We start from the raw sequence: 72,089 nt of genomic DNA, 5'->3' as shown, positions 1-72,089 counted from the left end.
CTTGTATTTTAATTCATGAACAATGTTAAACTCTGACTATTCCATGCCGTGTGTACCTTTATTCTGTTTATGGCAACAAACAACCTAACCATTTCATGCACTAAACATGCAACTACATAAAAATAGATCTACAATACACATAAAGATTGTTTTACATGATATTTGTGCCATCAGGAAAATGAATAAAATCAAAACATACAACAAACACAACCACCTATATTTATATAGTGCCTTTAACGTGGTAAAAATTCCTAAGGTGCTTCACAGGAGTGTTATAAGATGAAAAATTTTACACCAAGCCATATAAGGAGAAATTAGGGCAGGTGATCAAAAGCTTGGTCAAAAACATAGGTTTTAAGGAGCGTCTTAAAGTAGGAAAGAGAGGTAGAAAGGAGGAGAGGTTTAGGCAGGGAATTCCAGAGCTTAGGGCCCAGACAACAGAAGGCAATGATTGTGCAATTATAATCAGAGATGCTCAACAAGGCAGAATTAGAGGAATGCAGATATCTCGAGGCGGGGGGGGGGTGCGGGTTATGGGGCTGAAGGAGATTACAAAAATAGGGAGGGGTGAGGGCATGGAGGGATTTGAAAACAAGGATGAGAATTTTGAAATTGAGGCAATTCTTAACCGGGAGCCAATGTAGGTCAGCAAGCACAAGGGTGATGGGTGAACAGGATTTGGCGTGAGTTAGGACATGGGCAGCTAAGTTTTGGATCACATCAAGTTTACATAGAGTAGAATGTGGGAGACCAGCCAGGAGTGCATTGGAACAGCCAAGTCTAGAGGTAACAAAGGTAATGATGAGGGTTTAAGCAGTGGATGAGCTGTGCAAAGGGCGGAGAGGGGCGATGTTAGGGAGGTGGAAATAGGCAATCTTTGTTATGCTGCGGATATGTAGTCGGGAGCTTATTTCAGGGTCAAAAATGACACCAAGAATAATATATTTGCAACCTTTACTTTTTGATGGTGCTTGACACACCAAGAGTGTTGGTAGTTTCATAAGAAGCATCAGTGTGACATACATTACAGTCAATGACTTAAAGTAAAGGATAAAATGTTTGATATCCCACATGTTACACAGTAGAGTAGCAGATCTGGGTTTGCACCTTCAATTCACTGCAAAGTAGTTTGCTGATCTCAGAGGAGGCAAATGACAGCCAGATATTTTAATATGGGGAGGGAAAATGATAAGGAGCATCACCCCAGCAGGTCTCGTGCACCTCATAGAGGCTAACCTCAGAGAGTCAGCCTTCGGTTGCCTGAGGAAGAGAGTATTTGAAGACCAAGACCTCAAATCTGGCACTAAGCTTATGGTCTACAGGGCTGTTGTGATACTCGCCCTCCTATATGGTTGAGACGTGGACCATATGCAGCAGACACCTCAAAGCGCTGGAGAAGTACCACCAGCGTTGCCTCCGCAAGATCCTGCAAATCCACTGGGAGGATAGATGCATCAACGTCAGTGTTCTTGCTCAGACCAACTTCCCCAGCATCGAAGCACTGACCACACTAAACCAGCTCTGTTGTGTCCTTTTACACTACAGCAAATCAACATGAGGCACATACTGGAGACAAGGTCACTCTGTGACCTGTACCTTTATTCACAGGACCAAGAAGTGCATTTCTCAGGTGTATACAGTGTACAGTGTTGTTACATAAGAACATAAGAACATAAGAATTAGGAACAGGAGTAGGCCATCTAGCCCCTCGAGCCTGCTCCGCCATTCAGCAAGATCATGGCTGATCTGGCCGTGGACTCAGCTCCACTTACCCGCCCGCTCCCCATAACCCTTAATTCCCTTATTAGTTAAAAATCTATCTATCTGTGACTTGAATACATTCAATGAGCTAGCCTCAACTGCTTCCTTGGGCAGAGAATTCCACAGATTCACAACCCTCTGGGAGAAGAAATTCCTTCTCAACTCTGTTTTAAATTGGCTCCCACGTATTTTGAGGCTGTGCCCCCTAGTTCTAGTCTCCCCGACCAGTGGAAACACCCTCTCTGCCTCTATTTTGTCTATCCCTTTCATTATTCTAAATGTTTCTATAAGATCACCCCTCATCCTTCTGAACTCCAACGAGTAAAGACCCAGTCTACTCAATCTATCATCATAAGGTAACCCCCTCATCTCCGGAATCAACCTAGTGAATCGTCTCTGTACCCCCTCCAAAGCCAGTATATCCTTCCTTAAGTAAGGTGACCAAAACTGCATGCAGTACTCCAGGTGCGGCCTCACCAATACCCTATACAGTTGCAGAAGGACCTCCCTGCTTTTGTACTCCATCCCTCTCGCAATGAAGGCCAACATTCCATTCACCTTCCTGATAACCTGCTGCACCTGCAAACTAACTTTTTGGGATTCATGCACAATGACCCCCAGGTCCCTCTGCACCGCAGCATGTTGTAATTTCTCCCCATTTAAATAGTATTCCCTTTTTTTGTTTTTTTTCCCAAGGTGGATGACCTCACACTTTCCAACATTGTATTCCATCTGCCAAACCTTAGCCCATTCGCTTAACTTATCTAAATCTCTTTGCAGCCTCTCTGTGTCCTTCATAAAGGTTACAGTTATGTGAGGTTACAAACATGACATCACCTCCCCCCAATGTCTTTGGGAAAAAGATTGAGTCTTTCAGGTGGTCGACGCTCTATTGTGGAGCGCCGCAGTTGGGGCTCTGGTTGTTGAGCCTTGGCATGCGTCTCTGTCACCTGTGGTGATTCCGGCTCGTCCGGACTGACCGCAGAGACTGTGCATGCTGCTGAATGTTCTTGTTACTTGTTCACTGGCAGTGGTGTGGGCACCATCTCATGATTTTCCTCAGTGTCCATGTTGAACCTTTTTTTACTTGGTCCAGGTGCTTGCGGCATATCTGCCCATTGTTGAGTCTGACCACTATGACCCTATTCCCCTCTTTACCAATTACAGTAACCTCGAGCCACTTGGGCCCCATAGAGTGATTAAGAACAAATACAGGGTCAGCGATTTCTATACTTCTCCCCTTTGAGTTACGGTCGTGGAACTCATTGTGGGATTGGCGCTTGCCCTCAACAATATCTGACAAGACTGGATGAATGAGGGACAGCCGAGTTTTTAGTGTACGTTTCATGTGTAGTTCCGCTGGCGGGACTCCCGTGAGCGAGTGCAGTCAGGGCCTGTAGGCCAGCAGGAGGTGTGATAGACAGTATTGAAGGGAGGGTCCTTGAATCCAGAGCATGCCTTACTTTATGATCTGGACCGCACGTTCCGCCTGGCCATTGGAAGCTGGCTTGAACGGCGCTGTCCTGACATGTTTGATGCCATTACCGACATGAACTCCCGGAATTCATAGCTAGTGAAACAGGGGCCGTTGTCGCTAACTAGGTTGTCCGGCAAGCCGTGGGTCGCAAAGACCGCACGCAGACTCTCCACTGTGGTGGATGTCATGCATGAATTCAATATGATGCACTCGATCCATTTCGAGTACGCATCAACAACAATGAGGAACATTTTTCCCATGACCGGGCCCGCGTAGTCTATATGAATATGTGACCATGGCTTGGTGGGCTAGGGCTGAGTGGGTCCTCCCTGGGGGCATTGCCCAGCTGGACACATGTCGTGCACCTGCGAACACAGTGTTCCAGGTTTGCATCAATTCCCGGCCACCATACATGTGACCGGGCAATGGCCTTCATAAGCACGATGCCTGGGTACTCGCTGTAGAGTTCCCTGATTAATGCTTCCCTACCCCTCTGGGGCATGACCACCCGGCTGCCCCATAGTAGGCAGTCGGCTTGGATGGAGAGTTCATCCATCCGTCTGTGAGACGGTCTGACCTCTTCAGGGCATGCTCCGTGTGCGGGCGCCCAATTCCCAGTCAGGACACATTTCTTAATCAGAGATAGGAGGGGATCTCTGTTTGTCCAGGTTTTGATCTGGTGGGCTGTGATGGGGGAACCTGCGCTGTCAAAGGCATCGACAGCCACGACCACCTCCGCGCTTTGCTCCGCTGCCCCCTCAGTGGTGGCCAGTGGAAGCCTGCTGAGCACGTCAGCGCAATTTTCGGTGCCTGGCCGGTGCCGTATGGTGTAGTCATACGCAGCCAGCGTGAGAGCCCATCGCTGTGTGCGAGCTGATGCATTGGCATTGACAGCTTTGCTGTCAGACAACAGGGATGTTAACGGCTTGTGGTCCGTTTCTAACTCGAACCTTCTGCCAAAAATACTAGTACATCTTTTTCACCCCGTAGACACATGCGAGTGCTTCCTTTTCAACCATCTCATACCCCCTTTCTGCTTGGGAGAGCGACCTGGAGGCATAAGCCACAGGTTGGAGTTGGCCCTCATCATTACTCTGCTGCAACACGAACCCAACCCCATAGGATGATGCATCGCATGTCAAAACCAATTTCTTACAGGGGTCGTACAGGTCAATAACTTATTAGAACAAAGCAGGTTCCGCGCCCGATTGAAAGCCCGTTCCTGACAGTCCCCCCAAAACCAATCACAACCCTTACGCAGGAGCACATAAGCGGCTCCAGCAATGTACTTAAGTTCGGTAGAAAGTTCCCGAAATAGTTCAATAGTCCCAGAAATGAACGCAACTCTGATGTGTTGCCCGGCCTGGGCGCGCGACGGATCGCCTCCGTTTTGGATTCAGTAGGCCGGATCCCGTCTGCGGCAACCCTCCTGCCCAAACACTCGACCTCTGGGGCCAAAAACACACACTTGACTTCTTTAGTCGCAGGCCTACCCAGTCCAGTCAGCGTAGCACCTCCTCCAGGTTGTGGAGGTGTTCCTCGGTGTCTCGACCCGTGATAAGGATGTCGTCCTGAAATACGATCGTTCCGGGTATGGATTTTAGCAGGCTTTCCATGTCCCTCTGAAAGATAGCGGCTGCTGAACGAATGCCAAATGGACACCTGTTGTAGACAAACAGCCCCTTGTGCGTGGTGATGGTGGTCAGTAGCTTGGATTCTTCGGCCAGTTCCTGGGTCATGTAGGCCGAAGTGAGGTCCAACTTGGTGAACAGCTTGTTGCCTGCCTGCGTGGCAAAAAGATCCTCCATTCTCGGAAGCGGGTATTGGTCCTGAAGGGACACTCGGTTGATGGTGGCCTTGTAGTCCCACAGATCCTGACCAAGCCATCCGTTTTTAGAATGCGGACGATGGGGCTTGCCCAATCGCTGAATTCAACGGGTGAAATTATGCCTTCTCTTAGCAACTTGTCCAACTCACTCTCAATTTTCTCCTGCATCACATATGGCACAGCTCTGGCTTTGTGATGCACTGGTGTGGCGTCCGGGGTAATGCGTATCCTTACTTTGGTGCCTTTCAAAGTCCCGATGCCAGGTTGAAATAATGACTCCAACTTTAGTAGGACCTGTGAGCATGAACTTCGCTCCACAGATGAAATGGCGTGCACATCCCCCCATTTCCAGTTCATCTCGGCTAGCCAGCTCCTCCCCAAAAGCGCGGAACCATTTCCCGGGACAACCCAGAGTGGCAGCCGGTTCTGAGATCCATTATGTGTGACCACCAACATTGCACTGCCTAGCACTGGGATGATCTCTTTGGTGTACATCCGTAATTGCGTGTCAATGCGTTCTAGTTTGGGTTTGGCCACAGTTTCTCGAATTGTTGGACTCTTATAAGTGACTGGCTGGCTCCTGTGTCCAGTTCCATATGTACTAGGATGCCGTTTAACAGTACTCTCATCATCATAGGTGGCGTTTTTGTGTATGAGCTGTGGATGTTTGCCACCTGGACCCGCTGAACTTCAGTGTCTATTGCTGTGTCCTAGGCATACCTCTGCCTTGCAGACCCCTCTTGTGGTTCATCCCACTTCGTAAACCAGCCTCGCTGAGGGCTTCCTGCACATCCTGGCTAAATGTCCACTCAAGTTACAATTTCTGCAGATGAATTGTTGAAACCGGCAGGTCTTCGCAGCATGTTGGCCCCCGCACCTCCAGCATGAGCTGAGATTGTTGTGAACAAAAGAGCTGTTATCAGACATTCCTCTCTGATTGTCTCTTTGATTACTCTTGAGCACTCTGTTTGTGGGTGTCAATGGTCCCATCCCGGGATGTATTATCCCTTGTGATGGTGTGAATGTCTGTTCAACCTGCCTTTGTCTCTGTTGCGGGCCCACCCGAGAGTCTGTTACTACCTGGTTGGTGTCGAATTGCCCTTGCATGACTGCGGGGTTCTGAGTCGCGTTTACTATGTTAACTCCCTGCTCCATCGCCACGTTGGGAGCAGAGTTGCGTGCGTAAATGAACTTGGTTTCCTCCTCCCCCGCCATGAAGGTTGGAGCCATCAACGCCGCTGCTTCCAAGGTCAAGTCCTTGGTCTCAATTAGCTTCCGAAAAATCCCGGCATGACCAATGCCCTCAATGAAGAAATCCCGTAACATCTCCCCCCTGCAAGCGTCTGTGAACTTACAGAGGCTGGCCAAGCGGCGAAGGTCCGCAATGAAGTCCGGTATGCTCTGCCCTTCCCGACGTCTGTGCGTATAGAACGGTGTTGGGCCATGTGTGTACTACTCGCCGGTTTGACGTGCTCACCGATCAGTTTGCTGAACTCCTCGAAGGTCTTGTCCGTCGGCTTCTCGGGTGCAAGCAGGTCTTTCATCAGCGCGTACGTCTTAGGTCCACAGCTGGTCAGTAGATGCGCCCTTTGCTTGTCAGCCGCTGCCGCTCTCAGCCAGTCCTTCATGACAAAGCTCTGCTGGAGTCTCTCAATGAAATCGTCCCAGTCCTCAACAACACAGTACCGTTCCTCCGTGCTACCGGTGGCCATTCTCTTGAGTCATTGATTCCTGTTTCTTGTCGCCAAATGTTGCATCCTTACACACTACAGCAAATCAACATGAGGCACATACTGGAGACAAGGTCACTCTGTGACCTGTACCTTTATTCACAGGACCAAGAAGTGCATTTCTCAGGTGTATACAGTGTACAGTGTTGTTACATGAAGGTTACAGTTATATGAGGTTGTAAACATGACAAGCTCCATTGGGCGGGCCACATCGTCCGCATGCCCGACACGAGACTCCCTAAGCAAGTGCTCTACTCGGAACTTCTACACGGCAAGCGAGCTCCAGGTGGGCAGAGGAAATGCTTCAGGGACACCCTCAAAACCTCCTTGATAAAGTGTAACATCCTCACCGGCACCTGGGAATCCCTGGCCCAAGTCCATCTAAAGTGGAGGAAGAACATCCGGGAGGGCGCTGAACACCTCGAGTCTAGTCGCCGAGAGCAAGCAGAAAACAAGCACCAGCAGCGGAAAGAGCGTTCGGCAAACCAGACTCCTCACCCACCCTTTCCTTCAACCACTGTCTGCCCCACCTGTTACAGAGACTGTAATTCCCGTATTGGACTGCACAGTCACCTGAGTATTCACTTCTAGAGTGGAAGCAAGTCTTCCTCGATTTTGAGGGACTGCCTATGATGATGATGGCACTCCTGGTTTATGATCAGTCAGCGTGGAAATATTTAACCGTGATCCGGGTCTAATTGTGTTTTCCGACAGATTTGATTGCTACAGTCCTATTCTAAACAATTTCCCAAATTCCCATTATTTCAGTGCAGTTTGACTGACTGGAATTGACCTGAATTATAAGAAAGGGTTAATAATGTAATTGTAATTACATCTATTTCTCCATATTAAAACCTCAAATTGAATTAAAAAGCTTCCAGAGGTATATTCCTATAGTTAGATAATATATCTTTATTGGTCATAGAGTTTTAAAAAATTCCTTAAGGGCAGATGATTTAAATTTCATGCTCATTAATGCAACAAATTTCATTATAGACAGCAATACATCTTCTATTTTGCAGCTAGCGGTGGTGCTAATGAAATTCTACAGCTCCGTGTTTTGTCCCAATAATGTTCCTCGGAACCATCTTCTGATTCCTTTGGGCTTTATTCTCTTCAACTCGGGTCTTTTCTGCTTGAGATTTATAAATGAAATGTCAATAGAAAAGATAGCTGCAGCCCAGTGGTGCAGTGTTATCGCAGTATACTTGATAATCCAGAAGCTGCAGATTTGATTTCCAGAGATGCCTGCTATTTAAAATGATCCAGCGTCAGAGCTGATGTGTTCTTCAGTCTTCCACCAGCATGCATTAATTTGGTGATAGCTTAGCAGACCACCTCATACGCATGAAATGGCAAATTGCCCATCCTGCACCAGAAGCTGATTACTTCTTGTCAGCTAGTGTCACGTTTCGTGATCTTTGACCATTTTTCCTCAGAAATGTTTTGGGGAGAAAATAATAATCATCTTTTAAAGGTTATGTTTTAAAGCATTATTGCATGTTTAAAAAAGAGGCTCTGAGCTAACCTTGATGTTGCTCCTCCTAGACTGCAAATAATAAGCAATTTGTCAGCCTGTTTCAGCAATCAAAAACAGCTCACACCTATTGTGTTGGGAAGTCTTTTGCTTCTTTGTGGCTTTGCACAGAAAGATATATCGGGGGCAATCTTAACCTAGCCCGCCTGTTGGGACACTGCCGGGATCAGGTGCAATGCTGGTTTTACACCCTGCCCGATTTTCTTCTCTATTGAAGTCATTGTTGAACATAAGAAATAGGAGCAGGAGTAGGCTATTTGGCCCCTCGAGCCTGCTCCGCCATTCAGTAAGATCATGACTGGATTATTCCACCCCTCTGAGGGAGAATAGAGTAAATATGAAATCTAACATCAGGTGAGAAAATTAACATAGAACATAGAAATTTACAACGCAGAAGGAGGTCATATTGGCCCATCGTGTCTGCGTCGGCCGACAAAGAGCCGCCCGGCCCTCGGTCATCAGCCCTGAATGTTACATATAAACCTATGAACAATGCTGGAAAGGTAAAGAGTACCCAGCCCAACCAGTCCGCCCCACACAACTGTGACACCCCTTACACTGAAACATTCTACACTCCACCCCAACCGGAGCCATGTGGTCTCCTGGGAGAGGCAAAAACCAGATAAAAACCCAGGCCAATTGGGGAAAAAAATCTGGGAAAATTCCTCTCCGTCCCATCCAGGCAATCAAAACTAGTCCAGGAGATCACCCTGGCCGTATTTGATTCCCTGCAGTACTTACCATCGTATCTGCGCGGGCCAACAAGAGGTTATCCAGTCTAATCCCAATTACCAGCTCTAGGTCCATAACCCTGCAGGTTACAGTACTTTAAGTGCCCATTCAAACACCTTTGAGGGAAACATTCCCAATCTATCCCAAAGGGGAGTACCAAACAAAATTGCTGCTTTGATTGATATTCTGCAAATGTTAATTGGAAGAGAATTAGCCAATAAAGGAAAATAATTGGGAGTAACAAAGTGGTGAAAATAAATAGAGATATTTGCATCATCAATAACTTGCTCTGAAATGTCTTTTTTGAAGCAGATGTGAATTCCACAGTGAAGTAGACCCACAGTGCTTTAGTATATATGTTGAATGTAATGAAGGCCTGGGGCATGTTTACATGATGAGGACTTTTAGGTTGTATGTGGGAAGTTATGGATATCTGTAAAATATTTATGGTTCATCTGAAACATGATCCTGCAGAGTATTGATAGATTATGGTTTCCGATAGGGAACTTATGGAGCTCTCTGAAATATTCGTGGGGTTTTGCTCAATATTCATAGAAGTCATATCCCTTCCCTACAGATTTTGAAGAACCCAAGGTCATGGCATTCTATCAAGCATTGATGAAGCTGATCATCATGGTGATTTGTGGGAAAATCAGGAGATGGTAGCAGCTAAAATTATTTCTGAAATTCACTGACATATCTCAACAAAAACAACTTGCATTTATGTAGCACTTTTATTGTCGGAAAACGTTCCAAGACACTGCACCGAAGCGTAATTAGACATAAATTGACACAGAGTCGAAGACTGAGATAGGAGGCATGACTCAAAACTTGGTCACAGAAGTAGATTTTAAGGAAGGTCCTAAAGGAAGAAAAAGACATGGACAGGCGGAGAGGTTAAGGGAGGAATTATTATCCTTAGGGCGTAGATGGCTGAAGAATTTTGAAGAGCGAGACAGTAACTTTGCAGTTTCTAACCTCTGCTCAACATTGTAAAGCACCATCAGAGCACAAGGAATTATAAATAAATGGCTCAGAGGTTACCGATAATATGTTTTGGCATTGTAGTTATGAGCTAACTAGGGTATCATTATAACTGTTTCTCTTAGGCTAATCTCTCTCTTAGGCAGTCCCCCGGAGCCAAGGATGACTTGCTTCCTAAAATGAGTTCTAAGGTTACTGATGAGACCATGGTGGGATCTACAGTGTCTATCAGAGGTGGGGCAGATGATGGTTGGAGGGAAGGGTAGGTGGGGTGCTTGATTTATCGTATGCTCCTTTGCTGTTTGTACTTGGCTTCCGCGTGCTCCCGGCGAAGAGACTCGAAGTGTTCGGTGCCGTCTCGAATGCTTCTCCTCCACTTTGAGCGGTCTTGGGCCAGGGAGACCCAAGGGTCGGTGGGGATGTCACATTTTTTCAAGGAGACTTTGAGGGTGTTATTGAAGCATTTTCTCTGCTCTCCTGGGGCTTGCCTGCCGTGATGTAGCTTGGAGTAGAGTGCTTGTTTCGGGAGTCTAGTATTGGGCATATGGACAATGTGGCCCGTCCATCGGAGCTGATTAAGTTTGGTTAATGCCTTGATGCCTAGGCTAATAATGAGCACCTTATAGCTGCTAATGGCTTTAATGCGCTCCAAATGATGATATTGCTATAGTAATGTACATACTTCTCATTCTTTTGTGATTAATTATGATGGTCAATATGTTCACATCGCAATGAGAATGTGTATTCAGAAAGGACGTCAGTATGAAATCCAGAATTTGGTTTTGTGGTAATCTCGTTAAAATTAGATGATTGTGAAAACTTCCTGTAAAACTGATTTTATTTTTAACTGTAGTAAGGGACTACTAATTGGCATATACTTAAAACCTAAAGAACAGTCCATTTTGTCCCACGTTGGATATTACAGGTGTGCCCTGTGTTATTTTATAGTAGCCGTCCATTCCCTAAATCACTAAGATTTGCAGCACTTTCCAAACCCAATTGGTCATGCTTTGTAGGATTATGCTGTATTTAGTCACAATAACACTGTTCCAGCAGGCTTCATTTAAATGTTTAAATAATTTGTTGGGAAAAATGTAAAATATTAGACAATATCAATAAACCCATTTTGGGTTGGATTTTCGGCTTTTTCCGTGCGCAATTCGTGTCAGATTCAAAAATTTAGCAGCAGGTTAATATCAGCACTAGAGCGAGCAACTTTTACCAAATGAAAGTTCATGAGGAGCGTTAGCGTTAACTCCGGCATTGCAACACACAATTTGTGCGCTGGAGCCAAAAGTTCCGGCGCTAAAAAAATTGGCTGTTCTGCGTGTGCATGAATTTTTTTTTTTCTTCCCGCGCTTCTGATCTGGTCTCCAGTCGCAAACGCTAATGCATGCACAGTACAACTGGGGCTGAATCAGCCATTTTACATTTGGATTTTGATGATGGAGGATGACGATTCGAGACAGCATGCCAGGCGCTTCAGCCACGAGGCTAATGAAGCTCTATTGGGGGCTGTGGAGAGAAGATTCCAGGAGTTGCATCATAGAGGTGGATCTAGACCACTGCCATCGATGGATTTGGGGGGAAATCGCTGAGGAGGTCTCTGCCTCAGACACCGTGATCAGGACTGGCACACAGTGCCGAAAGAAGTTTAATGATCTTTCGAGGGTCGTTAGAGTGAGTACAATTTTAATTCATACACTCCTTCATTACTTCAATTATAAATCTGGCACACTATTTGTTCTTATGCTTTTGGTGCCTCTCAGCACTCCGTGGGTTGCCTCCTAAAATGCATGACACATAGGTAGGCTTAGTTCGGCACCATATTTGCCATGAATAATTTTTACACATTATTAAAATTGCTTTCTGAGATCTGATAAGATGGCTCCCCACTTCGATGGCCTCCTGATGAACCACATACAACTTCCAAGGCCATTAAACAGAGGACTCTATTACATTCAGACAGTATGATATAAGTGCTTTGGTGGCTATATGTGCCACAAGAGCAGATGGACCCTCTTGTAACCATTCGTATTTTCATCTTTGCAGGCAAAGAAGTCACAAAATCGCTGGGAGCAGGTGCGGACAGGCGGCAGTCCGCCTCAGACCCTGCCACTCACCGACATTGAGGAGAGAGTTGTAGGCCTCATCGGTGTTATTGGTCGGGCAGCTACCATTGGGGTGCTGACCCCCATTCAGATACTGAGGGTAAGTCCTGCACACTCCCTGCGATAGGTTGGGGCAATGTCTTGCAGTGTCTCTGGACTACATTGGGGCAATGTCCTGCACAGGCCCTGGGATAGGTTGGAGCAATGTGATGCAGTGTCTATGGACTAGGGTTGGGGCAATGTGATGCAGTGTCTCTGGACTAGATATAATGGAGTAGCGGTGGTCCTTCAAATGAGCCTGTGCTATGTTACCTTCCTCGTGTCACCCTGCCCCCTCCCCTGCTGCTCACCACTCATCTGTTGCTTTCTACTTCCAGATGACCAGTTACAGGCGCAGCACCCCTCAAGGGACCACTCCACATCAGCCCATCGTCTGGAGGAGGAGGAAGAGGAAGATACTGATGAGCCGACTCCAGTGCAGCATCCGGCACAGCTTCAGTCCACCCCTGTTCTACCATCGGCACTCAGCTCCTCTGAGGACGATGTGATGTTCTCGGGGTTCGAGGAATCCGAGACTCCTGGGACCAGTGGTATGCAGCAACACAGTGTGGGGTTGAATCCCACGGGCCATCTTGCTGGAGGGTGAGTCGGCAAAGTTGGTTTGCTGACAGACAGGCAGATGTGGAACTGGGCATGGTGGGGATGTCCAGGGACAGCATCAGGTCAGCCGTCAGCTCGCGAGCATCGACAGTCTGAAAGCGACCATTACGGAGGTAGGGTTGGAGGTTGTCAGTGCGAGCTGTGATACCTGTGAGGCTATCAATGCCCACCCAAGGCTGGTGGCCTTCAGCAGTGACACTGGAGTCCCAGATAGTGTGGCGCGAACCCTTTTGGAATATGGCGCATCACAGGCACAAGCTCTGCTTTAGCTTGGGCAAGTGATGCAGTCCATAAACCCTCCCACCATACTCTCTGCATTCCCGACTGGCACACCCAAACCCAAACCATCTATATCGACACCGATGAAGAGGCTAGTCAATCAGAAGCCAGGCTTTCCAGGCCATGAGCTGTCCAGTGTGCCCCCAGGCAGCGTCTCCCTTGTCTCTCCCCTCAACACAGCAATGCTCTGGCAACATTGCAGCATGCCATCTTGGTGCTACTTCATGTAGGAGCAGCAGGCAAGGAATGGTGATAAGGGGAAGGAGGGCAAAAGCCTGTGGGAAAAAATAATGGGGCAGGATATCATGTTGCTGCATTATGTTGTTGATGCTATGTTTAATGTCATAGTATTACTATGTTCTGGATTATGTTGTTGATCACACTGCTGGATGCAGCTAATTGCTTAATTTTATTAAAGTTTCAAAATGAAGGTTACATTACAAAATTTACAATAGAAACATAGAAAATAGCTGCAGGAGTAGGTCATTCGGCCCTTCAAGCCTGCACCACTATTCAATAAGATCATGGCTGATCATTCACCTCAGTACCCCTTTCCTGCCTTCTCTCCATAGCCCTTGATCCCTTTAGCCATAAGGGCCATCTCTAACTCCCTCTTGAATATATCTAATGAACTGGCATCAACAACTCTCTGTGGTAGAGAATTCCACAGGTTAACAACTCTCTGAGTGAAGAAGTTTCTCCTCATCTTGGTCCTAAATGGCTTACCCCTTATCCTTAGACTGTGACCTCTGGTTTTGGACTTCTCCAACATCAGGAACATTCTTCCTGCATCTAACCTGTTCAGTCCTGTCAGAATTTTATATGTTTCTATGAGGTCCACTCATTCTTCTAAGCTCCGTGAATACAGGCCCAGTCGATCCAGTCTCTTCTCATATGTCAGTCCTGCCATCCCAGGAATCAGCCCGGTGAACCTTCACTGCACTCCCTCAATAGCAAGAACGTCCTTCCTCAGATTAGGAGACCAAAACTGAACACAATATTCCAGATGAGGCCTCACCAAGGCCCTGTACAACTGCAGTATAATGTTACAATGTTATAATGTGAGTTTAATTCTTTTGTTCACCTTAACCATTCCTGTGTAGTGTCTTATTTGCAGAATAAGAGGGGTAATAGTCAATATGAATAGAGTGCCCAGGCAATGCTCAAACATGCCATTCATTCTTCAAGCAAAGTGTTCAATTATGAGCTGATCATGTCAACAATCAGATGCAACACTAATTTTATACCAGCGCTGCTCACCACTCCAGTTAATGCTCTCTCTTAAGCACGCAAGCTGAACAAGGGGTCAGCAGCTGGAAGGACCCTCCACCAGTGATATTTAAAGGGATTAAAGGGAATAACTGATTGGTTTCTACTGAGATTGCACAAGTGTTTGGTGCTTGCTAAAGTGCTTTCAAGTTGCTAAACTCTACAGGAAGTGATGTGACAGATGCTGAAGGACATGATCCTGACTTCAATGCTTCTGCACTAATCAGTTGTTCCCAGACATGGGTGCACAAGTTCAAATTCCCCTTGGAATACAGCATGATGGGGAGAATAAGCAGAGGTGGCACAGAAAAGGAGGCAGACAAAAAGCAGGAAACTATACACTAGTTAGCCTAACATCTGTGGTTGGGAAAATGTTGGAGTCCATTATTAAAGAAGCAGTAGCAGGACATCTGGAAAAGCAAAATTCGGTCAGGCAGAGTCAGCATGGATTTATGAAGGGGAAGTCATGTTTAGTAAATTTGCTGGAATTCTTTGAGGATGTAACGAAAGGATGGATAAAGGGGAACCAGTGGATGTGGTGTATTTGGATTTCGAGAAGGCATTTGACAAGGTACCACATAAAAGGTTACTGCACAAGATAAAAGTTTACGGGGTTGGGGGTAATATATTAGCATGGATAGAGGATTGGCTAATTAACAGAGAACAGAGAGTCGGGATATTCTCTGGTTGGCAATCAGAAACTAGTGGAATGCCGCAGAGATCAGTGCTGGGACCCCAACTGTTTACAATCTATATTAACGACTTGGAAGAAGGGACTGAATGTAACATAGCCAAGTTTGCTGATGATACAAAGGTGAATGGAAAAGCAATGTGTGAGGAGGACACAAAAAATCTGCAAAAGGACATAGACAGGCTAAGTGAGTGGGCAAACATTTGGCAGCTGGAATCTAATGTTGGAAAGTGTGAGGTCATGCACTTTGGCAGAAAAATCAAAGAGCAAGTTATTATTTAAATAGAGAAAGATTGCAAAGTGCTGCAGAACAGTGGGACCTGGGGGTACTTGTGCATGAAACACAAAAGGATAGTATGCAGGTACAGCAAGTGATCAGGAAGGCCAATGGAATCTTGGCCTTTATTGCAAAGGGGATGGAGTATAAAAGCAGGGAAGTCTTGCTGCAATTGTACAGGGTATTGGTGAGGTCACACATGGAATACTGTGTGCCGTTTTGGTTTCCATATTTACAAAACGATATACTTGCTTTGGAGGCAGTTCAGAGAAGGTTCATTAGGTTGATTCCAGAGATGAGGGGGTTGACTTATGAGGAAAGTTTGAGTAGGGTGGGCCTCAACTCATTGGAATTCAGAAGAATGAGAGGTGATCTTATCAAAATGTATAAGATTATGAGAGGGCTTGACAAGGTGGATGCAGAGAGGATGTTTCCACTGATGGGGGAGACTAGAACTAGAGGGCATGATCTTAGAATAAGGGGCCACCCATTTAAAACTGAGATGAGGAGAAGTTTCTTCTCTGAGGGTTGTAAATCTGTGGAATTCGTTGCCTCAGAGAGCTGGGACATTGCATAAATTTAAGACAGAAATAGAGTTTCTTAAACGATAAGGGGTTATGGGGAGCTGGTGAGGAAGTGGAGCTGAGTCCATGATCAGATCAGCCATGATCTCATTGAATGGTGGAGCAGGCTCGAGGGGCTGTATGGCCTACTCCTGTTCTTATTTCTTATGTTCTTATGTTCTTATGTAGAGCAGGGCAAGCTGCTGGAATAGGGAGGAGAAAGAGGGGGAGAAGCGCTCTCAGCTGGAGACCATATCCGCCCAGGGTGTTCAAGGAGCAATTCTCCTACCTGAACCTTAGTGAGGAACTGTGTGTCTGACGTCTGTGCTCCAGTAAGGACGCCCTCAATGAAATCTGTCACCTGCTGCAGTGGTAAATACAATCTCAGAGCAAGGCGAGGACTGCAATGCCAGTGGCTGTGAAGGTGGCCGTGGCCATGAACCTTCATGCGCTTAGCTACTTGCAGTCTGGAGCTGGAGCGATTTGCAACATCTCGCAGCAGTTTGCCATCTATATTTGTGTAAGGGAGGTCGCTGAGGCTCTCTGTTCCAAGAGAGCTGACTACATTTCATTCTCTCTTGCTCAAGGCGGCAAGAACACTTGGCTTTGCAAGGTTTACAGGCTTCCCCATGGCACAGGGTGCCAATGACTGCACGCACGTCGCTTTGTGGGGGCCGCATGTCAACTCTGAGATGCACTGCAACCAAAAGGGTACTTGGCAACCAGGGCTATCCATTGATAACATGGCTCATAATACTAGTGCGCAACCCGTGAACACATGCACAGTATGCGTACACCAAACGCTATACTGCCACATGTAATATGATACAGCACACAATTGGCGTGCTGAAACAACATTTCCCTGCCTAGACTGTTCTGTAGAAGCCCTGCAGTGCTCGGCAGAGCAGGAACCAAGATGCATACTGCACAACCTCATCATCATGAGGGCACAGCCCTTGCCACCAGCTATATGGTCAGCAGCTGAGGAGGAGGAGGAAGAGGGGGCGACAACCTAGAGAGCCCTTTTCTGGCCGGGCTGTCCGCGAACAACTCATCCAACTGTGATACCAGTAAACGCAACCCCTGTCTGTTTGGCCATAATGCAAAAATAAAAGCTAACACACAATAAACATTCAAAAATCAAATTTATAAATCAAAGCATGCCATATTGCATACAAACATCAATTAATCACTCCTGTGCATTCCCTTAGTGCCTGTCTACCCCAGTGACTGCAGCATGGCCGGTGGAAGACTGCTGACTTTGTGGGGAGACTGCAGATGGCTTTGGAGGACAACCTCAAGCAGCTCTGGGCCTCGAAGGAACGGCAGCGGACTGCACCATCTCGACATGAGCGGCAACAGTCTGGGCTGACTGGCTGACTGGCAACACCAAGGGCACTGGTGGAGTGGCTGTGGTGGGAGGGCAAATTCTGTCATCCTGAGAGAGGACAGCAGGAGCCACAGCCACTCTCCTGGGGCAGTGCCAGAAAGCCTGCATGTAATCTGCTGGAGAGATTGCTAGACTGTTGTGACACCATGCGAGCCCTTTTGAAAACTGGTATCCACAGCCATGATAGTGAGGTTGCATGGCAGCAAGCTGACCTTGCATAACAGAAGTCTGAGATTTCACTGCGGCACCCAGAATTAGGGTCGCTTCTACTTGTGCTGCAATAGAAGCTGAGACATCGGCCATCAGATGCTGCTTCATGATTGGATCCACAAGTGTGCTAATGCATCTGCCCATGCTGGAAAGGATAGGCTCCAAGCTCTGCACAAAGCCCTGTGCCAAGTTGGTGCCGGACTCCTCCATGCTACTTGACATTACACGCAGACTTTCTGGCAGGCCTGCCAATGCACCAAGCATTTCATTGTGCATACCCATCAGCCTTCCTCTGTAGCCTGCCCCATCGAAGTGCTCATCTGAGCCCTCTGCAGCAGAACTTGTGTGTGACCTTGCCCTCTGTGGAGCTGACACCTGCGTTACTATTGCCCCCTGTCCTGACTGCAGGCCACTCGTGCCCGGTGTCTCGGCAGATCCCACCTCTAAGCTATCCTCTAAATTACGAACAGTGTCAACATCTGAGCTGCTGGCTGCAAGTGTGAAATCGACTGACAGTGTTTCTTCATCATCAGTGTCTTCTTGCTCTTTCATCGGTTGCACTTCCACCACTGCCTGGCCAGGTTACAGTTCTTGGGTATCTGAAAGGAGAAAGGCACAAGGTAGGGTTGTGGTGAGGGGGTGTGGAAAAAGTAAGAGGTACATGCTTGCATCATTTGCAGCTTGTGAATCAGAAGAAGGGGAAGTGGGATGTGAGCAGGAGGATTAGTTGTGAGGATACAGTCATCTTCTATGGTTTCGGCCCCACCACTGGCCACGGGGTCAGTAATGGCTGCTCCCGTGATCGCGAGCACCGTCTCCTCACTGTCCCCCGTTGGTTAGCTCTTGCTGTCTCTGGTTGTGGGCCACTTTGTCCTGCACGAGAGAGAGAGAAGTGTGCCAGTGAATGTGGTGCAATCTGTTTGTATGATGTGGTTGTCATGATGGAATAGCTGGCAGTGTATGCAAGCTGTGAGATGCAAGTGTGAGGCTTGCAGCAGTGCTAAGTGTGTGAGGGTGAAGTGAAGCTATGAACATTATGAATCCTGATTGATAGAGATTGTTGATAGATGAGGGATGGGGGTGTGGTGAATTGAGCAGTGTGTGAAGCTAGTGATGCAGTCGGTGGTATATGACCTTTAAAGATATATTCACTGACCTTTACCACTCGTGTGAGCACATTGAATCTTTTACGGCATTGCATCCAGGTCCTCAGGGCTTGACTTCTGGCATTGAAAGCTATGGCTATCTGGTTCCACTGCCTTCTGAGAGCTCTGGATAGAGCACATTTCTCCTCCTTTCCACCTCCTGTACCAAGGCCTCCAATGCACCGTTGGAAAATCTTAGAGCCTGCTCTCTGGCAGGAAGTAGTAGCAGGACGTTTAGAAAATCATAATACAGTCAAGCCGAGTCAGCATGGTTTTATGAAAGGGAAATCATGCTTGACAAATTTGCTGGAGTTCTTTGAGGATGTAACGAGCAGGGTGGATGAAGGGGAACCAGTAGATGTTGTGTATTTGGATTTCCAGAAGGCATTCGAGAAGGTGCCACATAAAAGGTTACGACACAAGATAAAAGCTCACGTGGTTGGGGGTAATATATTAGCATGGATAAAAGATTGGCTAACTAACAGAACACAGAGAGTTGGGATAAATGGGTCATTTTGAGGTTGGCAAACAGTAACTAGTGCGGTGCCACAGGGATCAGTACTGGGGCCTCAACTATTTACAATCTTTATTAATGACTTGGGTGAAGCGACCGAGTGTAATGTAGCCAAATTTGCTGATACAAAGATAGGTGGAAAAGCAAGTTGTGAGGAGGCCGCAATGAATCTACAAAGAGATATAGATAGGCTAAGTGAGTGAGCAAAAATTTGGCAGATGGAGTATAATGTGGGAAAATGTGAGGTTATCCACTTTGGTAGGAAAAATAAAAAAACAAATTATTATTTAAATGGGGAGAGATTACAAAATGCTGCGGTACAGAGGGATCTGGGGGTCCTTGTACATGAAACACAAAAAGTTAGCATGCAGGTACAGCAAGTAATTAGGAAGGCAAATAGAATGTTGGCCTTTATTGCAAGGGGGATGGAGTATAAAAGTAGGGGAGTCCTGCTACAACTGTACGGGGCATTGGTGAGACCACACCTGGAGTACTGCGTACTGGTTGCATGCAGCAATCGTGTTAATTAGCAGAAAGCACAAAGTTGGCATTGTGATCCCCACGCCCATTTTTGGGCTCCTATACAATTTAGCAGCCATTAATTTCACATCCCAATTCCCATCTTTACATCAAGTTCACCAATGGTATTGCCACTGGTATTATCCAGTGAATAACAAACTTGAAAAAGATCCCCGAAGCTCCTTGTCCGTGCTGAGTTAACTCATCTCAGTTAGCAGGAGCAGCAGGAGATTGCTGCAACGTAACCTCAATGATCGACCAGAGTTACCCTTCTGATTGCTGTCCAGCAACCCCTCCTGGAAATGCACATGTGTATATATCAAATGAGGAATGGATCAGGTTTGGTTGTGGTGCACCACCTGATCAGATAGCCCCTGGCACTCACTGTCAAGGCTCACACATCAATAATCATTTTGGTTGAGGTATCAAAGCGTGAATAGCACCCATGGAACTGTACACCTTCAAGAGAGAAGAAAATTGATATGGAAGAAGAAAACAAGGTGAGATACTGAGCCGAATCCCTCTGCCTCCTTACTGCAAATAAACAATGGCGGAGCAGGCTTGAGGGGACGTATGGTCTACTCCTGCTCCTATTTCTTATGTTCTTAAAAGTGGGGAGGTGCCCTTAAAAAGCAAAATACAGCAGATGCTGGAAATCTGAAACAGATTTATCTGTACCCATCAATTGAAAATTAGTTGTTAGCAAGCGAAGAAGTGGAGAACAATCCTTCTGGTATTGTAACTAAATAGCCTGTGTGCAATACTAGTACGCGTGGACAAAACAGATTGGAGAAAATGATAATGTGAATCCATTTCATTTTATCATAACTTCACTTTTTAACGACACATTTTCTCTTAGGTTGTGTGACAGTTGAAGTAAATACTGGCTTAAATGTGTGTGTAGAAGGCAAACACTATTGTTGATGTACTGCTTTATGGATTCCACAAATTATTTACCACGGATTTCTTTAAAGATAAAATACTTTTAAGTATTTTATTGATTTACAAATGTAACTCATGTTCTTTTATACAGTGCATCTCCTCATACATAACAAGATGCATACAGTAGAGCTGCAACATAAAATATTTAAACAGTGAAATATTTGCACACAGTACACAAGCTATACATGTTTGTATTAAAAATCAAACTTCTTACTGTAATTAGGCAGCAATGCACCTGTACTGACATATACTTGCAATGTACCTGTACATAGTACATATACTGATATATACCATACTTAACACTTCAATTATTACGGCGAAATAGCTAAATAACTACAATATATAATAGATGTAACACTGTTCCTTGTTGTGACTTATTCTTTTAATGCAGTCTTCCTTATGATTTAAAGGTGCCTGAATGACGAAGCTTTAATGAACTCTGCCATTTCAGAGTCTCTGTTTCATTATTTTAGAAACATTTAAATGAAACCTAATAACTACACTAGATTAAGGAATGTAAAAGGAGGTACTTGCAAATTAACCCAGAAATACATACATACATACATGGGTGCAATTGAGCTCCAATAATGAAAGCCACTGTGCGTGTATTTTCCAGATTTAGTACAATACTGGCAACATTTCGGATCACAAAGATAAGTGGTAGCCTATTCAAATCTATGCAACCTCCCTGGTGAGAATAATTGTCAAACCACTAATGCTAGGAAATGGTGCATATTCAAAGCACAATATGTTTTTGTAATGGAGGAACCAAAATGAAGGGTCAAGACCATTCGTGCAGGGCACCACGCAGGTTGAAAAGAATTTTAAAAGATAAATTAAACCAGGCAATAGTGATTAGGTGACTCCAAGCATGTGTTTGAGAAATATAAAGATTGTAGGAGAATGAATAGAGCTGGAACTCCCTACCTTCCTCTGCCTGAGGTTCTGGGAAAGTAACAGTTAGAGTGACTCTACCAAGAGTCTTGATTTTAACACAACGAGAATGTACGGAGCAGAAAGAGCATGTTGGGTATTGTATTTAGAAGGAAAAGAAATTAAAGCTTAAAGCGGCGCTAAGCATTGTAATATTGATAAAATGGAGAACGATAAATGATTGCAACAGAGAGAAAGGGGTTGAGGGACAGCTAAAAGAGGGGTGCTGCAAAGAGAATGTTATTCTTTGTTATATTTTTAAATTAAAACCTAGGCCCACAGTGCAGGCAACACCAAGGTTGAATTTTAAAAAACAGTTTTCTGTAGAAATAAAGGAGATTAAAGGAAGTAAAGAGTTCCACATGTGTGAGGTTCTATTTAAGCTTTATAAATATACTTGCATTGATTGAGTACATTGCTGCTGTTGTACCCATTTCATTTTAAAATGCTTATTAAATACTAAGACATGTTGAAGTGAGCTGTGTGACATTTTATTGAAGGATTGCACAACAAATAGAGAACAGAGTATTTGTTTTCTAAGTTGCTTTCTTTGTGTCTTCTAATTTATTCTCAATTTTAATATTTTATTGACACATAAGCAGCCTTTTATAAAGAAACAATTTTACAGGACTACATTTCCAAAACACAGTATATTGGACATTAAAATGTGTTCAGTCAGTTTTTTACAATGCTATATTATGTTTTGGCTAGTCAATGAAACTATTTTGCACTTTCTCCCCCCTCCCCCAAAAAAAAGTCTATAAAGACTGGATTTGTCAATTAATTTAACATTTAGAAAGTTGTTCATTCTTGTATAGGGAGCTGTGGTTAAAATATAAATATGCAGTTCCGCCTTAGGCTGAGGTTTTGAACACAAAGTTTATATTTTTTTTATAACTGCATATTTTAATTTTCTTTTTGCTATGAGGACTGTTTATAACAGACTCTTCATTTTACAATTGCTCATCATGCACTTACACCATCAGATGTTCCCTTTGGGGTAACAGCTGCACCAAACCAGATGTGCCTGTCTTAAACAATTATTATCATTATTATGCCATGACATTGACTATGTATAAATAAGTTACATACAGAATGGCAGTGTTCACATAACATGTGCCATGGGTATTCTGTTAACCAGATGAATAATAAGGGGTTTCACTATGATAATTGTAATCAGGACAAACTTTCTGCACAAGTTTATAATCTACACTGTAGAAAGCTATATATATGCATATAACCTTGAATGGTTTGGAACATAACCAAGAAACATGACTTTGGGTCTGCTCCTGAAAGCATATCTTTGAAGGATCATAATTACATAGTGCCGTCTTCTTTGCTCTATCTGTTTTCTCGTACTCGATTCGACAGTTGAATGTCTTGGACTCCTTGGTCTCCAGCGTTGACTGTTGGGTGAAGTCAAACTCCACAACCTTGGATGGTGGAACCAGGCTTACAGACACGTTCCCAAGACCAGTCGAGTTATGCCTGAAGTACACGCTGAAAGTCCCATTCCCATGGTCAACTATCTTCCCAGTAATGAGAAGATTCAATTTAACAGTTTTGATGTTAGAATGGAAGTCACCCCACCCAAACATTTTCTTGAATTTTCCTGTTTTAACGATGGGTCTGCGTTTGGTCCGTGAGTGAGATTCCTGAATATCTGTTAGGTTGTTTAACCACGCCCATAAGTCATCTGAAGATTTTATACGCAGGGTTTCAGTGATGTCCTGTTTTGCCTTTGGAATCTCCTTCACAAACAGCCGCAATGGATTTACCCTCTGTGGATCAGCCAAATGATCAACAAATGCTTGTCTTGCTGCCTTGTCTCTTAATTCCAGCAGTTCCAATGTTCTTCCTAGATGATTCTCATGAGAGGTGATCTAGAATAAAAAAACAAAATGTGAATACAAGTGCAAATCACAAATTAGCTCTGCCAAATCAGACCTTCAGGTGCACAATTTTTGTGTTTGATAGTCAACATGTCAGCTTTTACCAAATATTACCAAATTATTGTAGGCTTCCTGTGAACACTTAGAAGAAACCAACATCCTGTTAATACTGTGGGAAAAACTGTGCGGGTGACCTATATTTATCACAGGTCTCCTACAAACTGCTGTGTATTCTTTGTAATAGTCTGTGCCTTAAGAAATAAATAATTTTGTGTGAGAATTTGGAATTTATAGTGCACCAAATCATTATGTAAAAATTATATTTTTAAAGCCCAAGTAAATGATTGCAGTTAACAATTATCATTAGTTTTTTTCTAGTTTATGAGTCATAAGTGTCATGATGATTGTTCTCACAATTACATCATGTAAAAGAAAAATCGTTACAGTATACAGTTGACACAATCACTTTTCTTTCTTTTAAAAACCTTTTCTTCTTGAATATAGAGCTCCATCAATATCCTTCTCCTAGAGCACATTTACAGCAGCAGTGATTGAAATTTGCACAATTGATACTAAGGTGAAAGAGGGTTAGGCGGAGGGTGGGTGGGTATTGTATCACTCATGAAGAAGAACATAGCAATTCACTCATGCCTGTGGTATTCATTAGTCAAGGGCACCTTCATCCCCAAAATAGATAGTGGGACCGAATGAATGGTGTGGGCCCAAAATACTTCAGGTTGCGATCCTGTCATAACCATCAGGATTGTGCTCAGTAAAGCCCTCCAGCGCTTGCGGGGTCGGAAGGAGGGCGCCTCATTTGTATGGGCCAGATGAGCATGTCTTTGATGCCTGCCTACCGGAAACTCCATCGTTCGCATGCCCCTTAAAGGAAGGGTTGCCCAGACCACTCCTCCAACCCTGTCCAATAGACCCAATTGTTTTAAAAAAAAATTAAATTCTTCAGGGGACCAGGCTACTTGCCTGGCCCGAACACTACTGGTACAGCCCATATGTGTCCTTGTACAGGCCGATACGCCTCAACTCAACACTTGGCATACTGGCCTCCACTAATGCGTTAGGTCCCCTTCCAGCCGGAGGAGCAGGAACTCCCAGGTTAGGGAATGTCTGGCTCTAGCCATCATTTGCCTTGTAAGGGATGAACAGATATTACGCCCCTTAAAAGGCAAAGAGGAAACTTCTAGAAACAGAGGAGACCTGGCGCAATCTGGTAGCCACCATTTCCTGGATGTAGTGGTGATCACCCACTGGAGTTATGGCAGGGGTTTGGTGGAACTCCTGCAGAATCTTGGCCGCTGTGTCAATGCTGTATCAAAGGATTAATAAAGTAAATTAGTACCCACAATCAGATGCAAGGAAAAGGACAAAGCAATCAGCTGCATGACTGGGATACAGGTAAATGTTTCTAACAGTAAAACATTAACTCATACTTTATCTTCCTAAAATTGTATTTGTTGAACAAAACAAATCCTGCTCCAAGAGGAAGAAATGTAGATTCTATACTGCACTGGGACAAAATAAACCACTGACAGAAGAACTATAAGGTTTCGCTTTCAAAATTCAGGAAAAAACATCGCTTCTAGGATGTATAAGTACTCTGTGGATATATAAGTTGTTATGTATGCCTGTCAATGATGTACTGTAACACTCGACCTGAATGTACCTTCACCTTGTATATACCATACCTGTACACCAGAGGGTGCTGCTGCTGGAGACCTAAGGGTCACCTGTACACTGCAGGTAACCAAGTATAAAAGGGAGCTCACCTCTTGGTGTCCTCCCTCTAGGAGCTGCAATAAAGGACTACAGTCTGTACAGTTCAAGTGCCATACCCCTACCTCGTGGAGTCATTAACAGTGCTTACACACACAATATGAGTACTCTGTGGATACATAAGTACTCTGTGGATATATAAGTACTCCATGGATATATAAGTATTCTGTGGGTATATTAGTACTCTATGGATATATAAGTACTCTGTGGATATATAAGTATTCTGTGGATATATGAGTACTCTGAGTGTGAGGAGGGGAGACGTATCGTTATTTCTCCGGTCTATCTTCTAGTCAGGGAATCTAAACTTGGGGCTGTTCCCACGCCCGCACAAGAAGTAATATTAGATAACAGTGAAGATAGTAGTGTAGGAAAAATTAGAGAAAAGGTTCAGCCAGCTATCTGGTGCAAAGATTACACAATGTAGTTGAACAAGGTTTACACAAGCTGATGCAAAGCAGTGTATGAACATTTATCAAAAATGCACAGCAATCAAGATTTCCAACAAGTTTCAGTGATCCAAGGTTAATGCAGCAAAGACTCCCCGCCTCTTTGTGCATGTGGAAATAAATTTCCCCTCATCAAGAGAAAGAAGAAATGTAGGAGGAGCCAAGATGATTTTATTCAGAAGAAAGGAAAAGATTTCCTGTATAAAAACAACTCAGATGATATGAATAAAAATAAGTAACAAAGATTAATTTCTTCTTGTGGATGTCACAGTGCATAGTACTGAGAGGCTGCAACACTCCCAGGGGGAGAAATTGCCTTGCTCCCCAATTGGGGGCGGTAACCATCGGGGGCCAGAACTTTCTAAACCTGGCACAGAAGTCCCGTCCCTGCCACGGAATTGCCCTTACCGTGTAACCGGGGTGCTACTGGGGTGCTGCGGGAAGTGCTATGTGGGCTGACACACTTCAACACCCTTCCCCTTTGCTTAAAGAGGGCTGCTGCGCACTCTGCAATCATGAAAATGACTGGAGCAGACTGAGTGTTATTCAGTTAAACTGCAGGAGAATGCCTATAGTTCTGAAGTAGTATAGAATAAGGGATAAGTGTGTTTTCATTTCTATGGACTGAGTTTGAATGTAGCTCATGCTGATGGGATGAAAGTCTCTCGATGATTACACTATAAGGATTCTAAGTGAAATGGGTTTCAGCAATCTCTAATCAGTTCCTAGAAGGAATGAGCTTATAGCACAAAATTACTCAGAAGTTGGCATCATGCTATCATGTCAGCTTGGCTCAGTTGATAGCACCTTCACCTCTGGGTAACCTCTGGGTTCAGGCCCTGATCCAAAACTTGAGCTCACAGTTTAGGCTGGCACTTCAATGCAATAACATTGCTGGAGATGTCCATCTTTCAGATGAGATGTTGAATTGAGACTCCAGGTGGCTGCAAAATATCCTATGGTATTATAACCCCTAATGAATTTATGATGTACTTTTTCCATTACATTTATATCCTTTCTATAATGCGATGTCCAAAATTGTACGCACCTAACCAAGGTCTTTTACAAGTTCAAAATTATCTCCTTACTTTGCAATTTTATGCCTCTAAATACAAAACCAAGGATACCATACCGTTTTCATTTTTTATGTTCTCATCTACTTGTGCTGCCACCTTAGTGACCTGTGTATCTGCACATCAAGATCCCGCTACTCATCTATTCCATATAAGGTGTACTTACTTTCCCTATTCTATTTCTAAAATATATTACTGCACATTTCTCTATACTGAATAGTATCTGCCATATACCTGTCCATCCTGCTAACTTATTTCTTTCCTCTGGTTGCCTATTTATATCCTTCTGCAGTTTTTGATAGTAGTTATCCCAATCTGCCACACCCCCAATTTTGTGTTATCAGCAAATTTTGATATTGGCCCTCGATTCCAAATGTCAGCTATTTTATGTATAGTAAATAGAAGTGAGTCAGTACAGATTCCTGTGGAACACCACTCATATTTTTTGAGTCTGAGAAACTTGCTTTTACTCCTAGCCTTTGCTTCTGATCGCCAATCCCTTCTTTATGCATTTGGCCACATTCCTCTTTTTGAAAATCCATATAAACCACATCCACTGAATTTCTACTCTCTGTTGTTTTTTCACAAATAATTCAATAAAATTGGTTAAGTATGACCTGCCCTTTAGAAATCTATGCTGACCGGCCCTGATTAACTCCTGTTTACTCATCCAAATCTATATTATTGACGATAACAACTTAAGTAAGACTAACTGGCATATAATTTCCTAGCATATCCATGTCTCATTTTTTGAAGAAGAGGGTCACATTTACTATCATTTGTTCCTCTGGAATAATTTTCCTTTTCACATTATTTTGGAAAATTATTGTTGGAACATCTATTATTCCTTCCCTAGCTTCCCTCAGGACCTGTGGATGGAAACTGTCAGAGTCTGGTGAGTTGTCTATCTTAGGTTTGAGTAACCTTTTCGGCACCATCTGGTCCTACACTTACCCCAAGCACTCTCTGTACTAATGTGACCATAAGAATCCTTTTTATTGACTGAGACGTTTTTTATTTGCTAATTTTCTTCTTTTTTGCCTTTCTATTCTCTTATTTTGCAGCTTTTCCACATTCTTTATATCTCTCCTGGGTTTCATTTTTATTATCTGGTCTGTAAACACAAAATATTTTTTTTTTAGTTTAATATGTAGTCTAATCTCTCTATTTATATATTGACACCAAGACTTTGGATGCATGTTTCCAGCAGAGATCCAATTTCCTCCGAAATTCAGATGACCACCATGTACATACCTCCCCACTAGTTCATATTCTGGATGAATTAGGCAATCAGGTACATGCAGTTCATTTCAACTGAATATGCACACTTTAACAAACATTGAGGTATCTAGCAGCATAGAGTGAGGGGTTGATTCCTGCAAGTAATTAGTTAGGGCAATTTCACATTGCTTGGTGTAAATTCATAATACACAGCAGATGCCATGGCAACTTTAGTTTTATATATAGATATGTGTGTATATATATCTCGAGAAAAGTCCTGTTTCATTACTGAGCCACTTACTTGGATGGGTCTCCTTAGAAGCAGGGAAGCTAAATGAGAATGTAATTGGCTGCTCCGTGCACAGATTTCATTCTAAATTTATAATGCTGCGGAATAAATTCATTATTTAAATTCTGTTATGGTATTATCTGTAAAGAGTCGGTTAAGATGATTTTTGTGGTAAATTAGCCACATGCGTACAGAAATAGGAGGATAGAGAAGATGAATGCATGGCTGGAGACATGGTGCAGACGGGAGGGCTTTAGATTCCAGAGGCATTAGGATCGATTCTGGGGGAGGTGAGACCTGTACAAGCCAGACGGGTTGCACCTCAACAGAGCTGGGACCACTATCCACGGGAGATTTTGCTCGTGCTGTTGGGGAGGGTTTAAACTAGCTTGGCAGGGAACGGGAACCGGAGAATAGATTCAGTGGGGAGTGAGGCAAAGCTGGAATTGGGCAGCAGAAAAGTAGAGAAGCGGGTAAAAATGGAAGGGGGGTTGCAGTATTGATTAAAGAAACAATTACAGCTGTGACAAGAGATGATATGTTGGAGGGATTATCAAACAAGGCCATATGGGTTGAATTGAAGAACAAAAAATGGACAATCACACTACTGGGAGTGTACTATAGACCCCCCAGGCAGTCAGAGGGAAATAGAACAGATATGTAGGGAAATTGCTGTGAAGTGCAAAAACTGTAGAGCTATAACAATGGGGATTTCAACCACCCTAATATTAACTGGGAAAAAGGTAGTGTGAATGGTACAGAGGGTGCGGAATTCCTAAAGTGCATTCAGGAGAACATCTTTAGTCAGTATGTAACCAGCCCAACAAGGAATGGGGTGGTTCTGGTCTTGGTTTTGGAGAATGAAGAGGGGCAGGTGGAAGGGGTATCAGTGGGAGAGCATTTTGGTGCTAGTCATCATAATTCAGTAAGATTTAGGGTAGTTATGGAAAAGGACAAAGGTGGACCAGGAATAAAACTTCTCAATTGGGGTAAAGCCAATTTTGCTGAGCTGAGATTGGATTTAGCCAAAGTAGACTGGAAACGGCTACTTGATGGTAAATCAGTGCCAGAGCAGTGGGAGGCATTCAAGGAGGAGATCCTGAGGGTACAGAGCAATGATGTTCTCTTTAAAAAAAAAATGGTAGGGCTAACAAATCTAGAGGTCCCTGGATTTCGAGGGACATACAGGGTAAGATAAAGAAAAAAAGGGAAGCTTATAATAGATACCGAGAACTCAATACTGTAGAAACTCTAGAGGAGTATAAGAAGTGCAGGGGTGCAATTAAAAAAAATATCAGGAAAGCAAAGAGAGAGCATGAAAGAATGTTGGCAAGTAAATTCAGGGGAACCCAAAGTTGTTTTATAAATGCACTGAGCAAGAGGATAACTAGAGAAAGAATGGGGCCTATTAGAGACCATAAAGGAAAACTGTGTGGAAGCGGAAGATATGGGTTGGATTCTTAATGAGTACTTTGTAGCCATTTTCACAAAAGAGAGGGCAATGCAGACTTTGCAATGAGGGGGGGAGGAGTGTGAAATATTAGACGAGATAAATATAGTGAGAGAGGAGGTATTAAGGGGCATAGCAGCTTTGAAAGTGGATAAATCCCCAGGCCCAGATGAAATGTATCTCAGGCTGTTATGAGAAGCAAAAGAGGAAATAGCAGAAGCTCTGATCATCATTTTCTAGTACTCTCTGGCTACAGGTGCAGTGCCAGAGGATTGGAGGACTGCTAATGTTGTACCTTTGTTTAAAAAGGGAGAAAGGGATAAACCGAGTAATTACAAAGCAGTCAGCCTAACCTCAGTGGTGGGAAAATTACTGGAAAAGATCCTGAGGGACAGGATAAATCTTCATTTGGAAAGACATGGATTAATCAAGGACATTCAGCATGGATTTGTCAAGGGAAGGTCATGTCTGACTAACTTGATTGAATTTTTTGAGGAGGTAACAAGGCAGGTCGATGAGGGAAGTGCATATGATGTAGTGTATATGGATTTCAGCAAAGCTTTTGATAAGGTCCCACATGGCGGACTGCTCACAAAAGTAATAGCCCATGGGATCCAGGGTAAAGTGGCAAGCTGGATCTAAAATTAAGACAGATTCAATAATGCACAGGAAAAACAAACTTGTATCCATAAATGAGCATTCAAAAGCAGTATTTGAAAAGTACATGTTCTACCTTGTCGTGTCTTCAGGACATTCCAAAGCACTTCACAGCCAATGAATTAGTTTCAACTATAAAGGAAGACTTGAATTTCTATTGCACCTTTCATGATCACTGGACGTCTCAAAGCGCTTTACAGCCAATGAAGTACTTTTGGAGTAGTCTATATTGTTATGTAGACAAATATAGCCAATTTCTACACAGTAAGGTCCCAGAAGCAACAAATCATCATCATCATCATAGGCAGTCCCTCAGAATCGAGGAAAACTTGTTTCCACTCTTAAAATGCTAATGTTGGTGCGTCTGTCCTCCCTGGGGATTTGTAGGATCTTGCGGAGACATTGTGGAGACATTGTTGGTGGTATTTCTCCAGCGACTTGAGGTGCCTACTTTATATGGTCCATGTCTCTGAGTCATACACGAGGGCGGGTATTACTACAGCCCTGTAGTCCATGAGGTGAATGATCAGTTACTGTTTTTCATTGAAGGTGAATAGATAGTCAGGCCACCAGGAAAACTCCTTGCTCTTCTTTGAATTCTGCCACAGGATCTCTTACATCCACCTAAACAGGCAGATGTGAATTGGAATAATGTCTCAGCTGAAAGTCAGTACCTCTGGCATACCTTCAGTATTACTTTGAAGAAGAGCAGGGGAGTTATCCCTGGTGTCCTGGCCAATATTTATCTCTCAAATCAACATCACTTTAAAAAAAACATTATATCTGGTTATTATCACATTGCTGTTTGCAGGAGCTTGCTGTGAACAAATTGGCTGCTGTGTTTCCTATATTACAAAAGTGACAACACTTCAAAAGTACTTCATTGGCTGTAAAGTGCTTTGGGATACCCTGAGGTTGTGAAAGGTGCTATATAAATGCAAGTCTTTCTTTTTTTATTTTCAGTCCTGAAGTGTCATAACAACATAAGAATTAGGAGCAGGAGTAGGGAATATGGCCCTTTGAGCCTGCTCTGCCATGCAATAAGATCATGACTGATCTTTGACTTGAATTCCACTTTCCTGCCCGATCCCCATATCCCTAGATAGTGCAAAAATCTATCTATCTCAGCCTTGAATATACTAAACGACTCAGCATCTACAGCCCTCTGAAGTAGAGAATTCCAAAGATTCACATTTCTCCTCATCTCAGGCTTAAATATCTGACCCCTTATCCTGTGACTATGCCCACTAGTTCCTAAGTTCTGGAGTGTAGACTTAGAGGTGAAAGCCCTGCCAACATCTACAAAATAATTTGTGATGTTGCACAAAGCACTACCACGTGAGCAACTGAAAATGTTTTCAAATGTTAACTAGTTTGTACTTAAAAAAATAATGAATGATGGAGTCCCTCCACTACACCAATGAACATGTTTTCTAGAGTGACGTGAAACATCATCTGCTTTGGCTTTAAATCAGCAGTTAGCTCTCTATTCCAACAGAAATTATGCTAGAATGTTTATCATACCTCAGTAGATTTAATGAAGATTCTACACAATTCATGGATATCAATCACTTAGTGCTTTGGCAGTTGGCCTTGGCCAAAGCTCAAACAGTTCAATGTAATAGTGCCGCAATACATTTGTCAAAACTTAAGCAAATTGAAATCTTGTCAAGAATTATCAATCACAGCAGCAAACAGTGTTGCTGGATGGACTAATAATACTGCCATTGACTTTGGTTGCTTCAAATTGTTCAGCAGTTTCTTCTCTAAAGGGTAACCCGTGTTAATTAAAGTCAGAGAACATCACTGTCAGTAAAATAGAGAAAGTTGGAACTTGCATTTCTTACTGCCTTTTCCTACAGATAGATATCTGCTCCAGTTAACCACACTCAATAATTCAACAAGAATTGTTGAGCTTGAACTTTGTTGCCAATTAGATGCTGGTTCTTTCCCAAGGCTAATAGACTAAAGTATTTTTATTGCTGCTATAGATGCCGCAAGGAATGTTACTACAATCTTTAAGAATGGAATGTGAAGGCCTGAAAGGGAGTTGGGGAACAACGATGATAGAGCAGAGTATATCTGGACGAGAGTACAGCTTGGCATTTCTGAAGTAGTAAATATGTACCATAAATGAAAGATATTACAAAATGTAGCAAAATGTGACTGATTACCCTGGAACAATTCAACTTGGCAGAGTGTAAAATTTTAGACATCAACGTGAGAAATTTCAACATGAGTGGCTAATCTTTACAGTATGTGTTTTCAGTATTAAATAGAATAAACACTACTTGCAAATTGGTTTGTGTAATATGCAAATTTTAACCAGTTAAAATTCTTGTACTGCTGTGCATTCTAACCATACAGTGGGTGACAAGAATAATGGGGTAGGGTTTACGTTAGTTATATCAGCATAATCCAGCTGGAACCAGCCAAGGCAGCACAGACAGACGAGGAATTGTACGCGTAAATTTCATTTAAAATTGCATTTGTTTTCCGCGATCTTTTCTGCTGGCTCAAAACTCAAATCACCCAGACCAGGCCCCGCCTATAAAACTGGTCATGCTCCCAGACAAAAATGACCAGATTGCGCTGGTTAGGGAAGGCTCTTTAAATTGCGTTAATTTTCTTAGACACGCAGGCACGAGTAGGCATGTTTGAAAATATTTGATTTACTAAGACGTTGACTAGTGTACATCAAAAAAACTATTAAACGGTTCAATATAGTTTTTTAAAAAAGTAATTTTCAGTGATTTTAAATCAGGACCCTTATTAAAAATGCTTATTTTTGTTGATAAAACCATTTTCAGCTGTCTTAATAAAACTGCACCAGATTATCACTCTTAAATACATCCAGGAATACTTTATCATGGAAAAACAAAATAGAAACGATTACATGTTCGATTGCGCTGGTTTATGGAAGATTTTACGTTTGGGATTATGCAAATGAATTTTAGTGGAAACTTGCACTGTAACCTAACCAGCACATATTCAAGCAGGTTTTGGGCGCAATTTCCTGAATGCATCCAAAGCGGAAACACTACGCCATGTATATTTACAGCAACAACAGGTGATTGACTTGATAGTCTAACTATGGGTAGACATTGCATTAGTAGTGCAATAACGAGCTGGTCGACCACCTCAAAGACTCCCCCTGCGGGGTTAACGAACGCCTCATGACTCTTCGACTCAACCAATCCCAGAATCAATGTGCCACAGTCATCAGTGCGTACACCCTAACACTCGATGCAACAGATGAGACCAAAGAGGGTTTCGACTCCAACCTCTCAAAATCCCTGTCCCGTATCCCCGTGGACGATAAACTGATCCTCCTCAGTGACTTCAACGCCAGGCTCTCTTGGGAGGCATAATTGGCAGAGAGGGGGTAGGGAAATTCAACTCCAGCGGTACCCTACTCCTGACAAAATGTCTAGAACATGAACTCTTCATCACCAACACCTTGTTCCGCCAGAGGGACAAATACAAGGCATCGTGGCAACACTCTCGCTCCAAACACTGGCACCTGCTCGACTATGTCATCGTTCGAGCCAAGGATCACAAGGATGTGCGCATCACCCGTGCCATGACAGGAGCTGATGACTGCTGGACGGACCACCATCTAATCCAATGCGTCATTGACATCAACATGATCATCTTCATGATCATCATCATAGGCAGTCCCTCGGAATCGAGGAAGACTTGCTTCCACCCCTGAAGTGAGTTCTTTGGTGGCTCAACAGTCCAATACGAGAGCCAATGATTCTGTCACAGGTGGGACTGACAGTTGTTGAGGGAAGGGGTGGGTGGGACTGGTTTGCCGCACGCTCCTTCCGCTGCCTGCGCTTGACCTCTGCACGCTCTTGGCGTTGAGACTTGAAGTCATTGAAAGTTGGCATGCAGGTACAGCAGGCGGTGAAGAAGGCAAATGGTTTGTTGGCCTTCATAGCTAGGGGATTTGAGTATAGGAGCAGGGGGGACTTACTGCAGTTGTACAGGGCTTTAGTGAGGCCTCATCTGGGATATTGTGTTCAGTTTTGGTCTCCTAATCTGAGGAAGGATGTTTTTACTATTGAAGGAGTGCAGCGAAGGTTCACCAGACTGATTCCTGGAATGGCAGGACTGACATATGAGGAGAGATTGGATCGACTGGGCCTGTATTCACTGGAGTTGAGAAGGATGAGAGGGGATCTCATAGAAACATATAAGATTCTGACGGGACTGGACAGGTTAGATGCAGGAAGAATGTTCCCGATGTTGGGGAAGCCCAGAACCAGGGAACATAGTCTAAGGATAAGGGGTAATCCATTTAGGACTGAGATGAAGGGAAACTTCTTCACTCAGAGAATTGTTAACCTGTGGAATTCCCTACCGCAGAGTTTTTGATGCCAGTTCATTGGATATATTCGAGAGGGAGTTAGATATGGCCCTTACGGCTAAAGTGATCAAGGGGTATGGAGAGAAAACAGGAAAGGGGTACGAAGGTGAATGATCAGCCATGATCTTATTGAATGGTGGCGCAAGCCCGAAGGGCCGAATGGCCTACTCCTGCACCTATTTTCTATGTTTCTATGTTTTTAAGTGCTCAACGCTATCCCGGATGCACTTTCTCCACTTAGGGCAATCATTGGTCAGGGACTCCCAGGTGTCAGTGGTGATGTCGCACTTTATCAGGAAGGCTTTGAGGGCGTCTTTGTAACGTTTCCGCTGCCACCTTTGGCTCATTTGCCGTGAAGGAGCTCCGCATAGAGCACTTGCTTTGGGAGCCTCGTGTCTGTCATCAAACTATGTGGCCTGCCCAGCGAAGCTGATCAAGTGTGGTCAGTGATTCAATGCTGGGGATGTTAGCCTGGATGAGGACACTGATGTCGGTGCTCCTGTCCTCCCAGGGGGTTTGCAGGATCTTGCGGAGACAGCGTTGCTGATATATCTCCAGCGACTTGAGGTCTTCTGTACATCGTCCATGCCTCTGATCCATACAGGAGGGTGGGCATTACTACAACCCTGTAGACCATGAGCTTTTTGATAGATTTGAGAGCCTGGTCTTCGAACACTCTTTTCCTCAGGTGGCCGAAGGCTGCACTGGCGCACTGGAGGTGGTGTTGAATCTCCGCATCAATGTCTGCTTTTGTTGATGAGGCTCCCGAGGTATGGGAAATGGTCCATGTTGTCCAGGGCCGCTCCGTGGATCTTGATGACTGGGGGGCAGTGCTGTGCGGCGAGGACAGGCTGGTGGAGGACCTTTGTTTAACGGATGTTTAGTGTAAGGCCCATGCTGTCATATGCCTCAGTAAATACATCGACTATATCCTGGAGTTCAGCCTCAGAATGTACTGTAGCTCAATGACAGAGGTTGGGGTGATCTTGGACCTGGCCTGGAGGCGGCGTAGGTTAAACAGCTTCCCACTGATTCTGTAGTTTAGTTCCACTCCAGCGGGGAGCTTGTTGACTGTGAGGAGCATGGCAGCGAGGAAGATTGAGAAGAAGATTGGAGTGATGATGCAGCCCTGTTTGACCCCAGTCCAGACGTGGATTGGGTCTGTAATGGATCCGTTGGTAAGGATCATGGCCTGCATGTCGTCGTGGAGCAGGTGAAGGATGTTGACAAACTTTTGGGGGCATCTGAAACGGAGGAGGATGCTCCATGGACCCTCATGGTTTACAGTGTCAAAGGCCTTTGTAAGATCGAAGAAGGCCATGTAGAAGGGTTGGCGCTGCTCCCTACATTTTTCCTGCAGCTGTCGCGCTGCAAAGATTATGTCCGTTGTGTCCCGTAGGGGACGAAATCCGCACTGTGACTCCGAGAGGAGCTCCTCGGCCACAGGGGGAAGACGATTGAGGAGAACTCTTGCAACAACTTTCCCAGTGGCTGATAGCAGGGAAATTCCCCTGTAGTTGCCGCAGTCGGACTTGTCCCCCTTTTTAAAGATGGTCACGATCACTGCATCTCTGAGATCTTCCGGCATGCTCTCCTCCCTCCAGATGAGAGAGATGAGGTCATGTATCCGCGTCAACAGCACCTCTCCGCCATATTTTAGCACCTCAGCTGGGATACCATCCGCTCCCGTAGCCTTGTTGTTCTTGAGCTGTTTTATGGCTTTTCCTACCTCGTGCAACATTGGGGTTTCACTGAGGTGATGGTGTGTCGCATGCTGCGGGATAGAGTTGAGAACCCTCGAGTCAAAGGCAGAGTCTCGATTGAGGAGATCTTCAAAGTGCTCCTTCCAGCAGGCCCTGACAGCCTCGTTGTCCTTGATGGGTGTTTCCCCGTTCTTGGCCAGCAGTGGGGTGGGATCTTGGGAGTTTGGACCGTAGGTGGCCTTGATTGCGATGAAGAATCCTCGCTTATTGTGGCTGTCGGCCAGTTGTTGTATCTCCTATGCTTTCTCCATCCATCACCTGTTCTTTAGGTCCTGGTTTTTTTTGTTGGACCTCAGCCTTGAGCCGTCTGTAATGTTGCTTTGCTGCTCCCGAGTTGGGTTGTTGCTTGAGGCTCAGAAATGCTCTGCGCTTGTGATCTAGAAACATAGAAACATAGAAAATAGGTGCAGGATTAGGCCATTCGGCCCTTCTAGCCTGCACCGCCATTCAATGAGTTCATGGCTGAACATTCAACTTCAGTACCCCATTCCTGCTTTCTCGCCATACCCCTTGATCCCCCTAGTAGTAAGGACCTCATCTAACTCCTTTTTGAATATATTTAGTGAATTGGCCTCAACAACTTTCTGTGGTAGAGAATTCCACAGGTTCACCACTCTCTGGGTGAAGAAGTTCCTCCGCATCTCGGTCCTAAATGGCTTACCTCTTATCCTTAGACTGTGACCTCTGGTTCTGGACTTCCCCAACATTGGGAACATTCTTCCTGCATCTAACCTGTCTAACCCCGTCAGAATTTTAAACGTTTCTATGAGGTCCCCTCTCATTCTTCTGAACTCCAGTGAATACAAGCCCAGTTGATCCAGTCTTTCTTGATAGGTCAGTCCCGCCATCCCGGGAATCAGTCTGGTGAACCTTCGCTGCACTCCCTCAATAGCAAGAATATCCTTCCTCAGGTTAGGAGACCAAAACTGTACACAATACTCCAGGTGTGGCCTCACCAAGGCCCTGTACAACTGTAGCAACACCTCCCTGCCCCTGTACTCAAATCCCCTTGCTATGAAGGCCAACATGCCATTTGCTTTCTTAACAGCCTGCTGCACCTGCATGCCAACCTTCAATGACTGATGTACCATGACACCCAGGTCTCTTTGCACCTCCCCTTTTCCTAATCTGTCACCATTCAGATAATAGTCTGTCTCTCTGTTTTTACCACCAAAGTGGATAACCTCACATTTATCCACATTATACTTCATCTGCCATGCATTTGCCCACTCACCTAACCTATCCAAGTCGCTCTGCAGCCTCACAGCATTAGTTTTTGGATCTCCTGATCATTTTCATCAAACCAGTCCTGGCATTTTCTGGTTGAATGACCAAGTGTCTCTTCGTAGGCACTGGTTATGGAGGCCTGGAGGGCAGACCAAGCGCTGTGCGCATTCAGCATCTCAGGGTCATCAAGGCATGCCAGGTTAGCTGTGAGGCGCTCGCTGTATAGGGCTCTCTTAGCTGGGTCATTAAATGCCCCAGCATTGACTTTTTTGCGGCATTGATTCTGCTGTCCCCTCTGCTTTGGGGCTATGTTAATGTCCATGATGGATCGGATTAGGTAGTGGTCCGCCCAGCAGTCGTCAGCTCCTGTTATGGTGCAGGTGATGCGCACATCCCTGGCTCGGACGATGACATAGTTGAGCAGGTGCTAGTGTTTGGAGCGAGGGTGTTGCCACGATGCCTTGTACTTGTCCCTCTGGTGGAAGAGGGTGTTGGTGATGAGAAGTTCATGTTCCAGACAGTTTGTCAGGAGTAGGGTACCGCTGGAGTTGGCTTTCCCTACCCCCATTTGCCAATCACGCCTCCCCAGAGGGCTGTGTCTTTGCTGACCCTGGCGTTGAAAGAGGATCAATTTGTTGCCCGCGGGACGTGGGACAGGGATAGAAACAAAGAAACACAGAAAATAGGTGCAGGAGTAGGCCATTCAGCCCTTCTAGCCTGCACCGCCATTCAATGAGTTCATGGCTGAACATGCAACTTCAGTACCCGCTTCCTGCTTTCTCGCCATAATCCTTGATCCCCCGAGTAGTAAGGACTTCATCAAACTCCCTTTTGAATATATTTAGTGAATTGGCCTCAACTACTTTCTGTGGTAGAGAATTCCACAGGTTCACCACTCTCTGAGTGAAGAAGTTTCTCCTCATCTCGGTCCTAAATGGCTTACCCCTTATTCTTAGACTGTGACCCCTGGTTCTGGACTTCCCCAACATTGGGAACATTCTTCCTGCATCTAACCTGTCTAAACCCGTCAGAATTTTAAACGTTTCTATGAGGTCCCCTCTCATTCTTCTGAACTCCAGTGAATACAAGCCCAGTTGATCCAGTCTTTCTTGATAGGTCAGTCCCACCATCCCAGGAATCAGTCTGGTGAACCTTCGCTGCACTCCCTCAATAGCAAGAATGTCCTTCCTCAAGTTAGGAGACCAAAACTGTGCACAATACTCCAGGTGTGGCCTCACCAAGGCCCTGTACAACTGTAGCAACACCTCCCTGCCCCTGTACTCAAATCCCCTCGCTATGAAGGCCAACATGCCATTTGCTTTCTTAACCGCCTGCTGTACCTGCATGCCAACCTTCAATGACTGATGTACCATGACACCCAGGTCTCGTTGCATCTCCCCTATTCCTAATCTGTCACCATTCAGATAATAGTCTGTCTCTCTGTTTTTACCATCAAAGTGGATAACCTCACATTTATCCACATTATACTTCATCTGCCATTCATTTGCCCACTCACCTAACCTATCCAAGTCGCTCTGCAGCCTCATAGCATCCTCCTCGCAGCTCACACTGTCACCCAACTTAGTGTCATCCGCAAATTTGGAGATACTACATTTAATCCCCTCGTCTAAATCATTAATGTACAATGTAAACAGCTGGGGCCCCAGCACAGAACCTTGCGGTACCCCACCAGTCACTGCCTGCCATTCTGAAAAGTACCCATTTACTCCTACTCTTTGCTTCCTGTCTGACAACCAGTTCTCAATCCACGTCAGCACACTACCCCCAATCACATGTGCTTTAACTTTGCACATTAATCTCTTGTGTGGGACCTTGTTGAAAGCCTTCTGAAAGTCCAAATATACCACATCAACTGGTTCTCCCTTGTCCACTTTATTGGAAACCTCAAAAAATTCCAGAAGGTTTGTCAAGCATGATTTCCCTTTCACAAATCCATGCTGACTTGGACCTATAATGTCACCATTTTCCAAATGCACTGCTATGACATCCTTAATAATTGATTCCATCATTTTACCCACTACTGAGGTCAGGCTGACCGGTCTATAATTCCCTGTTTTCTCTCTCCCTCCTTTTTTAAAAAGTGGGGTTACATTGGCTACCCTCCACTCGATAGGAACTGATCCAGAGTCAATGGAATGTTGGAAAATGACTGACAATGCATCCGCTATTTCCAAGGCCACCTCCTTAAGTACTCAGGCTCTGGAGATTTATCAGCCTTCAATCCCATCAATTTCCCCAACACAATTTCCCGACTAATAAAGATTTCCCTCAGTTCCTCCTCCTTACTAGATCCTCTGACCCATAGAAACATAGAAACATAGAAAATAGGTGCAGGAGTAGGCCATTCGGCCCTTCTAGCCTGCACCGCCATTCAATGAGTTCATGGCTGTACATGCAACTTCAGTACCCCATTCCTGCTTTCTAACCATACCCCTTGATTCCCCCAGTAGTAAGGACTTCATCTAACTCCTTTTTGAATATATTTAGTGAATTGGCCTCAACAACTTTCTGTGGTAGAGAATTCGATAGGTTCACCACTCTCTGGGTGAAGAAATTCCTCCTCATCTCGGTCCTAAATGGCTTCCCCCTTATCCTTAGACTGTGTCGTCTGGTTCTGGACTTCCCCAACATTGGGAACATTCTTCCTGCATCTAACCTGTCTAACCCCGTCAGAATTTTAAACGTTTCTATGAGGTCCCCTCTCATTCTTCTGAACTCCAATGAATACAAGCCCAGTTGATCCAGTCTTTCTTGATAGGTCAGTCCCGCCATCCCGGGAATCAGTCTGGTGAACCTTCGCTGCACTCCCTCAATAGCAAGAATGTCCTTCCTCAGGCTAGGAGATCAAAACGGTACACAATACTCCAGGTGTGGCCTCACCAAGGCCCTGTACAATTGTAGCAACACCTCCCTGTCCCTGTACTCAAATCCCCTCGCTATGAAGGCCAACATGCCATTTTCTTTCTTAACCGCCTGCTGTACCTGCATGCCAACCTTCAATGACTGATGTACCATGACACCCAGGTCTCTTTGCACCGCCCCTTTTCCTAATCTGTCACCATTCAGATAATAGTCTGTCTCTCTGTTTTTACCACCAAAGTGGATAACCTCACATTTATCCACATTATACTTCATCTGCCATGCATTTGCCCACTCACCTAACCGATCCAAGTCGCTCTGCAGCCTCATAGCATCCTCCTTGCAGCTCACACTGTCACCCAACTTAGTGTCATCCGCAAATTTGGAGATACTACACTTAATCCCCTCGTCTAAATCATTAATGTACAGTGTAAACAGCTGGGGCCCCAGCACAGAACCTTGCGGTACCCCTCTAGTCACTGCCTGCCATTCTGAAAAGTCCCCATTTACTCCTACTCTTTGCTTCCTGTCTGACAACCAGTTCTCAATCCATGTCAGCACACTACCCCCAATCCCATGTGCTTTAACTTTGCACATTAATCTCTTGTGTGGGACCTTGTTGAAAGCCTTCTGAAAGTCCAAATATACCACATCAACTGGTTCTCCCTTGTCCACTCTACTGGAAACATCCTCAAAAAATTCCAGAAGATTTGTCAAGCATGATTTCCCTTTCACAAATCCATGCTGACTTGGACCTATCATATTACCTCTTTCCAAATGCATTTGTGTGACATCCTTAATAATTGATTCCATCATTTTACCCACTACCGATGTCAGGCTGACCGGTCTATAATTCCCTGTTTTCTCTCTCCCTCCTTTTTTAAAAAGTGGGGTTACATTGGCTACCCTCCACTCCATAGGAACTGATCCAGAGTCAATGGAATGTTGGAAAATGACTGTCAATGCATCCACCAGTTCCAAGGCCACCTCCTTAAGTACTCTGGGATGCAGTCCATCAGGCCCTGGGGATTTATCGGCCTTCAATCCCATCAATTTCCCCAACACAATTTCCCAACTAATAAGGATTTCCCTCAGTTCCTCCTCCTTACTAGACCCTCCGACCCCTTTTATATCCGGAAGGTTGTTTGTGTCCTCCTCAGTGAATACCGAACCAAAGTACTTGTTCAATTGGTCCGCCATTTCTTTGTTCCCCGTTATGACTTCCCCTGATTCTGACTGCAGGGGACCTACGTTTGTCTTTACTAACCTTTTTCTCTTTACATATCTATAGAAACTTTTGCAATCCGTCTTAATGTTCCCTGAAAGCTTCTTCTCGTACTCCATTTTCCCTGCCCTAATCAAATCCTTTGTCCTCCTCTGTTGAGTTCTAAATTTCTCCCAGTCCCCGGGTTCGCTGCTATTTCTGGCCAATTTGTATGCCACTTCCTTGGCTTTAATGCTATCCCTGATTTCCCTTGATAGCCACGGTTGAGCCACCTTCCCTTTTTTATTTTTACGCCAGACAGGAATGTACAATTGTTGTAGTTCATCCATGTGGTCTCTAAATGTCTGCCATTGCCCATCCACAGTCAACCCCTTAAGTATCATTCGCCAATCTATCCTAGCCAATTCACGCCTCATACCTTCAAAGTTACCCTTCTTCAAGTTCTGGACCATGGTCTCTGAATTAACTGTTTCATTCTCCATCCTAATGCAGAATTCCACCATATTATGGTCACTCTTCCCCAAGGGGCCTCGCACAACAAGATTGCTAATTAATCCTCTCTCATTACACAACACCCAGTCTAAGATGGCCTCCCCCCTAGTTAGTTCCTCGACATATTGGTCTAAAAAACCATCCCTTATGCACTCCAGGAAATCCTCCTCCACCGTATTGCTTCCAGTTTGGTTAACCCAATCTATGTGCATATTAAAGTCACCCATTATAACTGCTGCACCTTTATTGCACACACCCCTAATTTCATGTTTGATGCCCTCCCCAACATCACTGCTACTGTTTGGAGGTCTGTACACAACTCCCACTAACGTTTTTTGCCCTTTGGTATTCTGCAGCTCTACCCATATAGATTCCACATCATCCAAGCTAATGTCCTTCCGAACTATTGCCTTAATTTGCTCCTTAACCAGCAATGCTACCCCACCTCCTTTTCCTTTTATTCTATCTTTCCTGAATGTTGAATACCCCTGGATGTTGAGTTCCCAGCCCTGATCATCTGGAGCCACGTCTCCGTAATCCCAATCACATCGTATTTGTTAACATCTATTTGCACAGTTAATTCATCCACCTTATTGTGGATACTCCTTGCATTAAGACACAAAGCCTTCAGGCTTGTTTTTTTAACACCCTTTATCCTTTTAGAATTTTGCTGTACAGTGGCCCTTTTTGTTCTTTGCCTTGGGTTTCTCTGCCCTCCACTTTTCCTCATCTCCTTTCTGTCTTTTGCTTTTACCTCCTTTTTGTCTCCCTCTGTCTCCCTGCATTGGTTCCCATCCCCCTGCCATATTAGTTTAAATCCTCCCCAACAGCACTAGCAAACACTCCCCCTAGGACATTGGTTCCGGTCCTGCCCAGGTGCAGACCGTCCGGTTTGTACTGGTCCCACCTCCCCCAGAACCGGTTCCAATGCCCCAGGAATTTGAATCCCTCCCTGCTGCACCACTGCTTAAGCCACGTATTCATCTGCGCTATCCTGCGATTCCTACTCTGACTATCACGTGGCACTGGTAGCAATCCCGAGATTACTACTTTTGAGGTCCTACTTTTTAATTTAGCTCCTCGCTCCTTAAATTCGTTTCGTAGGACCTCATCCCTTTTTTTACCTATGTCGTTGGTACCAATGTGCACCACGGCAACTGGCTGTTCTCCCTCCCTTTTTAGAATGTCCTGCACCCGCTCCGAGACATCCTTGACCCTTGCACCAGGGAGGCAACATACCATCCTGGAGTCTCGGTTGCGGCCACAGAAACACCTATCTATTCCCCTCACCATTGAATCCCCAATCACTATTGCTCTCCCACTCTTTTTCCTGCCCTCCTGTGCAGCAGAGCCAGCCATGGTGCCATGAACTTGGCTGCTGCTGCCCTCCCCTGGTGAGTCATCCCCCTCAACAGTACCCAAAGCAGTGTATCTGTTTTGCAGGGGGATGACCACATGGGACTCCTGCAGTACCTTCCTTGCACTGCTCTTCCTGTTGGTCTTCCATTCCCTATCTGGCTGTGGACCCTTTCCCTGCAGTACGACCAACTCGCTACACGTGATACTCACGTCATTCTCAGCATCGTGGATGCTCCAGAGTGAATCCACCCTCAGCTCCAACTCCGCAACGCGGACCGTCAGGAGCTTGAGGTGGATACACTTCCTGCAGATATAGTCGTCAGGGACACTGGTGTCGTCCCTGAGTTCCCACATGGTACAGGAGGAGCATAACACCCGACCGAGCTCTCCTGCCATGACTTAACCCTTAGATACACTTAAATTGGCAACAACAATGTAAAAAGTTACTCACTGATATAGAAGAGAAAAAAGAAAAACTACTCACCAATCACCAGCCAATCACTTACCCTCTTGGCTGTGACATCACCTTTTGATTTCTTTCTACTTCTTTTTTGCCTTCTCCCTGTAGCTGCACAAGTCACGCCTTTTATAGGCCTCTCCACGCACCTCCTCGACGCTGCTCCCGACTGCCGCCGACGCTGGGCCCCGGACTCCCTGCTGTGCCTTTTATAGGCCTCTCCACGCACCTCCTCGACGCTGCTCCCGACTGCCGCCGACGCTGGGCCCCGGACTCCCTGCTGTGCCTTTTATAGGCCTCTCCATGCACCTCCTCGACCCCTTTTATATCCGGAAGGTTGTTGGTGTCCTCCTTAGTGAATACCGAACCAAAGTACTTGTTCAATTGGTCTGCCATTTCTTTGTTCCCTGTTATGACTTCCCCTGATTCTGACTGCAGGGGACCTACGTTTGTCTTTACTAACCTTTTTCTCTTTACATACCTATAGAAACTTTTGCAATCCGCCTTAATGTTCCCTGCAAGCTTCTTCTCGTACTCCATTTTCCCTGCCCTAATCAAACCCTTTGTCCTCCTCTGCTGAGTTCTAAATTTCTCCCAGTCCCCAGGTTCGCTGCTATTTCTGACCAATTTGTATGCCACTTCCTTGGCTTTAATACTATCCCTGATTTCCCTAGATAGCCACGGTTGAGCCACCTTCCCTTTTTTATTTTTACGCCAGACAGGAATGTACAATTGTTGTAGTTCATCCATGCGGTCTCTAAATGTCTGCCATTGCCCATCCACAGTCAACCCCTTAAGTATCATTCGCCAATCTATCCTAGCCAATGCACGCCTCATACCTTCAAAGTTACCCTTCTTTAAGTTCTGGACCATGGTCTCTGAATTAACTGTTTCATTCTCCATCCTAATGCAGAATTCCACCATATTATGGTCACTCTTCCCCAAGGGGCCTCGCACAATGAGATTGCTAATTAATCCTCTCTCATTGCACAACACCCAGTCTAAGATGGCCTCCCCCCTAGTTGGTTCCTCGACATATTGGTCCAGAAAACCATCCCTTATGCACTCCAGGAAATCCTCCTCCACCGTATTGCTTCCAGTTTGGCTCGCCCAATCTATGTGCATATTAAAGTCACCCATTATAACTGCTGCACCTTTATTGCATGCACCCCTAATTTCCTGTTTGATACCCTCCCCAACATCACTACTACTATTTGGAGGTCTGTACACAACTCCCACTAACGTTTTTTGCCCTTTGGTGTTCTGCAGCTCTACCCATATAGATTCCACATCATCCAAGCTAATGTCTTTCCTAACTATTGCATTAATCTCCTCTTTAACCAACACTGCTACCCCACCTCCTTTTCCTTTTATTCTATCCTTCCTGAATATTGAATACCCCTGGATGTTGAGTTCCCAGCCCTGATCATCCTGGAGCCACGTCTCCATAATCCCAATCACATCATATTTGTTAACATCTATTTGCACAGTTAATTCATCCACCTTATTGCGGATACTCCTTGCATTAAGACACAAAGCCTTCAGGCTTGTTTTTTTAACACCCTTTGTCCTTTTAGAATTTTGCTGTACAGTGGTCCTTTTTGTTCTTTGCCTTGGGTTTCTCTGCCCTCCACTTTTCCTCATCTCCTTTCTTTCTTTTGCTTTTGCCTCCTTTTTGTCTCCCTCTCTCTCCCTGCATTGGTTCCCATCCCCCTGCCATATTAGTTTAACTCCTCCCCAACAACACTAGCAAACAGTTTTGAATATAAACCCTCTTTGGTCTCATCCATTGCATCGAGTGTCGGGGCGTACGCACTGATGGCTGTGGCACACTGGTTCCAGGATAGGGTGAGTCAGAGAGTCATGAGGTGTTCTTTAACCCCGCAGGTGAAGTACTTGAGGCGATCGACCAGCTTGTTTTTGATGGCGAGGCCGACTCCATGAAGGCGGCGTTCTTCCTTTGGTTTTCCTTTCCAGCAAAAGTTGTAACCTCCACCTTGTTCCTTGAACTGGCCTTCCTCTACCCGCCGGGTCTTGCTCAGGGCGGCGATGTCGATGACAAAGCGTCTAAGTTCCCGGGCAACTATGGCGGTGTGGCATACCGGCCTGTCGCTCATGGAGTTGTCCATGTCCATGACATTCCAGATCCCGAACTTTATGTTGACGAAGTGGAAGATGCCTGTGTGTGAGTTCTTTTGAAATAGCAGTGCATTTGGAAAGCAGTGACAGGATCTGTCCAAGTCAGCATGGACTTATGAAAGGGAAATCGTGCTTGACGAATCTTCTGGAATTTTTTGAGGATATAACTAGCAGAGTGGACAAGGGAGAACCAGTGGATGTGGTGTAAATGGAGTTTCCAAAGGCTTTTGACATGGTCCCGCACAAGAGATTGGTGTGCAAAGTCAAAGCGCATGGTATTGTGGATAATGAACTGACGTGGATAGAGAACTGGTTGGCAGACAGGAAGCAGAGAGTCGGGATAAACGGGTCCTTTTCAGAATGGCAGGCAGTGACTAGTGGAGGGCCGCAGGGCTCAGTGCTGGGACCCCAGCTCTTTACAATATACATCAAAGATTTGGATGAAGGGATTGAGTGTAATATCTCCAAGTTTGCAGATGACACTAAACTGGGTGGCGGTGTGAGCTGTGAGGGGGACGCTAAGAGGCTGTGGGGTAACGGACAGGTTAGGTGAATGGGCAAATACATGGCAGATGCAGTATAATGTGGATAAATGTGAGGTTATCCATTTTGGGGGCAAAAACACGAAGGCAGAATATTATCAGAATGGCGGTAGATTAGGAAAAGGGGAGGTGGAACGAGACCTGGGTGTCATGGTTCATCAGGCATTGAAGGTTGGCATGCAGGTACAACAGGCGGTGAAGAAGGCAAATGGTATGTTGGCCTTCATAGCGAGGGGATTTAAGTATAGGAGCAGGGAGATATTACTGCAGTTGTACAGGGCCTTAGTGAGGCCTCACCTGGAATAGTGTGTTCAGTTTTGGTCTCCTAATCTGAGGAAGGACGTTCCTGCTATTGAGGGAGTGCAGCGAAGGTTCACCAGACTAATTCCAGGGATGGTTGGACTGTCAAATGAGGAGAGACTGGATCAACTGGGCCTTTATTCACTGGAGTTTAGAAGGATGAGAGAGGGGATCTCATAGAAACGTATAAGATTCTGACGGGACTGGACAGGTTAGATGCAGGAAGAATGTTCCCGATGTTGGGGAAGCCCTCTCATTCTTCTAAATTACATTGAATATAAGCCTAGTCGATCCAGTCTTTCTTCTTATGTCAGTCCTGTCATCCAGGGAATCAGTCTGGTGAACCTTCGCTGCACTTTCTCAATCGCAAGAGTGTCCTTCCTCAGATTAGGAGACCAACACTGAACACAATGAGGCATCACCAAGGACCTGTACAACTGCAGTTAGACTCCCTGCTCCTATACTCAAATCCCCTCGCTATGAAGGCCGCCTTCGCCGCCTGCTGTACCTGCATGCCAACTTTCAATGACTGATGTACCATGACACCCAGGTCTCGTTGCACCTCCTCTTTTCCTAATCTGCCACCATTCAGATAATATTCTGCCTTCATGTTTTTGCCCTCAAAGTGGATAACCTCATATTTAGCCACATTATACTGCATCTGCCATGCATTTGCCCACTCACCTAACCTGTCCAAGTCACCCTGCAGCCTCTTACATAATAAGAACATAAGAACATAAGAATTAGGAACAGGAGTAGGCCATCTAGTCCCTCGCGCCTGCTCCGCCATTCAACAAGATCATGGCTAATGTGGCCGTGGACTCAGCTCCACTTACCCGCCCGCTCCCCATAACCCTTAATTCCCTTATTGGTTAAAAATCTATCTATCTGTGATTTGAATACATTCAATGAGCTAGCCTCAACTGCCTCCTTGGGCAGAGAATTCCACAGATTCACAACCCTCTGGGAGGAAATTTTTTTTCTCAACTCGGTTTTAAATTGGCTCCCCCATATTTTGAGGCTGTGCCCCCTAGTTCTTGTCTCCCCGACCAGTGGAAACAACCTCTCTGCCTCTATCTTGTCTATCCCTTTCATTATTTTAAATGTTTCTATAAGATCACCCCTCATCCTTCTGAACTCCAAAGAGTAAAGACCCAGTCTACTCAATCTATCATCATAAGGTAACCCCCTCATCTCCGGAATCTGCCAAGTGAATCGTCTCTGTACCACCTCCAAAACTAGTATATCCTTCCTTAAGTCAGGTGACCAAACTGCATGCAGCACTCCAGGTGCGGCCTCACTAATACCCTGTACATTTTCAACAGGACCTCCCTGCTTTTGTACTTCATCCCTCTCGTAATGAAGGCCAACATTACATTCGCCTTCCTGATTACCTGCTGCACCTGCAACTAACTTTTTGGAATTCACGCACAATGACCCCCAGGTCCCTCTGCACTGCAGCATGTTGTAATTTCTCCCCATTCAAATAATATTCCCTTTTACTGTGTTTTTTTCCAAGGTGGATGACCTCACATTTTCCGACATTGTATTCCATCTGCCAAACCTTAGCCCATTCGCTTAACCTATCTAAATCTCTTTTCAGCCTCTCTGTGTCCTCTACACAACCCGCTTTCCCACTAATCTTTGTGTCATCTGCAAATTTTGTTACACTACACTCTGTCCCCTCTTACAGGTCATCTATGTATATTGTAAAGAGTTGTGGTCCCAGCACCGATCCCTGTGGCACTCCACAAACCACCGATTTCCAACCCGAAAAGGATCCATTTATCCCGACTCTGCTTTCTATTAGCCAGCCAATTCTTGATCCATGCTAATAAATTTCCTCTGACTCTGCGTACCTTTATCTTCTGCAGTAACCTTTTGTGTGGCACCTTATCGAATGCCTTTTCAAAATCTAAATACACCACATCCATCGGTATACCTCTATCCACCATGCTCGTTATATCCTCAAAGAATTCCAGTAAATTAGTTAAACATGATTTCTCCTTCATGAATCCATGTTGCGTCTGCTTGATTGCACTATTCCTATCTAGATGTCCCACTATGTCTTCCTTAATGATAGCTTCAAGCATTTTCCCCACTACAGATGTTAACCTAACCGGCCTATAGTTACCTGCCTTTTGTCTGGCCCCCTTTTTTAAACAGAGGCGTTACATTAGCTGCTTTCCAATCCGCTGGTACCTCCCCAGAGTCCAGAGAATTTTGGAAGATTGTAAGGAATGCATCTGCTATAACTTCCGCCATCTCTTTTAATACCCTGGGATGCATTTCATCAGGACCAGGGGACTTGTCTACCTTGAGTCCCATTAGCCTGTCCAGCACTACGCCCCTAGTGATAGTGATTATCTCAAGGTCCTCCCTTCCCACATTTCTGTGACCAGCAATTTTTGGCATGGTTTTTGTGTCTTCCACTGTGAAGACCGAAGCAAAATAATTGTTTAAGGTCTCAGCCATTTCCACATTTCCCATTATTAAATCTCCCTTCTCATCTTCTCAGGGACCAACATTTACTTTAGTCACTCTTTTCCGTTTTATATATCTGTAAAAGCTTTTACTATCTGTTTTTATGTTTTGCGCAAGTTTACTTTCGTAATCTATCTTTTCTTTCTTTAATGCTTTCTTAGTCATTCTTTGCTGTCGTTTAAAATTTTCCCAATCTTCTAGTTTCCCACTAACCTTGGCCACCTTATATGCATTGGTTTTTAATTTGATACTCTCCTTTATTTCCTTGGTTATCCATGGCTGGTTATCCCTTCTCTTACCGCCCTTCTTTTTCATTGGAATATATTTTTGTTGAGCACTATGAAAGAACTCCTTAAAAGTCCTCCACTGTTCCTCAATTGTGTCACCGTTTAGTCTGTGTTCCCAGTCTACTTTAGCCAACTCTGCCCTCATCCCACTTTAGTCCCCTTTGTTTAAGCATAGTACGCTCGTTTGAGACACTACTTCCTCACCCTCAATCTGTATTACAAATTCAACCATACTGTGATCACTCATTCCGAGAGGATCTTTTACTAGGAGATCGTTTATTATTCCTGTCTCATTACATTACACAGGATCAGATCTAAGATAGCTTACTCCCTTGTAGGTTCTGTAACATACTGTTCTAAGAAACAATCCCGTATGCATTTGATGAATTCCTCCTCAAGGCGACCTCGTGCGATTTGATTTGACCAATCGATATGAAGGTTACATTCCCCCATGATTACTGCTGTTCCTTTTTCACATGCCTCCATTATTCCCTTGATTATTGTCCGCCCCACCGTGAAGTTATTATTTGGGGGCCTATAAACTACGCCCACCAGTGACTTTTTCCCCTTACTATCTCTAATCTCCATACATAATGATTCAACATTTTGTTCATTAGTGTCCTCCTCACAGCTCACACTGCCACCCAGCTTAGTGTCATCTGCACACTTGGAGATATTGCACTCAATTCCTTCATCTAAATCATTAATGTATATTGTAAATAGCTGGGGTCCCAGCACTGAGCCCTGCGGCACACCACTAACCACCGATTTCCAACCCGAAAAGGATCCATTTATCCCGACCCTCTGCTTTCTGTTCGCCAGCCAATTCTCTATCCATGCTGATACATTTCCTCTGACTCCGCGTACCCTTATCTTCTGCAGTAACCTTTTGTGTGGCACCTTATCGAATGCCTTTTGAAAATCTAAATACACCACATCCATCGGTACACCTCTATCCACCATGCTCGTTATATCCTCAAAGAATTCCAGTAAATTAGTTAAACATGATTTCCCCTTCATGAATCCATGCTGCATCTGCTTTGATTGCACTATTCCTATCTAGATGTCCCGCTATTTCTTCCTTAATGATAGTTTCAAGCATTTTCCCCACTACAGATGTTAAACTAACCGGCCGACAGTTACCTACCTTTTGTCTGGCCCCATTTTTTAAACAGAGGAGTTACATTAGCTGCTTTCCAATCCACTGGTACCTCCCCAGAGTCCAGAGACTTTTGGTAGATTATAACGAATGCATCTGCTATAACTTCTGCCATCTCTTTTAATATCCTGGGATGCATTTCATCGGGACCAGGGGACTTGTCTACCTTGAGTCCCATTAGCCTGTCCAGCACTACCCCTCTCGTGATAGTGATTGTCTCAAGATCCTCCCTTCCCCTGCTTCGTCGCACATGGTATTGGCGGTAATGTATTGACATGGATAGAGAACTGGTTGGCAGACAGTAAACAGAGAGTCGGGATAAACGGGTCCTTTTCAGAATAGCAGGCAGTGACTAGTGGAGTGCCGTAGGGCTCAGTGCTGGGACCCCAGCTATTTACCATATACATTAATGATTTGGATGAAAGAATTGAGTGTAATATCTCCAAGTTTGCAGACAACACCAAACTGGGTGGCGGTGTGAGCTGTGAGGAGGACGCTAAGAGGCTGCAGGATGACTTGGACAGGTTAGGTGAGTGGGCAAATGCATGGCAGATGCAGTATAATGTGAATAAATGTGAGGTTATCCACTTTGGTGGCAAAAACAGGAAGACAGAGTATTATCTGAATGGTGACAGATTTGGAAAGGGGGAGGTGCAACGGGACCTGGGTGTCATGGTACATCAGTCATTGACGTTGGGCATGCAGGTACAGCAGTTGGTGAAGAAGACAAATGGTATGTTGGCCTTCATAGCTCGAGGATTTGAGTATAGGAACAGGCAGGTTTTACTGCAGTTGTACAGAGCCTTGGTGAAGCCTCACCTGGAATATTGTGTTCAGTTTTGATCTCCTAATCTGAGGAAGAACGTTCTTGCTATTGAGGGAGTATAGTGAACGTTCACCAGATTGATTCCCGGGATGGAAGGACTGACATATGAGGAGAGACTGGATCAACTGGGTTTGTATTTACTGGAGTTTAGAAGAATGAGATGGGATCTCATAGAAACATATAAAATTCTGACGGGATTGGACAGGTTAGAGGCACGAAGAATGTTTCCGTTGCTGGGGAGTTCCAGCACCAGGGGTCACAGTCTAAGGATAAGGGTTAATCCATTTAGGACCGAGATGAGGAGAAACCTCTTCACTCAGAGAGTGGTTAACCTGTGGAATTCTCTACCGCAGAATGTTGTTGAGGCCAGCTTGTTAGATATATTCAAAAGGGAGTTAAATATGGCCCTTACGGCCAAAGACATTAAGTGGTATGGAGAGAAAGCAGGAAAGGGGTCAGCCAAGATCTTACTGAATGACGGTGCAGGCTTGAGGAGCCAAATGGCCTGCTCCTGCACCTAATTTCTATGTTTCTATGTTTCTATGAATCGCAGGATAGCTCAGATGAATACATGGCTTGAGGAGTGGTGCAAAAGGGATTGCTTCAAATTCCTGGGACATTGGAACCGGTTCTGGGGGAGGTGGGACCAGTCCAAACCGGACGGTCTGCACCTGGGCAGGACCGGAACCAATGTCCTTGGGGGAAGTGATTGCTAGTGCTCTTGGGGAGGGAGTTAAACTAATATGGCAGGGTGATGGGAACCTATGCAGGGAGACAGAGAGAAGTAGAATGGGGGCAGAAGCAAAAGATAGAAAGAAGAAAAGTAAAAGTGGAGGGCAGAGAAACCCAAGGCAAAAATCAAAAATCAAACCCAAGGCAAAATCACATTACAGCAAAATTCTAAAGGGGCAAAGTGTGTTAAAAAGGCAAGCCTGAAGGCTCTGTGCCTCAATGCGAGGATTATTCATAATAAAGTGGACGAATTAACTGCACAGGCAGCAATTAATGAATATGATATAATTGGCATCACGGAGACATGGCCCCAGGGTGACCAAGGCTGGGAACTCAACATCCAGGGGTATTCAACATTCAGGAAGGATAGACAGAAAGGAAAAGGAGATGGGGTAGCATTGCTGGTTAAAAAGGAAATTAATGCTATCATAAGGAAGGACATTAGCTTGGATGATGTGGAATCTGTATGGGTGGAGCTGCGGAATACCAAAGGGTAGAAAACACTAGTGGGAGTTGTGTACAGACCACCAAACAGTAGTAGTGAGGTTGGGGACAGCATCAAACAAGAAATTAGGGATGCATGCAATAAAGGTACAGCGTTATCATGGGCGACTTTAATCTATATATAGATTGGGCTAACCAAACTGGTAACAATACGGTGGAGGAGGATTTCCTGGAGTGTATTAGGGATGGTTTTCTAGACCAATATGTCGAGGAACCAACTAGAGGGCTGGCCATCCTAGACTGGTTGATGTGTAATGAGAAAGGACTAATTAGCAATCTTGTTGTGCAAGGCCCCTTGTGGAAGAGTGACCATAATATGGCAGAATTCTTTATTAAGATGGAGAGTGACACAGTTAATTCAGAGACTTGGGTCCTGAACTTAAGGAATGGTAACTTCGATGGTATGAGACGTGAATTGGCTAGGATAGACTGGCGGATGATACTTAAAGGGTTGACGGTGGATCGGCAATGGCAAACGTTTAAAGATCATATGGATGAACTTCAACAATTGTACATCCCTGTCTGGAGTAAAAATAAAACGGGGAAGGTGGCTCAACTGTGGCTAATAAGGGAAATTAAGGATAGTGTTAAATCCAAGGAAGTGGCATATAAATTGGCCAGAAAAAGCAGCAAACCTAAGGTCTGGGAGAAATTTAGAATTCAGCGGAGGAGGACAAAGGGTTTAATTAGGAGGGGGAAAATAGAGTTTGAGAGGAAGCTTGCCGGGAACATAAAAACTGACTGCAAAAGCTTCTGTAGATACGTGAAGAGAAAAAGATTAGTGAAGACAAACTTAGGTCCCTTGCAGTAAGATTCAGGTGAATTTATAATGAGAAACAAACAAACGTGGGGTGACCACTGCACACCGGTAACCACACAGGCTTAGCTGAGCAAGGTCTTGGTCCAGTGGCAAGAGGGTCCAAGATGACTGGAGACCAGGCACTGCCGGCTGGCCGAAGGGACCTAGAGTGCGAGGGTGGGTCAGACCAGCTTGCTGAAGGGACCCAGAGTGCTTCATTGGACCGGGCCGCCTGCCGAAGGGACCAGGAGTGCGTTGTTGGGTCAGGCGCCTACGGCGCCGAGTAGTGCCCTTGATGGTAGGTGGCCCCAGGCTTGTTTGGGGGCAGACATTGGGAAGGTCAGTTGTCTGCTGGAGTTCCGAGGGATGTTTTAAAAGTTTCTTCCAAAGTTTTCCAAAGTTAATTAAAAGTTTCTCCAGAGGTTTCAAAAGAAAAATTCTCCAAGTTGTTTAAAAGTTTAACAATTTTCCCAAATTGTTTAAAATATTTCTCAAGTTGATTGAAAGTTTAAAATTAGATTACATTTAATTAAAAGTTGATTAAAAGTCTAAAATGTAAGTCAGTAGTAGGTTACTCCCCTGGTACTGCACCACGGGCACCACCAGCCTTCTGCAGCTGCACAAAGCCCTGGCTAGACCACACCCATAGCACCGCAGGGAGGCCCAGTCCCCTCGACCAGTCGATCCGACCCAACGACGCATTCCAGGTCCCTTCGGCCAGAGTGACTGACCCAACGACACACTGCTGGTCCTGTCGGCCTGCCTGCCTGGCCCAATAATGCACTCCAGGTCCCTTCGACCAGAGGGCCTGACCCAACGACGCACTTCTGGTCCCTTCGGCCAGCCGGCTCGGTCCATCGACGCACTCCAGGTCCCTTCAGTCAGAGGGCCTGATCCAACGACGCACTCCTGGTCCCTTCAGTCAGAGGGCCTGACCCAACGACGCACTCCTGGTCCCTTCGGCAGGCGGCCCGGCCCAATGACGCACTCTGGGTCCCTTCAGCCAGCTGGTCTGACCCACCCTCTCACTCTAGGTCCCTTCGGCCAGCCGGCCCGGCCCAACGACGCACTCCAGAGGGGGCAGCAGAAGCAGTGCTGCAAAAAAGTCAATGCCGGGGCACTTAAAACCCAGCTAAAAGAACACTATATAGTAGCGCCTCACAGCTAACCTGGCGTGCCTTGATGACCCCCGAGACGCAAAATGCCCACAGCACTTGGTCTGTGCTCCAGGCCTCCATAACCAGTGCCTGCAAAGAGACGCTCAGTCACTCAGGCAGGAAACACCAGGATTGGTTTGATGAGAATGATCAGGAGATCCAAGAGCTAATAGATCGCAAGCGCAGGGCATTTCTGAGCCTTAAGCAACAATCCAACTCCGAAGCAGCATAACAGCATTACAAACACCTCAAGGCTGAGGCCCAACAAAAAACCCTGGACCTAAAGAACAGGTGGTGGATGGAGAAAGCACAGGAGATACAGCAGCTGGCCAACAGCCATGATGTGCGAGGATTCTTCATCGCAGTCAAGGCCACCTACAGTCCAAACACCCAAGGCCCCACCCCACTGCTGGCCAAGAACGGGAAAACACTCATCAAAGACACCAAGGCAGTTCGGGCCCGCTGGAAGGAGCACTTTGAAGATCTCCTCAACTGAGACTGCCTTTGACCGGAGTGTTCTCGACTCCATTCTGCAGCATGCTACTCGCCACCTCCTCAGTGAGATTCCAAGACTTTACGAGGTAGAAAAAGCCATAAGACAGCTTAAGAACAACAAGGCTTCGGGAGCAGATGGTGTTATGTCTTGAATAAAGAGTCAGACTAGATACTGCAAGCTCAAAGTAAGGTGTTACCGTAGTTCTTTATTACAGATCTCAGAGTGTCTCTCCAGCCTGTGAGGCTTCCTTATATACAAGGGATTGTGGGATCCCTTGGGACACCAGGGGATAAGTCCTCTGGTGGCTAGATATGCTATTTACAGGTTTACATACATAACAACACTGCCCCCCACCGCCCAAGTCAATAGTGCAACTAATTACAATGTGAGTCGATCTGGGGCCTTCGTCTCAGTGCAAATGCTGGTTTTGGTGAGTCGGTTGTTGGGCCCTCACTGGGCTGCTGCGCAGCTGGCCTTGCTGGGCTGCTGGGGGTGGTGAGTTCTGCTTCGTGGTCAACCGCTGGGTCAGTTGCCACTTGTGTGTGTGTGTTGGAGGGTCGAAAAAGGTGGAGTCAATTGTTCTGGATAGTCCATGAATCGGAGTTTGGTTTGGTCCAAGTGTTTCCTGCAGGTGAGTCCATTTGAGAGTTTGACTACAAACACCCTACTCCCCTTTTTGGTCAAAACCATGCCAGAAAGCCACTTGGGACCTTGTCCATAGTTCAACACAAATACAGGATCATTTATCTCAATTTCACGTGACACATTTGCATGATCATGATATATACTCTGTTGAAGCCGCCTGCTCTCTACCTGTTTGAGTAGATCAGGGTGTACTAACAAGAGCCTTGTCTTACGTGCCCTTTTCATGAGCAGTTCAGTGGGAGGAACCCCAGTGAGCGAGTGGGGTCCTGTGCGGTAACTGAGCAGGACTCGGGATAAGTGAGTCTGCAGTGAGCCTTCAGTTACCCTTTTCAAGCTCTGTTTGATTGTTTGAACTGCTCGTTCTGCCTGCCCGTTGGATGCTGGTTTGAATGGGGCAGATATGACATGTTTGATCCCATTGCGGGTCATGAACTCCTTGAACTCGGCACTGGTAAAGCACAGCCCATTGTCACTTACAAGGACATCAGGCAGGCCGTGCGTGGCAAGCATGGCCCGTAGGCTTTCAATGGTGGCAGCAGACGTGCTTGCCGACATTATCACGCATTCAATCCATTTGGAGTACGCATTTACAACCACTAAGAACATTATTCCCAAGAATGGGCCTGCATAGTCGACATGGACCCTGGACCCTGGTTTGGAGGGCCAGGACTAATAACTTAGTGGCACTTCCCTGGGTGCATTGCTTAACTGTGAACATGTATTACATTTCTGCACACAGGACTCTAAGTCTGCAGCGATACCGGGCCACCACTCGTGGGATCTAGCTATCACTTCCAACATTACGATGCCTGGGTGGGTGCTGTGGAGATCACTGACTAAAGTTTCCCTGCCCTTTTTTGGCACCACTACACGATTACCCCACAGGAGGTAGTCTGCCTGGATAGACATTTCATCTTTGCGCCGCTGGTATGGCTTTATTTCCTCCTGCATCTCTAACGGAACAGTAGACCAACTCCCGTGGAGCACACAGTTTTTTACTCAGGACAGTAAGGGGCCCTGGCTCGTCCAGGTTCTAATCTGTCAGGTGGTAACAGGTGATTGCTCACTCTCGAATGCTTCCATTACCATGAGTAAATCTAGGGCTGTGCCATCTCCATCCCTGTGGTGGGCAATGGCAGCCTACTGAGAGTATCGGCACAGTTTTCTGTGCCTGGCCTGTGGCGGATGGCGTAGTTGTATGCGGACAACGTGAGCGCCCGTCTCTGGATGCAGGCTAATGCATTCGTATTTATCGCCTTGCTTTCAGAAAATAAGCGGCTTATAGTCGGTTTCCAATTCAAATTTGAGCCCGAACAGATATAGATGCATTTTCTTTACCCCGTAAACACACGCTAGCACTTCTTTTTCGATCATACTGTAGGCCCTCTTGGCCTTACACATACTTCTGGATGCATAAGCAACCGGTTGCAATTTCCCAAAATCATTAGCTTGTTGCAATACACACCCGACCCCGTACAAAGACGCATCACATGCTAGTACCAAACGTTTACATCGATCGTATAACACAAGCAATTTGTTTGACCATAACAGCTTCCTAGCTTTCTCAAAGGCATTTCTTGGCTTTTACCCCATACCCATTCATCTCCTTTATGCAGTAAAGAGTGCAGGGGTTCTAACAACGTGATACGAACCGGTAAGAAGTTTCCAAAATAGTTCAGGAGTCCTAGAAACGACCGCAGCTCCGTCACATTCTGTGGTTTCAGTGCGTTCTTGATTGCCTCCGTCTTCGAATCGGTGGGCCTGATGCCGTCCGCCGCAATTCTTCTCCCCAGGAAATCCATTTCAGGCGCCAGGAAAACGCACTTCAAGCGTTTTAGCCTGAGCCCCGCACAATTAAGCCGACTAAGAAGCTCCTCCAGGTTCTACAGGTGCTCGACGGTGTCCCGACCTGTAACCAAGATGTCGTCCTGGAAGACCATGGTACGCGGGACCAACTTCAGCAAGCTTTTCATGTTCCTCTGGAATATCGCCACGGCCAATCGAATCCCCAACGGGCATCTGTTATAAATGAAGAGACCTTTGTGCGTGTTGATGCAGGTGAGGCATTTCGATGATTCCTCCAGCTTCTGCATTATGTAGGCCGATGTCAAGTCCAGCTTCGTGAACGTTTTCCCTCCCACCAGCATCGCAACTAGGTCGTCTGCCTTCGGTAGCGGGTATTGATCCTGCAGTGAGAAACGATTGATAGTTACTTTATAATCACCACAGATTCTGATGGTGCCGTTTCCCTTGAGGACTGGAACAATCGGACTGGCCCAACTCATTGAATTTGATCGGTGAAATGATGCCTTCTCGTTGCAGCCTGTCCAGTTCGATCTCCATCCTCTCTCCCATCATGTAAGGTACCGCTCTCGCCTTGTGATGGATGGGTTGTGCCCCCGGAATCAAATGGATCTACACTTTTGCTCATTGGAACTTCCCGATGCCTGGTTCGAGCAGCGAGGGGAACTTGTTTAGAACCTGGGCACATGAGGTGTCGTCGACAGACGAAAGCGCCCGGACGTCATCCCAGTTCCAGCGTATCTTTCCCAGTCAGCTCCTGCCGAACAGCGTGGGGCCATCATCCGGTACTACACAGAGTGGTAACTCGTGCACCGCTCCATCATAGGAGACCTTTACGGTAGCACTGCCAATTACGGGAATCAGTTCCTTTGCGTACATTCTCAGTTTAGTACGAATGGGAGTCAGGACTGGCCTTGAAACCTTGCTGCACCACAATTTATCGAAAGTCTTTTTGCTCATTATGGACTAGCTTGCACCCATGTCCAGCTCCATGGACACCAAGAGTCCATTTAATTCAACCTTCAGCATTTTGGGGGAACACTTTATGGTAAATGTGTGCACCCCATATACCTCTGCCTCCTCGGTCTGAGGCTCTGGTTCATCGTGATCCACTGTGGACTCTGTCCTCCTCTGCAACATGGTGGTTTGCAGGATTAGCAGGGTTTGCAGCTCGCCTGCACATACGTTGGAGGTGTCCCATTGTTCCACAGCCCTTGCAAATGTATCCTTTGAAATGGCATGAATGGAAACAATGATCACACCCTCAGTGCCAACAAGGTGTTAATGGTCTTGTATTCACCACCCTTGATGGTGGACTCTGAATTATCTGCCGTCTTGCAGCTGCAGGTGTGTAAGTGCTGCCCTGTACGTTTCGATTCGAAAATGATACTTTGTTCACTGTACTTGCAGCAGCACTCGTGTGCTGAGAAATGTGTTTGGTATTGTCACTGGTGGCGATAAACGCCTGGGCTATCGCTATGGCTTTACTCAAGGTTGGGGTTTCTATAGTCAAACGTTTGTGAAGTATTACTTCATGGCCAAAGCCAATTACAAAGAAGTCCCTGAGCATGTGCTCCAAGTGTCCTTCAAATTCGCAATGTCCTGCAAGGCGTCTTATAGCTCGGCGACGTAGCTCGCCACTTCCTGGCCTTCAGACCTCTTACACATGTAGAACCGATACCTCGCCATCAGAATGCTTTCCTTCAGTTTAGATGCTCCCGGACCAGTGTGCACAACTCATTGTATGACTTGTCTGTGGATTTCGCTGGAGCGAGCAGATCTTTCATGAAGCAAACAGTGAGGAGGATCGCCCTTCGTTTGACTGCGTTCGCTGCTCCTTCCAGCTCGTTGGCCATGAAGTATTGGTCAAGTCGCTCCATGAAGGTTTCCCAATCATCTCCCTCTGAAAATTTCTCCAGGATGCCCACGGTTCTCTGCACTGTTGCGGTGGGGTTTGTCATTTGTATCTTGTCGCCAGTTGTTATGTCTTGAATAAAGAATTAGACTAGATACTGCAAACTCAAAGTAAGGTGTGACTGTAGTCCTTTATTACAGATTTCAGAGTGTCTATCCAGCCTGTGAGGCCTCCTTATATACAGGTGCTCCGAAGAGCACCTTGGGACTCCCTTGGGACTCCAGGGGATAAGCCCTCTGGTGGTTAGACATGGTATTTGCAGGTTTACATACATAACAGATGGAATCCCTGCTGAGGCACTGAAGTATGGCGGAGAGGCACCATTGGCGTGAATACATTACCTCATCTCTCTCATCTGGAGGAAGGAGGGCATGCCGGGAGATCTCAGAGATGCAGTGATCGTGACCATCTTTAAAAAAGGGGACAAGTCCGACTGCGGCAACTACAGAGGAATCTCCTTGTTATCAGCCACTGGGACAGTTGTGGCTAGAGTTCTCCTCAACCGTCTTCTCCCTGTGGCTGAGGAGCTCCTCCCGGAGCCATAATGTGGATTTCGTCCCCTTCGGGGCACAACGGACATGATTTTTGCAGCGCAACAGCTGCAGGAAAAATGCAGGGAACAGCGGCAGCCCTTATACATGGCCTTCTTCGACCTTACAAAGGCCTTTGACACTGTCAAACGCGAGGGTCTATGGAGCGCCCTCCTCCGTTTCGGATGCCCCCAAAGATTCATCACCATCCTCTGCCTGCTCCACGGCAACACGCAGGCAGTGATCCTTACCAACGGATCCATCACAGACCCAATCCACGTCCGGACCAGGGTCAAACAGGGCTGCGTCATCGCCCCAACCCTCTTCTCAATCTTCCTCGCTGCCATGCTCCACCTCACAGTCGACAAGCTCCGCGCTGGAGTGGAACTAAACTACTGGACCAATGGGAAGCTGTTTAACCTTCGCCGTCTCCAGGCTAGGTCCAAGACCACCCAACCTCTATCGTCAAGCTACAGTAGGCGGACGACGCCTGTGTCTGCACACATACAGAGGCTGAACTCCAGGACATAGGTCCTTCACCAGCCTGTCCTTGCCGCACAGCACTGCCCCCCAGTCATCAAGATCCACGACGCAGCCCTGGACAACGTGGACCATTTCCCATACCTCGGGAGCCTCTTATCAACAAGAGCAGACATTTACGACGAGATTCATTACCGTCTCCAGTGCACCAGTGCAGCCTTCGACCGCCTGAGGAAAAGAATGTTTCAAAACCAGGTCCTCAAAACTGCCCCCAAGCTCATGGTCTGTAGTAATAGCCATCCTCCTTTATGGCTCAGAAACATGGACCATGTACAGTAAACACCTCAAGTCGCTGGAGAAAAACTACCAATGATGTCTCCGCAAGATCCTGCAAATCCCCCTCGACCAGGCTAACATCCCAGCATCAAAGCACTGACCACACTTGATCAGCTCCGCTGGACAAGCCACATAGTTCGCATGCTAGACACGAGACTCCCAAAGCAAGCGCTCTACTCGGAACTCCTTCACGGCAAACGAGCCAAAGGTGGGCAGCGGAAATGTTACAAGGACACCCTCAAAGCCTTCCTGATAAAGTGGAACATCCCCACCGACACCTGGGAGACTCTGGCTGAAGACCACCCTCAGTGGAGTAAGCACATCCGAGAGGGTGCTGAGCACCTCGAGTCTCGCCGCCAAAAGCATGCAGAAATCAAACGCAGGCAGTGGAAAGAGCGCGCGGCAAACCAGTCCCACCCACCCTTTCCCTCAACGACTATCTGCCTCACCTGTGACAGAGACTGTGGTTCTCGTATTGGACTGTTCAGCCACCAAAGAACTCATGTTAAGAGTGGCAGCAAGTCTTCCTCGACTCTGAGGGATTGCCTATGATGATCATGAGTGCAATAACTCAACAAAGGAAGAAAAAAAACAAGGAATTAAAAGAAAGAAAATGAAACCGACATGAAGCTTTAGCTTTTGTGCCAAGAAAGATAAAGCATAAGATTTGATGAGTGTCTGTTAACCTTAGAAGAGATGCTGGAATTTCAGTTTGTGTGAAAGCCTGTCTTTTTTTTTAAAAGGTGTCTGTTACTCTGTATCTAACTCTTTGTTGAGTTCTCAGATAGGTTCATATTCAGCTTAGATCTTTGTTTCTGTTTATCTCCCACTGTCTCTCCTGCTCTTTATCTTGTTTGTTTCTCAAGTCTGCATGCTTTGCACAGAAGTAAGTTGTGTAAGCCAGTTGTTATTCGGCTTCTTTAAGTTGCGTTTTTTTCGCATTCACTTGGGATACTATTGTATCCAAGCGCTTGGAGTAACTACATCCGTCCTCTTCGGTGACTCCGATTTGCTTTTGCTCCACCCACTTTTCTGTGGAGAAGCTGTTATGCATTTGTGTGACCGGGGCCCAGGAGAGGCGAGGGCCCAGGGGCAGCACGGGCCAGCCCACACTGCGATATGTGTGTGCACTAGGTCCGTGCATCAGAGCTGGTCTCCAGTCATCTTGGTTAACCCCTGCCACTGGACCAAAACCAAGCTCTGTCAAGCCCGTGTGGTGGCTGGTGTGCAATGGCACCACACGTTAAAAATTCCACGCACAGGCATCCTCCACCCTTCAATATGCAGTTTGGGACCTGGAATGTCAGGTCCTTCATTGAAACACCTGTGAACTCATCCCTTTTTGGCAAGGAAGCAAGTCATCCTCGATTCGAGGACCGCCTAAGAAGAAGAAGAACAAGTGCAATAACATAAGGTTAATCTCAAATTCAACAATTAATCCTTAAATAACAATCTGTTTTGTTTGAGATGGTTGTCTTTCATTTAAGAGTTCAAATCATAGATTTCATAATGATTTGGGGTAAGATCTGGACAACTAATACCTAGAGGACATTTAGCATTTATAATAAACTTTATATATTAATAGCTATGAGATTTAATGCTTGTGAGAAAATCTATTTGCCCTGTTTGTATTTGCAGGACAATACATTTAATTAAAAGCTTCTTTAAAGGTTAGTAAAAAATTGAATGGAATTTTGTGTGCGCATGGGTACATTTGCGGTGACTCATGAATATTAAAAACTCCAACAATTGGAAAATCCCAAAAATATTTAAAAGACTATTACTACTACATAAGGGAAAGAGACCAGAAAAGGTGTAAATGGACAAAAATTATGCCATGTACAAAAAAAAATGGACGGGAAGACTGCCAGAAAAAAAACATGGAATAATTGTAAAGGAATTTACAAGGTACAAAACTTGCACAAGATGACACTTGACTTCTAAGGCCAAGGGCAAACAGCTTACACATTTTTATTTTGCTCAAGATGTTTCTTCCCTTTCAATTTGAGATGAGATTTACAGTCTGGGATCTGTCAGCTGTATCCATCTCTTTGAAATCCTTATGAATGTTATTGAAGATTAAGTAAAAAAAAACATTGTGATTAATGTACAATCCATGAATTTGACAGAATATACCCAGTTTTATGCAATTTTTGTAATGGCAAAAGAAGTAAAAAGAAAATAATAAACAATGAACAGGGCCAAATGTCTCTTAATCGATTGCTTTACGAGCATTTCCAGTCAGCAATACTGATCATGGTGTAACACAACCTTCAAGCTCCCTCTTATGGTAAAAATAGTAAATTACTTTAAGTCACTAATCTGAATAAACTCCAACTACTTGTTTCTACCTGAGTTTAAATAGTATTGAATATATTAGTTAACCACAATAGAGAGATATATTTATACTGCGTCCAACATCAACCTCTGATACAAAGATGTGGGTTTGCTTTAAATCAGTGGGAGTCGGTCCAGGTAGCAGGTTCTGTAGCTTTAATTTTACATCCTTAGAGGATTATTATAATATTGTTTGTGCAACAATAAAGAAAGGTTTGTATATGTAAACATTTTTAGAAATTAATTAGCATAAATTATAACTTTTTCAAGTTATAATAAAGGATCCAACCTTTGATTTGCTGGGTATCTGTAAATAATGTCGGTACAGTGCACTGTAATAAAATAGAATGCTTCGTGCGTGCTGCTGGGGTATCTGGCATTCACCTGCAGTATCCAGTGCAGATAGTTGCACACAAACTGAACAAACAATTCATATATGGCAGGACCACTTAGGGTTATATGGGTGCCATCAATGGCACCGTGAACTTTTGGATATTCTGCCACTCAAAAAAGAACCTACGGCTTTATTGCTGCTCCCGGATGTCAATGAATAAAATGATGCATCTATTTACTCTCGCACACAATGCATCGGTCAACAGTTTTATGCAGCAATGCACAGAAGATTGACTGATGTTGCTGATGTTCCCTCTGGCTCCCTGGAAAGAGCCTGAGGCAAAAACAAAATAAAACTGTCACCTTTGCTGCCACCATTCCTTAGAATTTAGACGGTTGATCTAATCGAAGATTCCAAGATATTAAGGGGGAAGGATAGGGTAGATAAAGAGAAACTATTTCCGTTGGTTAAGGAATCTAGGACTAGGGGCTATAGTTTAAAAATTAGAGCCAGACCTTTCAGGAGTGAAATTAGGAAACAGTTCTACACACAAGAAGTTTGGAACTCTCTTCTGCAAATGGCAATTGATGCTAGGTTGATTGTTAATTTTAAGTCCGAGATCGATAGCTTTTTTTAAGCAGAGGTATTGAGGGATATGGGCCAAAGGCAGGTATATGGAGTTAGGTCACAGATTGGCCATGATCTCTTTGAATAATGGAACAGGCTCGAGGGGCTGACTGGCCTATTCCTGTTCCTATTTTCTACTGTAGTTGCACTGCAGGTCCTCCTGCAGCATGTCTCTATCTCCATGAAGGAGCCTCCAAATTATTGCTCCTCCGTCAGGTCTAATTAATCCCTTATGGTCAATATATAGAGCACTCCTCCTATGATGATGCCACACTCCCTGACATCCAAAAACAATTTCTAATCCTCTTTCCTCCTCTTTGTCCAAATGGCACGTGCACTATGAGATTCTGAACGAAGCATGGCGGGAGCCAAAAATGGTGTGAAACTTCCCAGCTCTCACTAAAAGCTTGTCGACAAAGTGCAGCCCAGCCGCAGCAAAACACTTTGAAATGTGCACCACCCAATTGTTCAAAAGTCACCTTGCCACTGCAGATCCAAGTTGCTGCCTGGCCCCTTAGAAACGGATTGGAAAATAGCAAATGTAACACCCCTATTTAAAAAAGGAGGCAGACAGAAAGCAGGAAACTATAGACCGGTTAGCCTAACATCTGTCGTTGGGAAAATGCTGGAGTCCATTATAAAGGAAGTAGTAGCGGGACATTTGGCAAAGCATGATTCAATCAATTAGAGTCAGCATGGTTTTATGAAAGGGAAATCGTGTTTGACAAATTTGCTGGAGTTCTTTGAGGATGTAATGAGCCAGGTGGAAAAGGGGGAACCAGTGGATGTGGTGTATTTGGATTTCCAGAAGGCTTTCGATAAGGTGCCACATAAAAGGTTACTGCATAAGATAAAAGTTCACTGGGTTGGGAGTAATATATTAACATGGATAGAGGACTGGCTAACTAACAGAAAACAGAGAGTCGGGATAAATGGTTCATTTTCCGGATGGCAAAAAGTAACTAGTGGGGTGCCGCAGGGATCTGTGCTGTGGCCTCAACTATTTACAATCTATATTAATGACTTGGATGAAGGGACCGAGTATAATGTAGCCAAGTTTGCTGATGATACAAAGATGGGTGGGAAAGCAAATTGTGAGGAAGACACAAACAATCTGCAAAGGGATATAGACAGTATGCAGGTACGACAAGTATTCAGAAAGGCAAATGGAATGTTGACCATTATTGCAAGGGGGATGGAGTATAAAAGCAGAGAAGTCCTGCTACAGCTGTACAGGGTATTGGTGAGGCCATATCTAGAGTACTGCGTATAGTTTTGGTCTCCGTATTTAAGGAAGGATATACTTACATTGGAGGCTGTTCAAAGAAGGTTCACCAGGTTGATTCCGGAGATGAGGGGGTTGACTTATGAAGATAGGTTAAGTAGGTTGGGCCTATACACATTGGAGTTCAGAAGAATGAGAGGTGATCTTATCAAAACAGAAAAGATAATGAGGGGGCTCTACAAGATAGATTTAGAGAGGATATTTTCACTCATAGGGGAAACTAAAACTGGGGGGATAGTCTCAGAATAAGGGGCTGCCCATTTAAAACTGAGACAAGGAGGAATTTCTTCTGAGGGTTGTAAATCTGTGGAATTCTCTGTCCCAGAGAGCTGTGGAGCCTGGATCATTGAATATATTTAAGGCAGAGTTAGACAGATTTTTGAGCGATGAGGGAATAAAGGGTTATGGAGAGTGGGCAGGGAAGTAGAGCTGAGTCTATGATCAGATCAGCCATGAACTTATTAAATGGCGGAGCAGGCTCAAGGGGTGAAATGGCCTACTCCTGCTCCTATTTCTTATGTTCTTATGTTAACACTGTGGATCTCAGATTCAGTCTAACAATAGAGATTGTACAATTTATATTCATGATATTTGAACATAGCCTGTGACCAGTGTAAAAAGAGGAAATTAATGTAAAGGCCATTTTGACACCACACCCCTTGCTTTACATTGAATTTAAATTTTAGCACGATTCATGTGCGCCATACCTGCCCCACGACCAGAAATGCATATGAAGGGCAGAAATTTGCCACAGCAGCTCTCTGTCTCATTTTTCCTTCCCTAATTCCCATGGAATTGGCACACATGAAAGAAAGAAAAACTTGGATTTATATAGCACCTTTCATTGGACCAATGGACATCTCAAAGTGTTTTACAACCAATGAAGTGCTTTTGAAGAGTAGTCATTGTTGCAATGTGGGAAACACGGCAGCTAATTTACACACAGCAAGCTCCCACTAACAGCGATGTGATAATGGCCAGATAATCTTTTTGTTGTGTTGATTGAGGGATAAACATTGGCCAGGACACCAGCAATAACCCCCCTGCTCTTCTTCGAAATAGTGTCATGAGATCTTTTACATCCACTTGAGAGAGCAGACGGAACATCTCATCCAAAAGACAGCACCTCCGACAATGCAGTACCTTCAGCATTGCACGGGAGTGTCAGCTGAGATTTTTGGGCTCAACTCCCTGGACTGGGACTTGAACCCACAACCTTCTGACTCAGAGGTGAGAGTACTACCCACTGAGCCACAGCTGACACTCAAGGAGTGTTAAGCAGAGGAAAACTGGTCCCATTATTAATATCGTGCTAATTGAATACTGAGACTGCAGGCTAATGCATTTAATCAAAGCAAAGAAGCTATTTATTATGCCCATCTAAATGCAAATTCATATGCCTTATGTGTACCTGATTGGTTCAAATTTCATATTCATAAAACAGTAACAAATTACAATTGAGCAGTATGGAATGTGCCAGTCAGCAATAACAAGGAGGAAATAAGACCACTAATCAGGAAGTTTTTTAAAAACTACAAATAAAATTGAGCAGTCTATAGCAGCTCTTAATAAAATGAATTAACAAACCAAGCAAATCACTCCAAATATTTTTTTGAAATCCATTCTGGGTTCTCTACTAAGTTATAACTGGAAATTAGCATAACAAATTCATAAAATGTTTAAATTTATCAATGCAAAAGAATTTTCTGTGTTTCAAATGTCTAACAATGTTTTTTATTGGTGGGTTCTTGAGCTCATGCAGGTTCCCAGACATTATAGGCTGAGGAAATTCAAGTTAGCAGACTATAGGCTCCTTGTATCCACCTGTCTATGCAACTTGTAGAATTTTTAATGATTTGACTTGCCAGTCACAGAGTATGTTAGGACTTAAGCACTGCTCCTCCAGTGTAAAATTAATGAGAATGTAAATCGCGGAGAAACTATTTGTTTGGTACATAGGACATCAGACCAAGGTAAAGCATGAACTCATCAGCTTTTTCTGAGGTAACTTTGAAAGCAAAAATGTATATACTATATAAAAACATAAGAACATAAGAAATAGGACCAGTATATGACCTGATGTCCTGCAAATATAGTCAACAAGTACAATATGAAAACCAAACACAAATACAGCTGAAGAGAAAACTGGCGAATGGGGATGAACTCTGAGCAGCTCTTTATATGATTGTTTTGGAGTTTTGAGCATTGGTAATAGCAAATTATGGAAGAACTTTACTAGTATTCAAATTTTGAGGCAGATTCTGAACAAAAGTTCTGAATTTACATTTCTTTTTGTAACACTAAATACTCTTTACTAAGTACATACTTGATCAAGAAGGATTAAAGCAAATTACTTTAACGTTTTAAATGTTATCTATATTTGCTCTTCATTATAAAAAGCCACATCCTGATCAGGTGGACAGTAAAGAGCTGATATGCAGAGATTTATGTATTTACACAAAATTGTAATATGTGAGCAAATAAATATGTTTATCTATCTGCAGTTGGTAAGGACTTTTTTTTAACTTACTTTCCAGTAATCAACAAAAAACACTACACTATTTCGGTAAAGATATTTTGGAAATGTCTTTGTAAATTTTTACAACAGAGATGTGCACTCCTGCCCCTTCTTCCACACCCAACACTCTCTTCTTCATTGCAACAAATTCAGGATCTGCCATAGATACTTTCTTGGGTTCCATGGCATTAGTCGTTCCCAACAGCAACTTGCTTTTATATATAGTGCCTTTAGCATAGTAAAAGGTCCCAAGGCACATCATAGGAGCTCTCATAAACTGTTCCCAGGTATCTAACATTCCAAGAGTTTACACTCGCTGCCCAATTGTACAATAGCACAACCCAGGGGTGGAATACATTCCCCTTGATATACAAACTGCATACCGTATACTCACATGTCCCACCTGTGCTTCTTCAATCTTTTGAACTGTTGAACACTCTGGTAAGGTAAAGCCGATGACAAATCGAGAAGCTGGTAACATTTTGCAAAATGCATGTGAATTGAATAAAAGTAGCAAATCTTAATTCCCAGTTTAGGCCAAGATCAGCCTTCTTACAGTCTTTGGAGCCGAAATGCATCACCTCACCGCCGGCTGCCACCGACTGCCGCCCACTGCCGCCGACATTGCTCTTCTTGATCCGCCCAGTGCCACTTTCGAGGTGGCCTGGAGCGGGCGGGAGGGGGGGAGCCGCCGGGAACCACCCGCTGATGTCAGTGGACGGCCGAGTGGCGCAACTGAACTCCTGCCCGCCGAGCTCCCAGATTCCTGCGGGCGGGACTCAGCGGCAGAACGAGGGTGGACCACTGCGTGGAGGCTGATCTGTCCCTGACGGTGAGCATGAAGAACCTGAAAAAGGGTAAGTGAACATTTTTAAGAATGTTTTCTACAGCGACTTACCTGCATGGGGTCCCCTGGAGGTCTTCCAATAGTTTTTTTATTTTTTATTGCTGCATTTTTTTTCAGCTCCTCGAATCCTCCATGGGCCCGACTCCAGCCTCAGCAGCACTTGGGTGGCAAGCATCTCTGCAGCCGAGAATGAGACCTCCCGCCCGCTACTGCCCAGATTGGCGGCGTACATCTTCCATTTGCTGCCCGCCGACCTTCGAGGGACCTCGGCGATGAATATCCCACCGAAAGTACCGTCCAGTACCTCTGCAGCCATTGGCGACACTTTGGGCGGCACTTGGGCAGGCAGAGGCCTTGATGAAAATTGGCCCCTTTATTCGAACTGACTGACTCTGACCGTGGCTTTTTTTATTCCTTTATGTTTTGTTAAGTCTGACCTCAGGCAGTGGATTCTCGCAAGACTAATCTGGACAACTATCCCTGCTGAACTCAAATGAATTAAATCATCTCACCTAGAATAGGCGTGAATGATCACTCAAAGCCTAAACTAACATTCACTGTTTGAAGCATGCTGGTTCAGACACCCTGGGGCCAAAATTGTCCCTTTTTTAAAGAGCCGTTACCGTCTCAAAGAGGTGGTGATGGTGCAGGAATCACTCACCGCTTGGTCCACGCAGATTCGGCGACAATCGCGACATTGCACTCATTTATTTTTGGGGTGGTGGACGCTCCCACCCCGCCAGTGTTCCCACCTCATCGATCCCTTACCGACATGCAGCGACCCCTTTCCGTCCTGCATGGGAAATTGCCACATGGAAAATTGCCTCGTGGGAGCCAATTGGCAGCCACTCGGTGCCCCCAACAGCTTTCCCCTGTGGGAAGCTGCCTGTGGCCGGGCAGCGCAGCAACTCTTAAAGGGGAGGGTGCCTCTGTCGCAGCTGACATTTTATTTTAATTGTCGGCCGACTCCGACGTCGGCCCAACAATGGCGGCCACGGGTTCGGCTGGGCCGCCAATAGGCAGCCTGGCACCCTCTCTTGGGTGCTGGACCGCTGACCCGGCCAAAACCCTCCTTGGTGGTCCAGTGTGTGCCACTAACATGGCTGCAAACTCCACAGCGGCACTCCCCTTTAACTGCAGGGGAGGGATGTTGCTATGTGTCAGCGCGACGCGGGACATCCATGTTGCGCTGATGTCATTAGTGCGTTGTTGATGACACCGACCGACGTCTGTTCCGAACACTACCCGAAAGAAAAAAAAAATTTAAAGAGCTCAATTTCACTCCTTAAAAATCTTAAAAAACAATGAGTGTGCCCCCTTTCGGTCGGAGGGCAATTTCAGCCCCCTGTCTGCATGCAAAACTTCATTTCCCAGCCCTGCTGACCTGTGACTTTAACCCTTGTGAACTAGGTTTACAAGAGCATTTTTAACATATATTGCACCAAGGCCCCTCCCCATGGGGCATAGTCTGAAATTCCTAAAAATGTAACACTTTTAATGATAAGATAATTAAATGTACTTATTTTCATAAATATAAATATTGTTAGCAAAGGAAAAACAAAAGCTGTGGTGCTATGTTGAATGAGCTGAATTCTAAAATTGATTATTAATAACTTCCAAGGGAATCATTGACCCTAAATGTCTTCACTATCCATTGTGCCATTGTTGCACTGAAACATTCCGTTATCCACCAGCGGAGGGAGCAGCATGCAAGTTTCTTGGTTAGTTTAATTTGCATATGAAGTGGTAGAAGTTACAGTTTAATTGCGTTCTAAAAGCGCAGTGATCAGCTTAGGCCCCAGGGAACTTCGGTGCAGTCTGTGTAAAGACTGCAGTCTCCATTAGAGCACCAGGGAACATCAGGAGCAGGCTGCAGAGAATCTCTCCTCAACGCCTTTGTGTTTTATCTACTCGGGAGCATATCCCATCCTCATTTGAAATGCCCTTGCCAATGCCATGAGCAGTGACAGGCCCGCTGTGCCCATGAGGCATCATGGCAGGGCAGCATCTCGCCAGAAGGCTATGAATTTTTCACAGGAAGACCCACAAGCCCCCCTGGAGAGGTGACAGACAGGATGGGATTGGCTCCTAGGTATGCCAGGCAGTAGACTATCTAGGAGTGGCAGCCTTTCTATGTGAAGGCAGGTGGACTTTGTGCTCACTGCCAACTCCTTCACCCGAGGACTGCACGGCAATCTTGGACTAGGAAGGCTTGTCCAGTGTGGGCAATGTAAGGTTAAATGCGCACTGTTGCTTTCTTTACAAATCACTCCATGGACTTGCCACTCCCTATCTCTGTAATCTTTTTCAGCCTCACAATCTCACAAGATGTCTGCGCTCCACAATTCTGGCCTCTTGAACATTCCTCATTATAACTACTCATCCATTGGTGGACGTGCCTTCAACTTCCTGGACCCTAAGCTCTGGAAGTCCCTTCCTAAACCTCTACGAATCTCTACCTCTCTTTCCTCCTTTAAGATGCTCGTTAAAATCTACCTCTTTAAACAAGCTTTTGATCATCTGCCTTAATTTCTTCTGTGGCTCGGTGTCAAATTTATCTGTTTGTCTGTAACACTGTTGTGAAACGCCTTGGGACGTTTTACTACATTAAAGGCGCTATATAAATAAAAGTTATTATTATTATTCTTCCTTGGATACCCTGGGCACCACCCTGGCTGATGTTGCACAGATCCCTTGTGGCAGATTGAAAGGATCCGGTCAATTTCATAGACAGACAGAGCCTTTCCAGCAGTGGAGTGAAACTGAAGATTTTGGTGAAGAAGGTTGCACACATGTGTAATGACAACCTTCGACAAACGCACCCTTGGAACACAGAGCTCCTCCAAGAGGTCCTC

The 72,089-nt window shown here is 45.1% G+C and overlaps 1 protein-coding gene across 1 annotated transcript; it reads right to left on the bottom strand.

The window, feature by feature from the left end:
• Nucleotides 1-22,685: 22,685 nt before the first annotated feature.
• On the bottom strand, nucleotides 22,686-68,868 carry LOC139253828 (neurexophilin-2-like). Its single transcript, XM_070873590.1, has 2 exons — nucleotides 68,782-68,868; nucleotides 22,686-23,435 (listed from the first exon to the last, which is right to left on the bottom strand). Exons 1-2 carry the CDS (start codon nucleotides 68,866-68,868, stop codon nucleotides 22,686-22,688), a joined length of 837 nt encoding a protein of 278 aa, XP_070729691.1.
• Between the last annotated feature and the right edge of the window lie 3,221 nt (nucleotides 68,869-72,089).

This window comes from Pristiophorus japonicus, chromosome 3 (assembly GCF_044704955.1).
Source record: "Pristiophorus japonicus isolate sPriJap1 chromosome 3, sPriJap1.hap1, whole genome shotgun sequence".
NCBI classification, from domain to species: Eukaryota; Metazoa; Chordata; class Chondrichthyes; family Pristiophoridae; genus Pristiophorus; species Pristiophorus japonicus.
The sequence above is the reverse complement of the archived record's forward strand: the minus strand, read 5'-3'. Positions and strand labels throughout refer to the sequence as shown.

Bases quoted from the DNA above. Each gene is read 5' to 3' on its own strand.
- LOC139253828 (XM_070873590.1), bottom strand. From the start codon at position 68,868: ATGTTACCAGCTTCTCGATTTGTCATCGGCTTTACCTTACCAGAGTGT. The intron at 23,436-68,781 runs GTGAGTATACGG...TTTTTATTCTAG, and splicing joins AAGAAGCACAGGTGGGACAT to ATCACCTCTCATGAGAATCA.